Source organism: Malania oleifera, chromosome 2, assembly GCF_029873635.1.
Source record: "Malania oleifera isolate guangnan ecotype guangnan chromosome 2, ASM2987363v1, whole genome shotgun sequence".
NCBI classification, from domain to species: Eukaryota; Viridiplantae; Streptophyta; class Magnoliopsida; order Santalales; family Ximeniaceae; genus Malania; species Malania oleifera.
This window is the reverse complement of record NC_080418.1, coordinates 138,834,207-138,906,295: the sequence shown is the minus strand read 5'-3', so window position 1 is coordinate 138,906,295 and position 72,089 is coordinate 138,834,207. Positions and strand designations below refer to the sequence as shown.

Sequence of the window (72,089 nt, the reverse complement as noted above, 5' to 3'; positions counted from 1 at the left end):
AGTGACCAGACGAGGAGATATCGTTTGGAGAAGGCAGGCTCTAGCCTTAACCAAGGAGTATTGTAAAGGTATTGTTCCACCCGTTAAAGGAACAAGTTTAGTAATCCTTTGGTGGTTTACCAAAGGCAAGGACGTAGACTGGGTATAAGCCGAACCTCATAAAAATCTCCGTCTCACTCTCTCTTTCCCTATTCTTTATTTTCAGCACATATTTAAATTGTGTGGATGGTTTAAATTTGAAAATCATATAAACTACGTATATTTGGAAATCAAGTAAACCTTAAAGTTTGATTTTGATTTGGGTTGCGAAAACCAAAAGGGAGTACGTTGGTTGAACCATTCTTTGCGAAAACCATACGGGAGTACATTACTTGGCTAAACATCCCAAAAATAAATTAACTTAAGAGTTTATTTGAATTCTAAAGTTTGGAAAAAGTATTTGGATTTTATATTGAACATCATATTGAAGAAGAAATTTCATATATATAAGGCTTTGTTCAAAACTCATATTCACCACAGGGCTGAAAACATCAAAAGCTGAAAGTTACATATATTATATTGATTGTGATTGAATGGTATAAATATTTGTTTTATATTCTAAGAGTATTAAATTTTGAATGATTTCATCAATTTAAAAGTGTTGGCAATCAAATTGGACATCGGTTTGAGCATTGTGGTTGATTGGCTTGACTAGTTTAATTATTTGTGTGGTTGAAGATTGAATGTTTAATTGTGTTTAATTGTATTGTTGATTGATTGTTCAAAAGAAATCAAGTTCTTGTTTGATTGAAAAAATAAATAAACAAGTCAAAGAATTGGTTAAATATTAAAAGAAGTTAAGGACTTTAAAATAATTAAAGAGAAAGTTTTCAAAAGCCAATTCACCCCCACCCCCCCCCCCCCCTCTTGGGAAGCTATTCCTAATTTCACCTTCATTACTAGAAGACTTGGAAAATTTTTCATAAAGAATAGGAAGTTCCCTCGAAAGTTTAAAGGATCAAAAATTGACAAAGGAGAAACAAACAAAAATGAAACTAAAAATGAACCTCTTATGTGTTATAACTGCAAAAAGGTTGGATATATTAAACCTGATTGTCAACAGCTGAAGAAAGACAAGAAAAAGAAAAAAGAAGGTAATGAAGGCTACATGGGATGATACAAGCTCAAGCGAATCGAAGAACGAATCAAGTGAACAAGAAGTTGCCAACATATGCTTCATGACTCACAATGCTGAGGTAAACTCCTACTATAGTTCATTAGAAGAGTCTAATGAAGAGTTGTGTAATGATTCATGTGATAGTATGCCACAAAGAAATCCAGGCTGAATTATTTGCCTTACACAATAGGTTCATAAAAGTAACTGAAAGGAATATAGCTTTGAAAGAACAAAATGAAAATCTGAAAAATCAGGTAGAAACTTTCAAATCAACTGAAATAGAAAAGGACTCTCATATTGATAATCTCCTGAAGAAAATAATCAACATGTCTCAAGATTTGGTAAAACTCTAAGTAAATGGTGAAAGCAAGAAAGACTTAGAAATAAGTAACCTTAAAAGTAAAATTGAAGATAAAGACAAGATTGTTTACAATTTTACTAGAGGAAAAGAAAATTTTGAAAAGATAGATGGACAACAAAGGATGATTAGTGATAAAGAATAAATTGGATACAATGGAATTGAAAGCAAAAAGAAGAAGAACCTATTTATGGGATATTTCGTAAAAGAAGCAAAATACTATGCTAGTACATCTTCTACAAATATTTATGAACACACTGCTTGCTTCTTGTGCAAGAATAATTGACACATAAAGTTTAATTGTTCACTCAAAAAGAAATATGTCAAAATAAAAAATGAATGGAAAGTAAACACTAAAAATAGATATGGCTTAAAAAGAATTAAGAAGGTTTGGGTTCCAAAAGTAACACCTTGAATCCTTCCTTGTAGGTATGCTTTAGGACCACTCCATCAAAGGAAAAATGGTACTTGGACAGCGGGTGTTCAAGACACATGACCGGAGATAAAACCAAGTTCACCACCCTAGTTCAAAAAATGGAGGGTAAGTCACCTTTGGCAACAACGCTAAAGGTAAAATCATCGGAATTGGAAAAATAGGTAAAGAACCTTCCTTAACCATAGATGATGTTTTACTAGTGGATGGATTAAAACATAATCTTTTAAGTATAAGTCAACTTAATGATAAGCGGTTTGACATAGTCTTTAAGCAAGATAAGTGCATAGTTCAAAATCTAATAAAACATGAAGTTCTATTTATAGCTTATAGAGTCAATAATGTATATTATATAAACCTTGAAAATCTAATCTCTCAAGAAGTAACATGTTTGGCTGCCATGAATGAAGCCAGTTGGCTTTGGCATAGAAGACTAGGACATGCAAGCATGGATTTGATATCAAAATTATCTAGAAAGAAGTTAGTTAAAGGTTTACCAAGCACAAAATTCATAAAAGACAAAATTTGTGATGCTTGCCAACTTGGGAAGCAAATTAAGACAAACTTTAAAAAGAAGAAACATATTTCTACTAGTAAACCTTTAGAACTTATTCATTTTGATTTGTTTGGTCCTATTAGAACACAAAGTATAGGAGAAAAGCAATATGCTTTTGTCATAGTTGATGACTACTCCAGGTTTACCTAGGTACTCTTTTTAGCATCCAAGGATGAAGCTTGTAATATGTTAATAAATTTGTGCAAGAGACTTCAAAATGAAAAAGGATATGGTGTCTCAAATATTAGGAGTGATCAAGGAAGAGAATTTAACAACAAAAAATTTGAAAAATTTTGTAATGAACATGAAATAAGTCATAATTTTTCAGCACCTTGAACTCCCTAAGAAAATTGTGTTGTTAAAAGAAAGAATAGAATTCTTCAAGAAATGGCAAGAACAATACTTAATGAGCATAAGCTACCTAAGTACTTTCAGGCTGAGGCGGTAAATACCATGTGCTATACAATGAGTAGAGTATCCATAAGATCAAGCTTAAACAAGACTCCCTATGAATTATGGAAAGGTAAAAGGCCTAACATATCTTACTTTTATGTATTTGGATGCAAATGTTTTGTACTGAATGATAAAGATGGTTTAGACAAATTTGATGTAAAAGCTGATGAAAGAATATTATTAGGATATGCATTAAAGAGTAAAACATTTAGAATCTATAATAAAAGAACTCTTATAATTATGGAATCAATTCATGTAACATTTAATGAAGAAAATCCATTTAATAAAACAATAAATGTTGAAGAAGTTCAAACCACTCAAAAAATCAGAAGACTTAGAAATTATAAAAGTGAAAGAAGAGAAAAATGAATTAACTTCAAATGATGATACTAAAGAGAATTCTGAGCTACCCAAAGAATGGAGATTTGTAAGAAATCATCTTATAAATCAAATCATAGGAGAACCATCACGAGGTGTATCTACTAGATCTTCGTTGAAAAATCTATGTAATCATTATGGATTCTTATCTCAAGATGAACCTAAGAACGTTGAAGAAGTACTAAGTGATGATTCATGGATAGTGGCTATGCAAGAAGAATTAAATCAATTTGAAAGAAATAAAGTATGGAAATTAGTTCCTACACCAGATGACCATTCAATTATTGGAACAAAGTGGGTATTTAGGAATAAAAAGGATGAAAATGGAATTGTGGTAAGAAATAAAGCTAGACTTGTGGCTCAAGGATATAACCAAGAAGAAGGAATAGACTATGATGAGACTTTTGCTCCCGTAGCTAGAATGAAAGCCATAAGAATGCTATTAGCCTACACAAAGTATTAAAACTTTATTAAATGGATGTGAAGAGTGCATTTCTAAATGGTTTTACAAATGAAGAAGTATATGTAGCACAACCTCAAGGCTTTGAGGATATTCAAAATCCTAATTATGTGTTTAAGTTAACAAAAGCCTTGTATGGATTAAAACAAGCCCTTGGGGCTTGGTATGAAAGGTGAAGTAGATTCTCACTAGAAAAGGGATTTTCTAGAGGAAAGGTAGATAGCACATTATTTATCAAAACAAAGAAGGAAGACATGCCCATTATCCAAATCTATGTGGATGATATCATATTTGGTGCAACAAATAATTATTTATGTAAGGAATTTGTTAAGTGTATGCAAGAGGAATTTGAAATTAACATTATGGGAGAATTGAACTACTTCCTAGGACTACAAATTAAGCAAGCCAAGAATGGAACTTTTATAAATCAATCCAAATATATAAAAGACATGCTTAAGAAATTTGACATGAAAAGTAGCAAGCCTATAGGAACTCCAATTAGTACTTCCATAAGTCTTGATAAGGATGAAAAAGGAAAATTAGTAGATATAAAAAACTAACGAGGTATGATAGGAAGTTTGTTATAAGCTAGTAAACCAGATATAATGTTTAGCGTATGCATATGTGCATGATTTTAATCAGCTCCTAAAGAATCTCATCAAATAGCTGTAAAAAGGATTTTAAGATACTTAATAGGTACTATTGACTTAGGACTTTGGTATCCTAAGGACACTGGATTCGAAATGATTAGTTATTTAGATGCCAATTACGCTAGATGTAAAATTGATAGAAAAAGTACAAGTGATATGTGTCATTTTCTAGGACTAACTAGTATCTTGGTTTTCTAAGAAACAAAACTTCGTAGCCTTATCTACTGCTAAAGTTGGGTAATTGGCAGCTGGGAGTTGTTGTGCACAAACAACTCTACATGAAGCAATAATTAAAGGACTATAATCTAGAATATTCTACCATACCAATAAAGTGTGATAATACAAGTGCTATAAACATTTCTAAAAATCCAATATCACACTCAAGAACCTAACATATATACATTAGACATTATTTTCTAAGAGATCATGTGCAAAAAGAAAATATCATACTAGAATTCGTAAATACATGTGATCAATGGGCGGATATTTTTACCAAACCTTTTTAAGAAGAAAGGTTTATATCAATAAGAAGAGAACTTGGCCTATTATACAATAGGGAAGTGGTTTAGAAAGAATACAAGAAGAGAAAAGAAGAAAATTTGAAATTTTTGGGAAGTTAGGCGACTGAGTTCAGTGATCCCAATCGACTGACAAGCCATTGACTTGCAGGAATTTACTTCCCTTTCAGTCAGGTGTCGACTTCTGAGACCCAGTTGACTGGATCATTGGGGCTTTATATATTTTGAGTGTGAAACCCTAATGTCTTTAATTCCAGTTAACTGGACTTGGTTCCTTAACTCACCTAAATTCATTTTCCTCCATTCCCCTTGCTTCTAAACCTAAAATCTTTCATTGAAAGAGTGGAAATCATCTTCCACATACGAATTTCTAGGGCTTTCAATTAGTTCATCAAAATGCCACGAGCCAAACATGCAGCGAATCAAGGTTCTACCTCCAAACAAGAAGAAACCCGTTTCAGATTGGGTTATGCTGATACAGTATCAGAACTTATGACGTGGCCGATGTTTAAGTATTATTTATTGATATTTATTATATATTATTGAAAAAAAATTGGTATGAAAATCGGGGCGTCACAAAGGAAGTTAGATAAAATCAATGAAGTGAATATCTTTGAAGTCATTGGCTATCTCTTTAGTACCTTGATCTAAAAACATCAAGGCAAACAACTCATTGTCCAAGTTGGCCACCTACCACCTACCAATGTAAAATGCTTAGTAAAGATGGAAACAATGGAAGAAATAAGTATTGAGACAGCAACCTGAGATGATGCAAGTGGAGTTAAAGTAATCTAGATCGACACATCATAGTTTGAGTTATAATTTTGGTCGTAGAAAGCTTTTGTAACATATCAAAGTACCAGTTAGCAACTTAAACTTTTTAAGTGAGTCGTAGGGATAGTTTTTAATATCTCTTCAATGATTTTGTAAGATTTAAACTTGAAATTTTATATATGTTTTGAAGTTACTTTCTACGCTAATTAAGAATGACTATATTTTATTTTACTTTACTTTATCTTTATGCAAAGCTTTAAATAAGTTTTTATAAGTTTTTATAGTTAAAATTTTAATATTTTTTATCAACCTATTTTTGAATTTTACTTACAAATCCCATTGTGCATTGCCAAAAATATGAACTTAATAGTCAAAGAATATTGAATAAAATACCAAAAAAAAAAAAACATAAAAAACTCAAATAACTAACTTTTGAAGAAACATACATATACACAAGCGAATTTTATACTAATTGAACAATCAAATAATTTGGTTTACTTACCACTTTATTATATAAAAATTTACTTACCGCTTTATTATATAAATTAATTATCAATTTACCATTATAAAGTCAAGCATACTCATAAGTGATGGTAATGTATTGCAAGTAAAACTTAAAAGGGGTGAAAATGGATTATGAAAAGTAAGGTAAACTCCCAAGAGGGGGGTGAATTGGGTTTCTCAAAATTTCTTTGCTTACTTTATATTTGAAGATTCCTTAGTTGAATTTTAATCTCAACAATATATACTTTCAACAATTTACCAATAACCTCAATACTTTTGATGATTAATTAAGTTTAACCAATATTAAATCTCAAGTTTAAACCTTTGATGTTGTTACTCAGCTGATTAATTCCAAAAATCAGATTAGAAAAGTTTAAAAAATAAAACTCAAATTTTAAATTCAAAACTCAGAATTTATTCCTTTACTTCAATCAATAAAATATAATTTTCATATATTCGATTTTTGAAAAACTTTTAGTTTAAAATACTTTGTAGTTGTTTTGATATTCAAAAATCAAAACTTTGATGATCTTATCAAACCAAACAATTAGCTAATGTATGTTGAATTTAATACGCTTAAGAATCAGAATCACAGCACTCCCCAAAAGTTTAGCAAGATATAAAGATCATACACACATTTAATATCCTTGCAAAATTTAAAGAGAGTAGGGAACAAGAGCTTGAAACCAGACTTTTACAAGGTTCGCACTGCAGCCCATGTCCTTGCCCCAAGCAATTGATGTGAGGATTCCAACTTTTTATTAGGCTAAATTACAACCTCTCTCCTTCTTAGGTTTAGATCCCTCTCTAACAAGAATACCCCTTCTCGTTAGCTAACGATTCAACAACCCTAAATCGTCACAAACAACAAGAGAAAAACAAGAAACAATCTTGTGTACAATAAGAACTCTCAACAAGAGCAGATTAGTATAATTGAAAACAAATATACTTCTATCGAAATCAATATAGAAAGATGAAGCTCGAAGTAAATATCACCTGGGTTCTTTCTTAGATTGTAGAACTCAATTAGAAAAGCTAAGAACCGTGAACTTTTATCAACTAAATCACAGTAGGTACTTCAGTACAAGTATTAGCAAGAGAACTTTGGAGAGTAGAAAGAGTTTAATTTGATTTTTGCTTGTAGGTGTAATTAATCTTACGTTTTCTCATGTATTTATAGATAGAAAAACTTAATTTTCATATTCCCCAAGTTACTTGGAGTGTTTCCTAAGTTTTCACAATATTTGGGGACCAAGCAATCAATTTTGGAAACTTTCCCTCGCTGTTTTAAATTTAAAAAATTGAAGGTCATTCGACTGTACTTTGCAGGGTCAGTAGTCTGATCCTTTATATTTCAACGAAATGTCAAACTCAGAATGGGGTCAGTCGCTTGAGCCTTTGAGGTCAGTCGCCCGATTCTATTATGTTTGCTCAATTAACTCAACATAAAAATTGTCAGTCAATTGAGCGAACATGGTCAGTCGCCTAAAGTTACAACTTTCTAAAAACTTTGAATTTCAATACATTAAAGATGTCAGTCAACTAATCTTACAAGGTCAGTCACCTGAACTTGCAATTTTGTTGAAAACTTTGCTTTTCAACACTTTAAACCTTAGATCTTTGGAAGCTTAAATGAGACTTAAAAAAACATTTTCAGGGGTTTTCAAAACTTGTCCTCTAAGTCAATAATTGTTTCGCAGATCTTCATCTAACCATATTGAAATATTTTGAAGTACTTACATGAGACTTGTATAATATAAGACTATCTTAAACACTAAGTCTTCATGCTTCCACTTTCATTCATCATAATCAGCTTGACTTCAAGTTTTCAACAGTTTTTAGCTTCATAAAATCTTTATTGTATTAAGTTCGAGCTTTCATCAGACTTGTCAAGCACTTTGACATTGATTACTTGAGTCACTTGATTTTTTATCTAAAAACATTTTAGTCCTGAAATGTGATGACCCAAAAATATATATATATATATGATTAAAGTACAATAATAATAAAATAATAAAAACAGTCATTAAGTTAATATCAATACAGAAGTGTTTTTCTGTAGGATCCTTGATTTCATGTTTGATGCCTAAGAAAGACCTTGTCTTAGCGAGTGCTCAGAGACCATTGCGGCTCAGTCGCTCCCTAGAGGTCGGCCTGGTCAAAATGGAATTTCATAAGATGAACAGGATGGACACTGTTTGTACACGTAAATAAGTATATATACATAAAATAGTGTTTTGACAGACATAATTTGTAGAAATACATAATAAGATGATAATAATATAGGTATCATATGTGGGGCCCACAAGATTATGTGGGGTCCACATGAGTCCCAGAGCCACAAGACATTGTTTATATACGTAAATGAGTACATAAAACAATGTTTTAACTGATATAATTTGAAGAAATATATGATAAAATAATAATAATATAGGTATCCTATGCGGGGCCCACAAGACTGTGTGGGGCCCACATGAGTCCCGAAGCCGTATGAAGGTTTTCACAAGTCTCAAAACTATGCAGGATGCATAAAATCGTATAAGAGTTATTGGAGTTACGTACGATCCATTTGGGTCTCGAAATTGTGTGGGGCCCACAAGACTACATGGGGCCCACAAGACCATGTGGGGCCCACATGAGTTTTTAAAATTTAAATTTAATTCTTGTTCAAAAATAAAATAAAATAAAATAAATACTAAAAATAGTTTAAAATTAATAACAATGATAATAATAATGATTAAGAAAAATAATAAAATAATAAAATAATTAGTTAGGTAATGGATTAATTAATTAGGTAAGTAATTAATTAAAAATTTATTTAGTGGGAATGGTGGCAAGCACTCCCAAATGGCCTCCACTCAAGTTTAAAATTAATAACAATGATAATAATAATGATAATAATGATTAAGAAAAATAATAAAATAATAAAATAATTAGTTAGGTAATGGATTAATTAATTAGGTAAGTAATTAATTAAAATTTTATTTAGTGGGAATGGTGGCAAGCACTCCCAAATAGCCTCCACTCAACCCATACCTTGCCCATCCCTTGCCCATTCTTAAATTTTTAAAATTATAATTTCACCCATCTCCCCACACTTTTATAAATTCTATTTCTTCCCCAAAATTTTCCTATAAATAGGGAGCTCTCAACCTTCATTTTTCACAACAATTTTCCAAGGAAGAGAAGGATTAGTGAGTGAAAGAATTTGTGGTGGAGAGAGAATTTTTGAATAAATTCTTAATCACCCACTCTTTCCGATCTCATTTCTTAAAGATAGTTATTGTGTTCGTAGCACGCGGTAAAAGAAGAAGGTAAGTAAATTTTGATTATGTTAGTTTCTTTTTATTTTAAATTCATACCCGAGTTTATTTTGTACGTAAATTTTAATTATGTTACTTAGTTCCACAAAATTTCTATGAGTTTATTTTTACGCATATTTAATTATACCAGTTCTATCTTTAATATACTTGCATCTATTTTTGGGTTAAGAAATGTTCCAATCCCATCGGGTAAATTTTTAGCATTTCTTTCTATTCAAAAATAAAATTATATATATATTTAACACAAAAATTGTGTGGCATGAGTTTATTTTTACGTTGCATTTTTATGAAAATATGAGTAAAGATGAGATTTTCACGATATTATTTTTAAATTGCATGAATTATAATAAGATGATTTTAAAACCCCTTATGGCAACAAAAGTTCAAAGTTACAGATGCTCGGTACCGCAGCTTAAAGTTTATACGGATCAGAGTGCACCCACACTGTTTACAGAGTGGTTATTTATGTTAGTGGATTTCTCCTGAGTGCACACCTGGTTCCGGACCAGGACTTAATAAGGAAAATCTCACTTAAAGTTTACGTACGTTGATTTAGTTTGGTCGGCCAGCCAGCTAAGTCCAGTCTTCGGACCGCACAACCCAGTCATGAGGGTAAACATGACTTACGGCAAACAGGCCTAAGGGTGGGTTTTTACAATATATGTTTATACATATTTAATTACGTGTACAAAGTTACTGATAATTTGAAGGAAAAGTGTAAGTTTACGTGAAAAGGATCATTTTGGTGCTTATATGACGATCTAAGGAAAACGTATAAGGAAAAGTATATGTATGTTTATCATTAAATATTTTTACAGTTTTAAAGTTAAAAGTTTAATTTAGCAGTTATAGTATATGATTTAAAAATTTACTGTTGAAATTGATGACAAAAGTTTTATGCAGAAATTGTTAAATTTATGTTTATTCTAAAAGCAATCTTGAAGTTATAGTATTCATTATTGTTTTACGAAATTCTTTAAAAACTCATTTTGGCCACACACTAATAATAATCTTATTTACTTACTGAGCGTCGTCTCATCCCAATCATATTTTATTTCAGATAACTCTGAAGGACATGTCGGGAATCAGGCTTAGCAAGCATGCGGGTGGGGATTAGAAAAATAAAGGTTGATCAGAAATATTAGTATGGTTTCAGATATTTATGTTTGTGTAATTTTCCTTCTTTTGAAATAAATGATTGTAATATGAATAATTAGCGCTCTGGTTTAATAAGAATCGAGTTTATTTGCTTCCGCTGTAAATCAGTAGTAAAGAGTTAATATCCCAGGCCCCTCGGGGTCGGGGTGTTACATGAAACATCATCACTTAGCCAAATATGTTAAGTTCCTTTGATTTGTTTTCATCAAAATAAGATTCTTAAGCCTTGTTAGGCCAACAATCTCCCCCTTTTTGATGATGACAAATTAGGAGCAAAAATGAGTGTTGACCCTATGGGTCATACCCAGTTTTGATTATGACAAATACTCTAGTATTTAATGGTTTGATGAGTTTGTATGCAGGACTAATCGAACGTATCATATGGTACACGCACATGAATTTTTAGAAGACGAAGACTCAACATGTGTATTCATTGTATTTTATATTTATCATATTGATTCTATAATAGTAAATAGGAAATAGTATGTAATAATTAATGTCTTACCTACATGGTAGGATCAATAAGCTCATGACCATAGATGGACCTTAGGGAACACCCTTCGGTCGACCAACACCAGATTTTTTCGGTGCCCTCAAACTAAAAAGGACCTAGAAATGACCCTAGGACACTCACTCATGCATATATATATATGAATGGTCATTTGAATATGGTGTTTGCATGCTTAAATAGGACTAAAATGCTCTAAATAAGTGCATTCGGTCGACCGTACCTCCATGTACAAATACACCTGGTCGACTGAACCCGTACCAAGTCAACAATTTGACCACAGTCTGGTCTACCGAATTGATATAGTTCATTTATGCCCGGTCGACCGAATTCCCTTTGAGTCAACTTGTTGACCACCTAGTCGATCGAGCCCAAAATGAACTCCAACTCTCTGGTCGACTGAGAGTCCTTGGGAGATGTCCCAACGATTTCGTCAACCGAACCATCTAGTTCAAATCTTCTTGGTCGACCGAACCGCGCTGTTTGGAAAAATCACCCTTTATGGTCGACCGAGACCATAGTTCATTTTTCTCCTGGTCGACCGAACCTCGGAAAATTGCCCTTGACACATATATCCAGTCAACCATGTCCCAAGTACATTTTCGGCCTGGTTGACCGAACCATATGAACTTCGGTCGACCGAACTTGTTCTAGTCGACCGGACCTCTTGGGTTGCCTCAATATTTTTACCGTGGTTAACTTTTTTAAATGGGGTTAAAATAATTAAATTGTATTAAAACTTTCCTAATAATTTTATATGTGTCCTTAATGGTTATATTTTAGGAGTTGTTTATATATACCCCCTCATTTGGAATAATTAGTAAGAGATTAGCAAAACAATTAGCAAATATCCTCTAATTCTCAAAAGATCTATTTCTCACATCCAAGCTATATTTCTTCATTCTTACATATCCTCATTGCAAATCTTGTTAAGTAAGAGTGCTATTGTGAGTATCTAGTTAAGCTTACACTCTCATTTATTCTAGTTGATTGATATATATTTTTATCCGAGAGTAAGCTTGAAGTTTTTCTTTGAGACTTCATTAATAAGTCTTCCATAGGAAAACTTTGTAGAGCTTGTGAGTTTTGCATCATCATTGCAATACTCAAGAGTTCGAATTGTTTTTTGTTTAATAAATTGTTGCAAATCGATTTCAAATATCTCGTGTGATTTATTTTGAGAAATATTTTTTTGAGATATTTTGCATACGCAAAAAGATCTTTGTTGAAATATCCTTTGATTGATTTTATCTTCTTGAACACAAAGATCAAATTATTTTATAAACTAAATCTGAATATCTCTTGTGCTTTATATTGAGAAATATTATCTGTTGAGATATTTGAAGTGTGCTTATGATCTTCGTCTGTGCATTGTGATTGAAATATTGTTTTGACACAAAGATCCTATCATTTACACTCTCACGCACTGATTTCTATATTTGCATAAATATTTGAGAGTAGACACTCAGACTACACCGAGCTTATCAAATCCTATCTCTTGGTAGTGTATTAATTATATTGTGCTTAGTGGTACATAATCAGCTTAGGGTAAGAAGCATTTTCTTGCACACAAAATTATATACACATTTGTTGTATTTCCAAGCACAGGCCTGAAGAGGGAGACTAACTCTGGAATAGTCCTGAATTGGCTTAGACCCGGTTAGGAAAGCTAGGTGTGCCATCATGGTAAGGCGTGTTGGTTGAGGTTAGCCCCTTAATTGACCTGGTTGTAAAGGTTGAGGTCAGCCCTGTGCTAATTAACCCGGTTGATTAGGTGCCGCTCCACCCGTTAAGTGAGCCTATAGTGGTAATCCTTGTGCTTGTTGGCCAAGGCGGGGACGTAGGCAATTTGGCCGAACCTCGATAACATTTCTAGGTGTCGTCTCCTTTACTGCTTTATTGTGCATGCTTGGTTAAACGTTTATTGCTGTTTAAATTCCATTGTATATTTACATTGATTTATTTTACATGCACTAGATTGACCTTAGGCTTGTGTAATACTGTTGTTAATGGATTAACCTAAGGCAATAAATTTTAAGTACCAATTCACCCCCCTCTTGGGATTGCACCAAAGCTAACAATTGGTATCAGAGTCTCGTAACTTAGACTTAACCGTTATTTAGTAAAAGATCACGATGGCTCATGTTAGTGCATCTCATTCATGTGAGGGTAGGTTAGTCACACACCCACCAGTATTCTGTGGTGATAATTATGTTGTATGGAAATTTAGAATGACTGTGTATGTGAAAGCTTTAAATTGGAAATTTTGGAATGTCATTGATCAGGGTGATAGTGTGCCTGTTAAATTCAATGGTTGCACTAGTGTTCCTAAATCTGAGTGTGAACTGAATGATCATGATAGGAACTTAGTACAAATAAATTTTGATGCCATGAATACTTTACTGCATGCTTTAGATTCTAAAGTTTTATGTGAGGTTATGGCATGTAGTGATGCTAAGCAGATCTGGGATGAACTTGAGAGGAGATATGGAGCACCCATGCAAAATAATGTGATCTCTCCTTATGACTTAAGCCCTACTAATCTTGAAGGAGGTAACCAATGCTTTGTTGCTTTAACACATAATAAGGTCATCTCTGTTCCTTCTGCTTTAGTAGATAAATTTGGTAATGATTCATGTGATGAATTGAATGATGCATCTAATACTGAATCATGTGATACTAATGATAGTGAAAGCATGCCTACTTATGAGGAATTGCAAGTTGAATATGTTAAAACTCATAAGTTACTTGTTAAAGCTAATAAAAGATATATTGCTTTGAAAAACAAGTATGAGGCATGTGAGAAAGAATGTGAATCAAAAGTTCTTGTTGAAAGGGAAAATGATTTTAAAATTAAATAGTTAGTAAACAAGAATGAAAAATTAGAAAAAGAATTGAGTGCAGTAAGATCCCAACTTACAATTGAAAATGAAAAGGATCTTTATATCCATGATCTTGAAAATAAAGCAAACAATATGTCTAAAGAACTCATGAAACTTCAGAATGTTTGCAAAGAATTTAAAAACTCAAAAATTCAATATCTAGAGAAGAAAATAGAAAACCAATCTAAGATCATCTACACGTTTACTAAAGGAAAGGAAAACTTTGATAAATTGCTAGGCTCACAAAAGATGACCTTAGATAAAGAAGGTATAGGTTATAATGGGATTGAAAATAAGAAAAGAAAAAACCTATACATGGGGTACTTTATAAAAGAAACGAAACACTTTGCTAGTACCTCCTTCAGTCCACACACTCACACCATATGCATCTTATGTAAAAAGAAGGGGCACACAAAATTTGATTGCCCATTTAAAAGAAAAGGTGTGAAACCTAAACAAGTTTGGAGAGTCAAAGTACCACCAAGTCCTAACCCATCAAAAATCAAAGATAGAAAAATGGTATGGGTTGTCGAGAAAGCAAACCCCTTGAAACTCAAGGAAGAATTTACTCAAACAGGAATTAAATGATCACATAATTCTTCCTTAGCATCCAGGATTAGCCATAGGGGGTACTGTTGACCAAAGGTTTAGGAAGTGGTTCGAGCTGAAATTGTAAAATCTTAGTACATGTCCACTATTTAAAATCTTACATACTAAGTATTTTGAAAAATCAAGCCAATTCGAAAATTCAAGCAAATAAACCAATATGAAATTAATGCATATATTCATTGGTTGAAATTTGAAATTATTGGCTGCTTGAATAAAAATCCACTTCCAAATGGACATGACATGTTTGCCTTGTATTAAATTTCAAATTACTTAGTTCATGCTTAAATATGAATATGTAAGTTAAGCATACATTGTCCATTGCACAAGCTTGTGGTTTAGGGAATCCATCTCACACTATATATCATTCAATCCTAAACCCATCACTGAACTTAAAAGACTAAATTTTAATTTAGTCATCACTCTAGGCTTGAAGCACTATTTATCATAAATTTCAAATATTTCTGGTGCTTATTAAAAGACACTTTTTTTTATCAAAACTAGAGGCTTCCACTAGGGGATTCAAGTTTCACTATCAAATCAAAAAATTCCCTTTAAGCTTAAACTATAAATCCTCTAATTTTGGCTTATATCCTCCATAGGAAATCTTTACCATTCCTTGATCACATCATGTAAAGATCCATCTTCTCATTGGTTCGTATCCTTGCTCTAAAATTATGATCATATCTAAAGGATACATTCCAATAACCAAAGAGCGTCAGTTCCTACCTCCACAATGCTTTTTGCTAGAATTAGTTAGGACATATTCTTTAAAATGCTTATCTTGTATAATGTCCTACTTTTGAATACTCTATTAAACTTAAATAAAATGTTTAATCTTTAAGAGTATTTAATTTTTTTCCAAGCTCTCAAACTTTACATAAAATCATTTAAGAACTTCATCCTCATGAATTAAGTTAAAATGGCTAATTTAATTGATATAGGTTTCAATCTATATGATGGAACAAAATTTCAAAGAAACCTATACATGAACCTTAAAATGAAAATTCATTTGAACTTAGACTTCTCACATATTGTAAATCATAAGAAAATAGGCAAATATTGGCTTAGCTCATTTGAAGAAATAATCATTGTGACTTTTTGGTTAGTTAAGCCTAAGAACTCAAGACCAAGGTAGAATCATTGAAAATATTATAACTCTTGGTTATTGAACTTGAAGATGAAAGAAAAGACATAAAAAGAGTTGAGTGCATAACTCAAGAGGAGCATATATTCTTTCATGATTATATACATTAAAGTGCTCTCAATTTTTATTTATGCTTCTATGTCTGTATGCCTTTGTGAGAACAACTCTGCACTAATCTCATGACTATCCATTGTTAGCTATTACTCAAATCATCTATTGGATAGTTCATTTCTTTTATGAGTTGTTGATTGAACTACTGAAATGCATGCTTAGTTTAAAATGTCTCCTGCATAGCGGCTGCAGTTGATGTGAATTGCATGCTAGTTGTGGATATTAGGTTGTTGCTTGTTTTATATAATTTATCCGTTGAAGGCAACCTACTATCAGGTGCAAGTTTTTATAGGAAAATGTCATATATACAAACGGCATGCTGCCGAATTTTTGTCAAGATTTTCCCATATAAAATCTTGTATTAAAGATGATTATGATAAAATTAACGTTAAAATATTTTCAAAAGGATGAGTGAAAAATATTTGAAAATTAAGTTTCATCCTTGCATAATCTTCAAGCACTTAGAGAGCTGAGCACCTATCCTATAGAAAGAACTTATAGGTCTCACATGCATCACTATTGTTTATTGAAATATTAAGGCTCTTCTGATATCCCTGAACATTATATCCTGCACGTAAAGTCTCATGTTTTGATATGAAATGTTTTTGGATCATGAGTTGCATTGAATGCCTTAATATCTATTTTCGGTGCACTTGTTGTCTATAGGTATGACTATACTGATTTGAGATAAATGTTGTTAATAGACATCCAATATAGTTGTTGAAGAATGGTTTGTGTGTTCACTTATACTTTGGCATATTCAATGAAATCAATCCCTTGCAAAGTATAAGTAATTTATAGTATCGAAGCAATAATTCAAATTGATAGGGGAAGCATCTAAAATTGAAATGCCTATCATATTATGCTCACCAACTTTTTTGCTTAGATATATTTTGAAATCATCTGCGGCATGTGCTTGAATGCATTGTTCTTCTTGAAAATCATATTCTGAAATGTGTTGCTTTGCCACATGCTGTTTGTGTTTGCCATGCGATCCTTATTTTAAATTGTTTGACATATTTAGGATCATCATGGTTGTGGCTTTTCTGGTTATTTTTTAGTATGTGCTTTATTGACAAACCAGAAAATTTGTTGCTTCCTTGCATGATATTTAAATAATTTTTTGGCAAGCAACCCCCCAGTATTTTAAGCAAACATTATAAGGGGGATATATGTGTATATTTATATACATATGTATTTATTTTTAGTACTTTATGGCAAGAACTAATTTTAAAACTATTTTTTTTGCCTTATTATAATTATTATTATATACATATATGGTTACAAAATTGGATAACTGGTTCAGTAATTTCATATGAAAATGCATGCGAACTTGTTAGACTATTTTTATGCTCAAACATCCCTTTGGTATCATATGTTGTGTGCCTTTAACTTAAATCTTCCACGGGTCTTATGATATGTTTAGATTGCAAATGGTTTGTGCATATTCATGGTCTAATTTTGTTTTTCATGTCATTTAAATCATTTTTATAGCCAATTATATAGTTTGTGTGCATAACTGCTAAACCAGTCATTGCTTTATACTCTATGAATTTGTCTGTGCTATGAAATGCATACTATTCTATCTCTTGAATGACTGGAAGTTATACTTCTATTTAATATTTTGATAATACTAGACTATTTGAATAAGTAGTTGTAGATATCTTGAATATATATTACTTAATCAGGTCACTTGTTTATAGAAATGTTTGGAAAATATTCTGTTTTCAAACGGCATGCTGCCAAACTTCTAAAAACCTTTTCCCAAAAATTTCCTGTATTCAGATGATTATTTGCCTATTTGCTTCAACGTTTATTTAGACCCTTTTTACTGTTGCCAAAAGGGGGAGAAGTAGGCAAATATTTGTCATCATTAAAAATGGGGAGATTGTTGACCATAGGGGTCATACCCTGTTTTGATTATGACAAATACTCTAGTATTTAGTGGTTTGATGAGTTTGTGTGTAGGACCAATTGAAAGTATCATATGGTGCACGCACATGAACTTGTAGAAGACGAAGACTCAACATGTGTATTCATTGTATTTTATATTTATCATATTGAGTCTGTAATAGTAAATAGGAAATGGTCTGTAATAATTAATGTCTTACCTGCATGGCAGGATCGATAAGCTTATGACCATAGATAGACCTTAGGGAACACCCTTCGGTCGACCGACACCGGATTTTTTCGATGCATTCAAACTAAAAAGGACCTAGAAATGACCCTAGGATACTCACTTATGCATATATATATATATAGATATATATGAATGGTCATTTGAATAGGGTGTTTGCATGCTTAAACAGGACTAAAATGCTCTAAATAGGTGCATTTGGTCGACTGTACCTCCATGTACAAATACACTTGGTCAACCGAACCCGTACCAGGTCAACAATTTGACCACAGTCTGGTCGACCGAATTGATATAGTTCATTTATACCCGGTCGGCCGAATTCCCTTTGAGTCAACTTATTGACCACCTAGTCGATCGAGCCCAAAATGAACTCCAACTCTCTGGTCGACTGAGGGTCCTCGGGAGATGTCCCAACGATTTCATCAACCAAACCATCTAGTTCAAATCTTCTTGGTCGACCGAACCGCACTGTTTGGAAAAACGCCCTTTATGGTCGACCGAGACCATAGTTCATTTTTCTCCTGGTCAACCGAACCTCGAAAAATTGCCCTTGACACATATATCCCGTTGACCATGTCCCAAGTACATTTTCGGCCTAGTCGACCGAACCATATGAACTTCGGTAGACCAAACTTGTTCTCGTCGACCGGACCTCTCGGGTTGCCCCAATATTTTTACTGTGGTTAACTTTTTTAAATGGGGTTAAAATAATTAAATTGTATTAAAACTTTCCTAATAATTTCATATGTGTCCTTAACGGTTATATTTTAGGAGTTGTCTATATATACCCCCTCATTTGGAATAATTAGTAAGAGATTAGCAAAACAATTAGCAAATATCCTCTAATTCTCAAAAGCTCTATTTCTCACATCCAAGCTATATTTCTTCATTCTTACTTATCCTCATTGCAAATCGTGTTAAGTAAGAGTGCTATTGTGAGTATCTAGTTAAGCTTACACTCTCATTTGTTCTAGTTGATTGATATATATTTTTATCCGATAGTAAGCTTGAAGTTTTTCTATGAGACTTCATTAATAAGTCTTCCATAGGAAAACTTCATAGAGCTTGTGAGTTTTGCATCATCATTGTAATACTCAAGAGTTCGTATTGTTTTTTGTTTAATAAATTGTTGCAAATCGATTTCAAATATCTCGTGTGATTTATTTTGAGAAATATTTTTTTGAGATATCTATGCATACGCAAAAAGATCTTTGTTGAAATATCCTTTGATTGATTTTATTTTCTTGAACACAAAGATCAAATTATTTTATAAATTAAATTTGAATATCTCTTGTGCTTTATATTGAGAAATATTATCTGTTGAGATATTTGAAGTGTGTTTGTGATCTTCGTCTGTACATTGTGATTGAAATATTGTTTTGACACAAAGATCCTATCATTTATAGTCTCACACACTGATTTCTATATTTGCATAAATATTTGAGAGTATACACTCAGACTACACCGAGCTTATCAAATCCTATCTCTTGGTAGTGTATTAATTACATTGTGCTTAGTGGTACATAATCAGCTTAGTGTAAGAAGCATTTCCTTGTACGCAAAATTATATATACATTTTTTGTATTTCTAGGCACGGGCCTGAAGAGGGAGACTAGTCCTGGAATAGTCCCGGATTGGCTTAGACTCAGTTAGGAAAGTTAGGTGCGTCATCCTAGTAAGGCGTGTTGGTTGAGGTCAGCCCCTTAATTGACCTGGTTGTAAAGGTTAAGGTCAGCCTTGTGCTAATTGACCTTGTTGTTTAGGTGTCGCTCCACCCGTTAAGTGAGCCTATAGTGGTAATCCTTGTACTTGTTGGCCAAAGCGGGGATGTAAGCAATTTGGCCAAACCTCGATAACATTTCTGGGTGTCGTCTCCTTTACTGCTTTATTGTGCATGCTTAGTTAAACGTTTATTGCAGTTTAAATTCTATTGTATATTTACATTGATTTATTTTACATGCACTAGATTGACCTTAGGCTTGTGTAATACTGTTGTTAGTGAATTGACCTAAGGCAATAAATTTTAAATACCAATTCACCCCCCCCACCCCTTTTGGGATTGCACCAAAGCTAACAATGCGTAAGCCTTAAGAAGGCTCCCCCTTACAATAAGCATCAACTTAACAATATTTGTAATATATATATATATATATATATATATTATGAATGCACTAACGCTGTGTATGTTTCAAAAATCAATGTCAATGTCATCATGAATGTGCTAATGCAGTGTATGTTTCAAAAATCAATGTCAATGTCATTTTCATGTATCAATATCATACGTAATATTATATTATACTAGAATTCAGGATCATGCTCAATAACATCATGCCCAAATTTTCAATTTGTAGTGAGTCATTCATAAAAAACTAAAAATTTTGCTCAGAAATTCTCCCCGTTTTGACATCAATCAAAAAGAGTAAGATATCAAGAAACACAGACAAAAATTAAAGCAATGAACAACCACAAGCATACGATAAATACGATATAACATGCTTAGCCCGATAAGCAATAAATCTAAAAAGCAAAAACACACATAAAGATGTTTGTTAATACAACTATAAAGTGTTCAAATAAAAATAAAGTTATGCAGTTCTAGAATTTGCATTATCATCATCTTTATCTTCATCTTCATCACCAACATCAACAGAGCTTATATCCATTGGAGCTTTGTCATGTGAAGAGGATGAGCCGACTATGTGTTGTTCAATCCGACCAAGCCATTGATCCAATGAAGAATAGTTAACTTGAAGAGATGCGAAATTATCCTAAAGTGAGCTAAGTCCAGACCTCATTTCTCCACTAAAATCAGTAAACTGTTGGTGATAAGCAAGGAACCATGATAGTGCAACATTAGCTTAAGAAGTAGGTTGCTGAACGTGAGGTTGTGGCTTAGGAGCTTGTCTTTGGCGCCTTTCGCCTTTAGGAAACCAGCCGTGCTCATGTTTCTCATACACCATTTGTTTGAGTGTGGTAGAGGAGAAAAGATCATAGTGGGTACATTTGATAAATAAGTCAGTTGGAGAGGCAACATGGAGATGAGCAAAGAGGAGGTTCAGAATTCCTCCATTAGGTAGAATTACTTGTCAGGCTTCAGTTCAAGAGATCATCCATTTAAGAATTAAGCTCGATAAGTCAAGCTTCTTCTCTTTCAGCAAACATCATATAACGAAATAGTCCAAATATGATACGTAGTCATGAGAACCAACCTGAGGCAGAATGTTGTATGTGATGATTTTATTTTTTGGAGGATTTGTGCCTGAAGGTTCAATTGTTTATAAAGTGGAGGATTTCCAAAGTAAGCAAGCTCTTCAACCATAATCAGAGTAAAAAATTCTTCAGGAGTGAACCCTTGTTCCATGATCCATGATTGCCCAAAGGAAGGACATTCAAATTCTCCTTGGCAGATATTGAAAATAGTCGCCAAGGTCTGTGGATTAAAGGTGATGGATTTTCCCATAACTTCGATAGTGGTTACCGTCTCTCCTTTAACTATATTCTCATAGAAAATTTTGACCAAATTTGGATAGAGTCCTTTGGCTTGGTAAGTAATGAAAATTTTCCATCTTAGGTTCCTAAACATGGGTAGGATGTTGGGAAATTCTTCTTCAAAGAACGTTGTGTCTAGAACCTTAGCGAGAATAGGATCAGTTGTACGGAGATGATCTCTGTATAACTGCTTTGCATGAGAAGTGACAGGCCATTTTTTGATTGAAGAGTTATCATCTTGCCTTAAGGATGATGCCTTATGTCCAGTCATTTTTGTTCTTGGCATTGTGAGTTCAAGAGAGAAAACCAAAGGGTAAAACCCTAGAAATTTGTGAGGGAAAGGTTTGGAATGATGTTCTTCAAGTTTTAATCGGAGGGTTTTGAGTGTAGAAGCACTAGGGTTCGAAGGAGAATGAGTGAAGAAAAGAGAGGAACTATGGTCAGGTGCCTAGGATTTTAAAACATTAGGGTTTCACGCACTGTAAGTATTTAAAATGTCGTTAGTCAGTTAACTGAAATCGAGGGAGTCAGTCGCCTGACAATTTTATGCATTTAAATTTACCCAGACAGTAGCGAGTCAGTTGACTGAGGCTCAGAGGGTCAGTCGTTTGACCTTACTGATTCTTAAAAACCTGAGAAAGTCAAAAAGGGTTCAGTCGACAGTGACTATTTTTCTAGTTGCCTTACCTCACTTGCCTTTCAAACTCTACTTTAATACTCATTCAATATCCTCTTTAAACAACTTCCCTGCTATGTAACAATCCTAGTTCTCTTTTTATAGATATAAATCTATCTTCTGGAAGAGGTTTGATAAAAATATCTGCCCATTGGTCACTTGTTGTAGCGACCTCAATTTCCTAAATAAGAAATATAACATAATAAATGGAAAAGTCAACCCGAACCCGTGGGTAATGGGGACACCTGTCAAACACAGCGGAAATCTACGCAACAGTAAACATAAAATCTAAACATTCATCCATAAAGCATAATACCAGAGCTTTCTATAACATTATAAAACTATACTTCTATACACCCTCTTATGCATCAAAATATCTCTAGGGTCAAACAAAAAATAACATTGACCCTATTACAAAATCTTACCCTCCTCACAGGGTAATCTCACAAGCTCAATGGCGGCCTTGACCCGTCGATCTCTCAGGGGCTCCTAAAAAATTAATTAAGTTTGGGGGTGAAACACTTCTCAGTAAGGGAAAATAAACTAAATACAGTAGTGTGGCAACATGAAGATTTAAGGCATTTATACATATACAGTGCATTTCATATTTTCATAAAAATTCACCTTATCATACTGAATATTCACATGCTTTCATATCTTCTAATAAGTCATATCATACATAAAACATCTGTTATAGCTGAATAGTACTGAAAATATACCCAGGATGAATAGCTAACTGGTGTCATGTATTACCCCCCATGACGGGTTGTGCAGCCGGAAGGCGGGACCCGATAATGGCCGACCGACCACTGTCGAGTCAAATATGTCTGTAAGTACGATGGGCCCGCCACACCCTGATCCGGACTGCCAGGTGGACGTCCACACTCTATTGAAAGCCACATCGACTATCCATCTCCCATCCCCTTGTGGGATGGTTAGCACTAATCTGACGTAGATATATGATCTATACATATAGCTACGGTACCGAACTCCTGAACTGAACTAAACTAACATCCGAGTTCTGATAACTCATAGTACATAATTTCATAAATACGGTCTCGTGCCGAACATTTTATAATTATGGTCTCGCGCCGAAATCATGCATACGACCTCGTGCCGAAATCATAGTAAATATGGCCTCGTGCCGAAATCATAGTAAATACAGCCTCGTGCTGAAATCATAGTAAATACAGCCTTATGCCGAAATCATAGTAAATACGGCCTCGCACCGATAACGTAAATATGGCCTCGCGCCAGAATCATTTCAGGTATTTACATTTTGAAAATAACTCATTTATCATATATTCATCAAACTCAAAATAACATTACACGTCTTTTCAAAATACCTGAAAATATGCTTTACTTTTAAAATCATTCATATCATGATTCACTTCACAAAAAAAAAAAAATAATAATAATGTTCATGCCACACATGTGCCGTTAAAGTCATACTTAATGTTCTAAAATCATCATTTATGGCATCTCATACATACATATACATTTTAATCATAATGGCAGTATTTTCCGAACATACATTTCATATGGGATATACAAATGTAGCATATACTTTTCTGAAAATAAATTTACTCATAATTAATAATAATTTGCATGAAAAATAACTGTTTTAGTTTATTCCCTTACCTGACTACTAAAAAAGCTCCTAAAATATCCTAACCTAACACCTGTAGGATTTCTTGATAAATACCCTGAAACTGAAAATTTCCAGTATTAAACATCAATACTTTCACGCGTACATCATTTCCTATAACTACCATAAAGTCTAATTTGGCTTAAAAAGCCTTACCTCAACTTAGGGATGATTTTCAACTAACTTTCACCAGTGATCCACCCCAGCAGATTTGGAGAGAACTTCCCCAGGAGCATCGTGGTGACTTCGGATCGTCGATCCGGAGTAAAAATGGCCCAAAAAAGAAGAGAGAGAGAGAGAGAGTGAGAGAGCCAAAGGGGAGAGAGAGAGAGTGGAGAAGAAGCTTAAAAATGAAGTTTAAAAATTGGATTTTTCATATATATAGAGCAGAGGATTCATCGATGAGCCACGTCATTCCTCGACGAGTCTTTCACAAATTTCGTCAACAATATTCAGCCTTCGTCGACAAAATTTAGTCGGCTCAAAACCCCCCTCTCGGTATTTTCTTGTCGACGAATCCCTGTATTCGTCGACGAATTTTCTACTAAACTCGTCGACGAACCCCTATATTCGTCGACGAATCTAGGCAATCTCTTTAAAATTATCTTATCCTCCAAATACAATGTCGTCAACAAAGTCTACGGCATCCTTCTGTTTCTGTTTCTATTTCTCTCCCTCTTAATTATTCAAATTTCATTTTAATCAGGTTCTCACACTTGTATTCACAAACTCTAATAAGATATCTTCTTTTTGTACATGATCTCTTAAAAAGTGATGTCTTATGTCTATATGTTTGGTTCTTGAGTGCGATATAGGATTTTTGGAGATATTTATAGCGCGGGTATTATCACACTTTATAGGTATTGCTAAATACTCTAAATTAACATCTTTTAATTGTTGCTTTATATAGAGTGTTTGTGCACAACTGCTACCAGCTGTCACATAGACTTCTTTATTTATAAATCCATTTGAGAATGCACTCTTCACATCAATTTTATAGAGTTTAAATTCTTTGTGAGATGCATAGGCTAATAACATTCTTATGGCTTCCGATCTAGTTACGGGAGCAAGGGTCTCATCGTAGTCTATTCCTTCTTCTTGATTATATCCTTGAGCTACAAGTCTGACTTTGTTTTGTACTACTATACCATTCTCATCCTTTTTATTTCTAAATACCCATTTGGTTCCAATTATTGAATGATCATCGAGTCTAGGATGTAATTTCCATACTTTATTTCTTTCAAATTGATTTAATTCTTCTTGCGTAGCTACTATCCAAGAGTCATCACTTAAGGCTTCTTCTATATTCTTGGGTTCTTCTTGAGATAGAAATACGTAATGATTGCATTAATTTTTCAATGAGGATCTAGTGGATACACCACGTGAAGGTTCACCAATGATTTGGTCTTTTGGATGATTTCTTACAAACTTCCATTCTTTAGGTAGTTCAGAATTTTCTATAGGTTCATCATTTGATATTGATTCATTGCTCTCATCTTTGACTTCTTTAATCTCAAAGTCTTCTCGTTTTTGTAGTGTTTCCGCTTCCTCACTATCAATTGATTTAGTAAAAGGATTTGCTTCATCAAAGGATACATGTATTGATTTTATAATTGTGAGTGTTCTTTTGTTGTAGATTCTAATTCTTTACTATTTAATGCATACCCTAGGAAGATTCCTTCGTCTGATTTTGCATCAAATTTTCCTAAGTCTTCTTTATCATTCAGTACAAAACACTTACGTCCAAATACATGAAAATAAGATATGCTAGGCTATCTTCCTTTCCATAGTTCATAGGGGGTCTTATCTAGGATTGATCTTATGGAAACTCTATTTATCACATAACATGCAGTATTTACCGCTTCAGCCCAAAAATACTTAGGTAATCTATGCTCATTAAGCATGGTCCTAGCCATTTCTTGAAGAGATCTATTTTTCCTTTCAACGACTCCATTTTGCTGTGGAGTTCAAGGTGCTAAAAAATTGTGATTTATTTCATGATCATTACAAAATTTATCAACTTCTTTATTTTTAAATTCTCTTCCTTGATCACTTCTGATATTTAGAACTTCATACCCTTTTTCATTTTGAAGTCTCTTGCACAAGTTAATTAACATCTAGCAAGCTTCATCTTTGGAAGCTAAGAAGATTACCCACGTAAACCTGGAGAAATCATCAACATTGACAAAAGCATATTGCTTTCCTCATAAACTTTGTGTTCTAGTAGGGACTAATAAATCTAAGTGGATAAGATCTAAGGGCCTACTAGTAGAGATGTGTTTCTTCTTTTTAAAACTAGTCTTAGTTTGCTTTCCAACTTAGTAAGCATCACAAATTTTGTCTTTTATGAACTTTGTGCTAGGTAGACCTATGACTAATTTATTTTTAGCTAATTTCGATAACAAGTCCATACTAACGTGTCCTAGTCTTCTATGTCATAGCCAACTAGCTTCATTCATGGCTGTTAAGCATGTGATTTCTTGAGATTTTAGATTTTCAATGTTTATATAATACACATTATCAACCCTTTTGTAGTGAATAAAATATCACGCTTTTCTTGATTTTCAAGTACGCATTTGTATTGCTTGAAGATTATGTCAAAGCCTTTATCACTTAATTGACTTATACTAAGTTGATTATGTTTTAGCTCATCTACTAGTAAAACATCATCAATGGTTAAGGAAGGTTCTTTACCTACTTTCCCGATACCGATAATTTTACCTTTGGCATTGTCGCTGAAGGTGACATATCCACCATCTTTTTGCATCAGTGTAGTAAATTTTGATTTGTCTCCAATCATGTGCCTTGAACATCCGCTGTCTAAGTAACATTTATCTTTTGATGGAGTGGTCATAAAGCATACGTACAACAAGGGTTCAAGGTGTTACTTTTTTGTACCCAAACCTTCTTAGGTCTTTTTATTTTAGGTTTATTTTCAGATTTGACTATCCATACTTTATTGATTTTAACATTTTTCCTTTTAAATGGACATTCAAACTTTATATGTCCTTTTTTCTTACACAAGAAGCAAGTAGTATGTTCATAAGCATTTGTGGAAGATGTGTTGGCATAATATTTTGATTCTTTTACAAAGTATCACATATTTTACAAAGTATCACATATAGAAATACTTTTTCTTCTTGTTTTCAATTCCATTGTATCCAATTCCTTCTTTGTCTAATGACATTTTTTGTGTTCCAACCAGCTTTTCAAAGTTTTCCTTTCCTTTTGTAAAATTGTAGATGATTTTATCTTTATCCTCAATTTTACTTTTAAGGTTACTTATTTCTCACTCATTCTTGCTTTCACCATTTATTTGTAACTTTACCAAATCTTAAGACATCTTGTTTATTTTCTTCATGAGATCATCAATGTGTGAGTCCTTTTCATTTTCAGCTGATTTTGAAGTCTCTAGTTGATTTTTAAGTATTTCATTTTGTTCTTTCAAGGCTAAGTTTCTTTTGGTTACTCTTATGAACCTTTTATGCAAAGAAAATAGTTCAACCTAAATATTTCTATATGAGGGCATGCTATCACATGAGTCACTACAAGATTCATCACTAGATTCTTCAGATGAATTAGAGTAGAAATTTACCTCAGCATCTTTAGCCATGAAGTAGATGTTTGTTACTTATCACGTGATTCGTTCTTTGATTCACTTGAACTTGTGTCATCTCACATAGTGACTTTCATTGCCTTCTTTTTCTTCTTCTTGTCTTTCTTGAGTTGTGGACAATCAGGTTTAATATGCCCAACCTTTTTGCAATTATAACATGTAGGAGGTTCATTCTTAATTTCCTTTTTGCTTGTTTCTCCTTTATCAAATTTTGAGCGTCTAAATTTCTGGGTAAATTTCTTATTTTTCTTGAAGAATTTTTCAAGTCTCGTAATCAAGGCTATATCATCATTGTCTAGTTCATTGTCTTCTTCTTTTTCACTAGAACTTTCTTTAACAACCTTAAGGGCTATTGATTTCTTAGGTTTGTTACTTTCCGAATTTCTTTCCTTTATTGTCATCTCATATGTGAGAAGAGATCCTATTATTTCATCTAGGGAGTTACTTTTCAAATTTCTTCCTTCAGTTATTGCAGTGGCCTTAGGTTCCCAAATAGGTGGGAGGGCTCTAAGTATTTTTTGAATCATCTCATAAGTAGTGTAGTTTTTCCCTAATGCATTTAGACAGTTTATAATATGGGTGAACCTAGTGTACATACTAGTGATGGTCTTATCAGGGTTCATCTTAAATGTTTCATATTCGCTAGTAAGCATATCAATTCTACTATCTTTTACATCAATAGTTCCTTCATAGGTTACTTTAAGTTTATCCTGAATTTCTTTGGTTGATTTGCATACCATGACCCTATTGAATTCATTTACATCAAGGGCACAATATAGTGCATTCATTGCACTTAAGTTGATTTGCAACATCTTTAAATCATTATCAGTCATTTTTTTTCTTCTTTTGGTATTTCTTTATTGTATACGGTTTTGGTAGAGACAAGGTCACCATGTGTGACAACTTTCCAAGCTTTCTAATCCATGGTTTGCAGGTATATTCTAATTCGTTGTTTCCAAAATGTGTAGTTAACACCGTAGAAGATGGGTGGTTGAGAGGAGGATTGACCCTCAAAAAAAGGAGATACACCTAGATATGCCATAGAGATCTTTGTGTAGCTTCTAGTTTAAGATTTACTACAACCCCACTTAGATACCAATTGAAAAGTATGGCGAGCTCCCAAGAAGGGGGGGGGGGGATGAATTGGGTTTCTTAGAATTTCTTTACGTACTTTATGTTTAAAGATTCCTTAGTTGAATTTTAATCTCAGCAATATATACTTTTAGCAATTTACCAATAACCTCAATACAATTGATGATTAATTACATTTAACCAATATTCAATCTCAAGTTTAAACCTTTGATGTTGATACTTAGTTGATTGAATTCCAAAAATCAGATTAGAATAGTTTAGAAATAAAACTCAAATTTTAAATTCAAAACTCAAAATTTATTCCTTTACTTCAATCAATAAAATATAATTTTCATATATTCAAATTTTGAAAACTTTTAGTTTAAAATACTTTGCAGCTATTTTGATATTCAAAAATCAGAACTTTGATGATTTTATCAAATCAAACAATTAGCTAATGTATGCTAAATTTAATATGCTTAAGAATTAGAATTCCAGCACTCCCCAAAAGTTTAGCAAGATATAAAGATCATACACACATTTAATATCCTTGCAAAATTTAAAGAGAGTAGGGAAGAAAAACTCGAAACCAAATTTTTACAAGGTTCGCCCTGCAGCCCACATCCTTACCCCAAGCAATTGCTATGAGGATTCCAACTTTTTATTAGGCTAAATTACAACCTCTCTCCTTCTTAGGTGGAGATCCCTCTCTAACAAGAATACCCCTTCTCGTTAGCTAACGATTCAACAACCCTGAATCGTCACAAACAACAAGAGAAAAACAAGAAACAATCTTGTGTACAATAAGAACTCTCAACAAGAGCAGATTAGTATAATTGAAAACAAATATACTTCTATCAAAATCAATATAGAAAGATGAAGCTCGAAGTAAATATCACCCGGGTTCTTTCTTAGATTGTAGAACTCAATTAGAAAAGCTAAGAACCGTGAACTTTTATCAACAAAATCACAGTAGGTACTTCAGCAAAAGTATTAGCAAGAGAACTTTGGAGAGTAGAAAGAGTTTAATTTGATTGTTGCTTGTAGGTGTAATTAATCTTACGTTTTCACATGTATTTATAGATAGAAAAACTTAATTTTCATATTCCCTAAGTTACTTGGAGTGTTTCCCAAATTTTCACAATATTTGGGGACCAAGCAATCAATTTTGGAAACTTTCTCTCGCTGTTTTAAATTTAAAAAATTGAAGGTCTTTCGACTGTACTTTGCAGGGTCAGTCATCTAATCCTTTATATTTCAACGAAATGTCAAACTCAGAATGGGGTCAGTCGACTGATTCTATTTTGTTTGCTCAATTTACTGAGCATTAAAATTATTAATCGACTGAGCAAACATGGTCAGCCGCCTGAAGTTATAACTTTCTAAAAACTTTGAATTTTAATACATTAAAGGTGTCGGTCAACTGATCTTACAAGGTTAGTCGCTTAAATTTGTAATTTTTTGAAAACTTTGTTTTTCAACACTTTAAACCTTAGATCTTTGAAAACTTAAATGAGATTTAAAAAAACATTTTCAGTGGTTTTCAAAACATGGTCTCTAAGTTAATAATTGTTCATAAGACCTTCATACAACCATATTGAAATCTTTTGAGGTACTTACATGAGACTTGTATAATATAAGACTATCTTAAACACTAAGTTTTCATGCTTCAGCTTTCATTCATCATAATCAGTTTGACTTTAAGTTTTCAACAGTCTTTAGCTTCATAAAATCTTTGTAGTATTAAGTTCGAGGTTTCATCAGACTTGTCAAACACTTTGACATTGACTACTTGAGTTACTTGATTTTTGATCTAAAAATACTTTAATCTTGAAATATCATCACTTAACTAAATATGTTAAGCTCTTTTGATTTGTTATCATTAAATTAAGATTTTTAAACCTTGTTAGGCCAACAAATTATATATATTGACAAAATAACAATAATATAAAATAAAGAAGAAAAAATTAAGGAAAATTGTCAGATTAAGAACTCCTTGACTAATATTCAAATAATCAACTAAATTCATTAGAGCTTTTGTATTGGAGGTTTCAACTTAAAATCTTGAGAGAGGCAAGAAGGTCCATGGAAAAATAAATTGATTATCTCCTGTGTATGGTTCAAGCTTAGTGCAGACTTCTACTGGATAAAAGAAAAGTCCGAAGGCTACAATTTTACCTTTTCAATATACTTCTTATTTAGCAAAAACAGAAAAACAAATTTAGTGAGCATATAAATTTAGTAATTTTTTATTAAAAAAGGATGCAAATTTATTTTCCTTCAAACATACCAATATTGCATCATAATTAACGAGAAAACAAATTTAGTCACTTTATTATTATTATTTTTTTTACAACAAATCAATGCTTTCAGGTTGAGATTTTTTTTAAATATAAATGTTCAAATAAATAATTATTATTATCTAAAAAATTAAAATCATGCCAAAATAAAATAATTATGCACAATTGGATTATTTTTATTATACATAAATTAGTAAAGAAAAATTTATTTTATAATAAAAGTATGAATATAAAATAAAAAAGTATGTCCTTTCAATTATATAGTTATTTGAATCTCAATACAATTAAATCTATGCTGTTCCAAGATAGAATTAAAAATTTTTAGGAATTGTGTACAATAACCCCAATGTCTATTTAAATTTTAATAAAATTAATATTTAATTAAATAAGTACTTCTTTTTCAATATATAATTATTTGAATCTCAATACAACTAAATCTATGTTGTTATAAGATTTAAAAAAAATAAAATTAGGATTGTGTACAAATACTCCAATGTCTATTTAAAATGTAATAAAATTAATATCTAAAAAAATTGTTAATTATATTACAATATTTAGATAATTCAATTGATGACTGTAATTCTTAAAAGATTGAATTGGCAAACACCCAATTGAAAGACTCAATTGATCCTTTTTATTAAAAAAAAAATTACATAAAAAATGATGAAGAAACAAAATCTCAAATTTCCTAATAAAATATTTGCATTTCTATTTTCCTAAAGAAAACAAAAACAAAAACAAAAACAAAATAAACATAAAAAGCGGACTCTTTGTCAACGACCTCCTGACTACTCGACAAAGCGTTTCTCGCCACATTAGATACCAAGGAGGGAACCGAGCACTGTGGATTCCTCTCTCTCTCTCTCTACACTGAGATTCTGAGAAGCGCCATGGCTCCTCGAACTCGATCTCGCCAAGGCTCCGCAGTGAAACGGAAGTCTCGCCGTATCTCTGCGCTGAAAAGCAGGTTTGTCCCTCTCTCTCTCTCTCTCTCTCTCTCTCTCTCTCTCTCTCTCTCTCTGGCATGCTCTGGCTCTCTTGCCAAATTTTTTCTGTGTATAAATTTATACTCATTCATGTATTTTAGGGCAAAAAACCCTAAGGCAGCTGCTCGTGCACGACCAAAATTAGGTGTGTTTTCATAACCTTTTTTAGTTTCCTGCATTTTATGCTCTTTAAATTTCTGTTAGTAAGATGATCCTATTGATTCTACTGGGAGTGTTGACTGGAGAAGTATCTGATATTGTTTTATTTGTTTATTTCTGTCCGGTGACAAAGACATTTTGTGTGGGAATTTTATGCGACAAATTTTTTTTTTTTTTTGGATTGCATCTTAATTTTTGCATTTTCCTAGGCATTGTTATCTGAAAATACTGTTGTTTATGTGGTTTTCTTAGTTTATGTGTTAGGGGTTAGACATTTATTTCGAAGCCCAAAGGACACTGAACTCCCGCTAGTTGGTTGGCAAAAAGAAGTGCACCTCCCTAAGGTTTCAAAATGTTCTACCCTTTCCTTAATTTACCAGTGAGTGGAAAGAGGGGTATAAATGTCTCAAAAACTAATTGTACAGAGAGTTTCTGGGATTTTTGACAACTCAAGGACAGCTGAGAGTGCATCTTTTTGCCAAAGCTATGGAAGGTTTGTGGATTTTAAAAACCTCAAGGAAAGTCACTTTTTTTTTTGCCAAACTTCAAGAAAAGTCAGTGTCTTTTTCCTTTTTTTCCCCCTTTACAGTGGTGATTTTTGTGCCTAATCGCATCTATGTTCTATAGTGAACACAAGTAGGATATTGCAAGTGTTAACATTTGGAATATTAATATAGCCATAAGTATTTGCGAGAAAGCTGCTCAAGTTATTGAATAATCTGAAGAATGCAATTGCAATTTTCTTTTTTTGAAAAGTTCTCCATGAAACTGAATTTATTAGACTCTGGGTATTTAACTATATGTGAAAAAATTTTAAGAAATTTAAAATTTAAAATTTGTAATTCTATCATATTAAATTAACATTCCCGACCACATGGAAAATGGTTCTTGTTTAATTCTAGTTTCTTATTATAATCCTTTTTATTGGTTTTTACTTTTTACAATGTACAATTAGTATTGGCTTAGCAACACATGCGTCATCAATAGAATCGTAGCAACCATTACAGACTGCTACCATTACACAATGGTTGACACAGTCAACATAGGATCGGATAAAAAACTTTTTTTTTATTATACTTTTTTTTTCTCATTTTCTTCATTTTTCTTTTCATGAACCAATCGTGATTTGTTGTGTGAAGAGCATGATTTTTAATAGCACGTGTGTAATGGATGCTTTGCGTCCCGATTCCGTTATGAAGTGCTATGTTACATGACAGACAGTATGTGACTACTACAACTGCTATAGAACTATGATAGCAATTCTTTAGGGTAATAATGGAGGGACTAAGCCCAAAAAACACAAACACTGAGAGGACACTATAAAAAGGCAAACCACGCCTACATTTTCAAGTAAAAAGCTGAACGAACCACATGTTTTGAAAAATACATCTTCCTACTCAAATTAAGTGATGGAGTAGAGAAGAAGAAAAAATAACAAGAAAAGAAGAAGAAAGCAAGAGAAGAAAAAAGAGGTGGTAGTTTATGGAGCCTTACGTACACCTCCAAGTCTGCCCTCATATGTTTTAATAAGAATAATTCCATTTTACACAACCTGCTTACTAAAATATCGCATTCTCTTCTAACACTCCCCCTCAAGCTGTAGGTATATAAACGTACCTAACCCTAGTTTGTTACAACCATTAGACAAGGCAAACTTAAATAAAGGTTTTGTGAAAATATCACCAAACTGATCGACAAATTTCACAAACGGAGTTCTTATGATATTCTTCAACACAAAATCCTTCACAAAATGACAATCAACTTTAATGTTCTTTGTCCTCTCATGAAATACTAGATTGCTAGCAATATAAATGGCAACTTGACATCACAAACATATCCATTGGCTTTGTTACCGAGAATCACATCTATGACATAAGAGACTTCAGCCACATAAGCTCACTAACAATATGAGTTATAGCTCAGTATTCTATTTTAGCACTGGATTTTGATATAGTAATTTGTTTCTTACTATACCAGGTAACAAGATTACCTCCCACAAGTTTACATTATCCAGTAATAGACCTTTGATCATGAACATAGCCAGCCTAATCTGCATCAGAGTATCCCATGATCTCATAGTTTTTATTATATTTATAGTCAAACCTCTACTAGGAGATACCACAAAATTCTACAAACATCATCTTAATGTGGTTGTACCATATACTAACTCACCACCCCATTGCAAAAGTATATCTAGTGACATTAAGTAGATCACCTTGCCAACCAACTGCCTATAGACGTTTTTCTTCAAATTGAGGTCCAACATCCCTAGAGTTTTTAAGGTCGTCTTAGGTTTGAAAGTTAACCTCAAAAAAAGTGAAATCATTCCAATCAGTGACGGTTTAGGAGGACCTGTCCTTGTAGGTCTCTTGGGGTGCAAATTAGGATCCTTCCTTTTCAGCTGTCTCAGTCTACCTCTTGGAGCCAAATCTAAAGACAAGAGTTTAAGACCCCATCATCGAGAAGTTCGAAAAAAGGCTAGAAAGATGGAAAAGGAACTTCTTGACAAAAGGAGGTAGACTCACTCTTATTAAAAGTACTTTGACAAACCTTCCGGTTTTCTTCATGTCTCTCCTCCCTCTCTCGATTTCCATTGCCAAAAGGCTAGAAGGGATCCAAAGGAGGTTTTTTAAGGGGAGCTCGGGAATAGAATTCAAATTCCACCTAGTGAAATGGGGCCTAGTGAAACAACCAATCAGTTCAAAAGGCTTGGGTTTAAAGTCCCTTTGCATCTTCGATAAATCCCTTTTTGGAAATTGGTTATGGAGATTCATGACGAAGAAGGATCACCTATGGCGAAAAATTGTGCCTATCAAATATGGGCTTGCAAACAATGGGTGGACCTGCCAGGCTAGCAGAGGAACTTATACCGCAGGGGTGTGGAATTAGATTAGGAAAGGTTGGAATGACTTCTTCTCCATTATCAGATTTCAAGTGGGGTCAAGCATGATGTGTGGATCTATCTGGTGGCTCTCAGTGTCTCTTTTCCAGCCATTTACAAACATTGCTTGTGACACAGATGCTCGCACTAGCTAGCACCTTCAAGCATCACTACAAGGGTTTTTCTAGAATACCTCTTTTCATAGAAATGTGGAAGATTTGGAACTTCACCAACTCACTAATTTCTATGGTCATCTTTACCAAATCCAACCTTAAAACATGCTTGACCTTCCTATTTAGTCCTTGGACAAGAAGGGGGTCTTCCCTGTTAGATCCTTTTACGAGAAACTTTTTATCCAATAGCCAATCAACATTCAATCCCCTCAGACTCAATTATGGAAGATAGTTGCCCCAAATTTTTCTTTTTATTTTTTTATTTTTTGCCTAGGAAGTAGCTCATGGTAAGATCTTGACCTTGGATAGGGGGTTCTCCATTGCCAATAGATGTGCCCTTTGCACAGTTGAGGCTAAATCAGTTGACCATACTCTTCTCCGCTGCCTTTGGACTAGAAATCCTTGGAATGTTGCTTTGTCTTTTATCAAACAAAGGTGGGTTAGCGCTAGATCTGAGGGAGGGGAACTCTGGGCCTAGAAAGGGATTTGGGCAACAAAGGAAAAGAGGAAGGCTTTGTATCTCATTCCTTTCGCAAATTTTTGGTCTGCTTGGAAAAGGGAGGAATAGAAAGGTTTTTAAAAATTCAATCTCGGAGCTTCGATTAAGCAAAGAGCAGTAATTTAGTGCAGTTAATAGTTGGCATAGTGGACTTGTGGCAAATGAACTTAATGTAATTTTTTATTTCTGCGACACCCTACAAGGTGATTGACTTCTTGTACTTTAGGTTGGCATCCCCTTGATGTCCTTTAATGCATACCTTTTTTACCAAGAAAAAAAAAAACATCCCTAGACAACTTTATGTTAGGACCAATAGGAATATTTGGTTTAGCAACCCAGAAACAATCTCACTTAGCAAGTCCAAAGAATATTTTCGCTAATATAGATTCAACCCTTTCTTACACCATACAATCTCAATACCAAGAAATTAACACAGCAATCTATAATCGGAAGCCTTGAATTACATTGAATTAATTTTTTCATATGTACATCCCAATCTTATATAAAACAATCACCTATTCTAAACAAGGAAACAATTCCCTTATCGAATAATATCAAATCCCCCACATTTACCCACTTTCCTAATTTGTTTATTATTTACAATGGTACTTGGGATTTTAACACTCCCCCTCAAGTTGGATCATAAATATTAATCATGTCCAACTTGCTAATGAGATCATCAAAGTTCTGTCGTCCCAACCCTTTAGTGAAGATATCTACAGTTTGTTCCTTGGTAAGTACATAATTCATACAGATAATTCCTTCTTCAATTTTCTCTTTGATAAAGTGTCTGCCCACTTCCACATGCTTAGTCCTATCATGTTGAACTGGATTGAGAGAGATGTTGATAGCTGCCTTATTGTCACAATAGAGTTTGATAGGAAAATTTACTGGGACCTATAATTCTTCCAAGAGTTTTCGTAACCACAGTCTTTTATATATCCCTTAAGCAACTGCCCTGAATTCAGCTGCAGCACTACTATGAGCCACTACATTCTGTTTTTTGCTTCTCCAAGTTACCAGATTTCCCTAGACGAATGTGCAATAACTTGTGGTGGACCTTCTATCTTCCACTGATCTTGCCCAATCTACATCTGTAAAGATCTCTACTTCCTTGCTTTTTTGAAGAAGAGTCTTCTTCCTGGGGATCCCTTGAGATATCGAAAGATCTTGTACACGGCATCTAAGTGGGCTTCTTTTGGTTAATGCATGTGTTGCCTTACTACATTGACTGCAAATGCAATATCTGGTCTAGTATGTGATAGGTAGATTAGCTTGCCAACCAATCTATGATACCTTTCCTTTTCAACTGGTATTCCATAGTCTTCAACCCTCTTTACTGCTTCAATCGGGGTGGGTTTGCATCCAAGCATTTCAATTTCAATTAGGAGATCAGTAACATACTTTCGCTGAGAAACACTAATTCCCTTTCTCATTTTCGCAACTTCCATGCCCAAAAAATTCCGCAGTTGTCCTAAGTTTTTAACTTCAAATTCAGCTGCCAGAATTTTCTTCAATCTCTCAATCTCTACTGTATCATCACTAGTCAGGATTATATCATCAACATATACTATTAGAATTGTTCTTTTACATCTTTCAGACTGTTGGAAGAACAGGGTGTGATCTGATTGCCTTTGTCGATAACTTTGATTCTTTATTACTTTTGCAAATCAGTCGAATCATGCTCTGGGAGATTGTTTGAGTCCATACAAGGACTTCTTGAGTTTACACACTTTGTTTTCTTCACCTTTCCCACTGAATTTTGGTGGTATAGTCATGTATACTTCTTCTAACTCGCCATTTAAAAATGCATTCTTAATATCAAGTTGTTGTAGTGGCCAATCTAGGTTGGCTTCCAAGGACGAGAGGACCCGAATTGTATTTAAGTTTGCCACTAGTGCAAATGTCTCCGTATAGTCAATGTCGTAAGTCTGTGTAAATCCTTTTGCAACAAGTCTGACTTTATATCTTTCAATTGTCCCATCAAATTTATATTTCACCATGAAGACCCATTTACAACCCACTGGCTTCTTCCCTCTCGGCAAATTTATCAACTCCCAAATTCCATTTTTTTCTAGGGCCCGCATTTCCTCCATGACAGCCTCTCTCCATTTAGGTATTTATAGAGCTTCCTGAATGTTCTTTGGAATTCTCATCCTATCAAGGTTAGAGACAAAAACACGATATCCTGTAGACAAGCTTTTATAAGACATGTATTTAGACCAGGGGTATTGAGTACATGACCTGGTTTGTTTTTTGATTGCAATAGGTAAATTGATATCACCAGGTACAGGATTATCAGAAGAAAGCTCAATTACCAGATCAGGATTGGGCGTGGACTCATGGTTATTCGGAGCCATCACTGGTTCCAACACTCTTGGTGCCTCAGGTATGAGATTCTCTCTGTTCTTTGTGTTCAGCTTTCTTGAGTAAACTAGTATGTTTGCGTTGTTTTGCTTTCCTGTATCCCCCCTTGAGGTTAAGTGTTCTGTTGTGTTTGATAGGTTAGGAAGTGATGCAATGGAAGGCTCGATAGATGGATCAGGGAATGAAGCAATGGGAGGCTCAATAGGTGGTACGGGTTCAGATGACGCGGATTTAGTAGTAAAGAAGTCAAAGAACTGATCTTCACTTCATTTCCCCCCTTGAAGAGAGGGCTTTGGGAAATAAGGAGTGGTTTCAAAGAAAGTAACATCAAGACTAACAAATCGCCTTTTTGAGACAGGATCATGGCATTTGTAGCCTTTCTGGGTAGGGGAATAACCAAGGAAGACACATTTAACGGCACGGGGATCCAATTTATCCCAGTGGTGTACATGAACATAAACAAAATTAGTACAACCAAATATTTTCAACGGGAGACTGGAGGGGAGTCGAGAGGTAGGAAAGTGTTCCTGGAATTTCTGAAGAGGGGTGGCAAAGGAAAGTACTCGACTCGGCGTTCGATTAATGAGATGAGTAGCTGTTAAGATGGCATCTCCCCAAAAATAGTTTTTCATGTGGGTAGTGAACATTAATGCCTAGGATACTTCAAGTATACGTCTATTTTTCCGTTCAGCAACCCCATTTTGTTGAGGGGTATCCACATAAGAACTCTGATGAACAATCCCATTTTCTTGAAGATAAGTTCCCAGAATTGTATTAAAATATTCCGTACCATTATTAGTACGTAGAATTTGAATATGAGTCTGGAACTGTGTATGAATCATGTAATGAAAACTGATGAAAATGAAGCGGACTTCAGTTTTTTCTTTTAGCAAGTAAACCCAACAAAGACGAGTATGATCATCAATAAAGGTAACGAACCATTTTTGTATTGGTGCGATTGAGGGAATGTGAGGGACCCCACAAATCACTGTGAATCATAGTAAATGGGCGAGATGGTTTGTATATGGATGATGGGAAAGAAGTACAGCGGTGTTTTGCTAGCTCACACAGTTCACAGTGAAACTCATATTTGAATAAATAGAAGGAAACAAACGTTTTAAATATTGGAAATTGGGATGACCCATCCTTGAATGTCATAACAAAAGTTCACTATCTCTAGAAATAGATACAGAATCACAAATTGCAGTATTACATAGTTCACTCAAGCTTGCCTCCTCAAAGTAGTAGAGTCCCTCATATGCCTTAGTAGTGTCAATCGTCTTCCCCGATGACAGGTCTTGAAAAAATGAGATGAAACAAATTTAGCAGAACAATTTGAGTCTTTTGTTAACTGGCTGATGGATAACGGGTTACAAGATAACTTGGGAACATGTAGGACAGATTTTAAAGTTACAGAGTTAGATATGCAAATACTTCCTTTACCGGCAACTGGTGAGAGGAAGCCATCTGCAATTTTTACTCTCAAATTCCCAACATATGGTGAGTAGGATGAAAACAATTGATAAGAATCAGTCATACGATCAGATGCACCCGAGTCAATTAGTCATGGAGATTTGTAACAGGATGTAGTATTTAAGACTGACAAATAATTACTTCGGTGAGTCAAGGAACTAGAGGAAGACTGACCCGATGTTTGAATTGATGAAATCATTTTATACACCTGATCTAACTGCTCAGGACTGAATGCACTACTTGGGGAGGTATTATTGGTTTTTTCTCCTTGTAATTTTTCAGTTGACCAGTCAGTGCTCGCCTGGTACCCACTATTTTTTTGGTATTGTCTCGGCTTCCAATCTACTAGTTTTCCATGAATCTCCCAACAGGTATCTTTTGAATGGCCTGTTTTGCGGCAATGTTCATACCATAATTTACCTTTTTGTGGTCGTTGACTGGATCTCCCTGGGCCTTTTGATACAAAGGCCGAGACATCCGGCCCATTAGCGTTCCCATTTGAATTTGAGGTTGATACGGATAGGTCCAGCCCGACCCGGTCACCTTGGGGCCTTAGCATCACACGCCTCCTACTCTCCTCCCTCCAAACTTCTGCGAAGACCTCTCGGGTTGAAGGAAGAGGTCGCCAGCCAAGGATGCGTCCCCTCACGTCGTCCAGATCTCGGTTGAGGCCGGCAAGAAACTCGAAGACCCTTTCGTTTTCGAGTCTCCTTCGGTATCGTGTCTTGTCGCCGGAGCACTCCCACTCCTCGTCGATGCTCAGATCGAGTTCCTGCCAGAGATGGATCATCTCCATGAAATACTCCGTGACTTCCCCTATCACCTTGCCTCATCTGCCATAACCGATATTTGATGTCAAAGATTTGTGAATAGCTCTCAACATCGGAGTAGGTTTCGCGAATGGCGTCCTAGACATCCTTTGCCGTGGGTAAGAACAAGTATATTTTACCAATCGTTGGCTTCATCGAGTTAACGAGCCAAGCTGTGACCATGGAGTTTTCGGATCTCCATGTTTGCAAGGCGACAACATCAGTAAGGTCAGGTTTCCTCCTTTCTCCAGTAAGGTAACCTAGTTTCCCTTTTCCTTCAATCACCAACTTTATGGATTGAGCCCATTCTCGAAATTTACTCCCATTCAATTTCTCCACTGAGAGTGGAAAGGTTGTATTGTCCAGCCCATTCAAACCCCCAGCGGACGTAACCTCGGAATCCGTATCGAATTTTCCAGATGAGGTTGCCCCTTTGCTGGTGCTGCTGGCCATTGTTAGCTAAGGTTAAGAAAACCTGACTCTGATACCATGTAAGCAGAAGCCTTGAATTACATTGAATTAATTTTTTCATATGTACATCCCAATCTTATATAATACGATCACCTATTCTAAACAAGGAAACAATCCCCTTACCGAATAATATCAAATCCCCCACATTTACCCACTTTCCTAATTTGTTTATTATTTACAATGATATTTGGGATTTTACCCCAAGTCCTTGATTTGAAATCTAGCTTGAAACCTGCAATACTGCTCTGGTCACTACCAGTAATGATGATATCATCATCATAAACTATTAGAAGTACCAAACCTATCTCCCTTTTCTAGATAGAGTAGCACTAGATAAAATCAAATGTAGAGACCACCACATTAAACTTATCAAACTAGGCTTGAGGAGATTGCTTAAGAGAAAAAAATTAGGTCTTCCCAAAGTACCAACATAGTTCTTCGGTTAGGCCCTCTCATCCAATGAAGTCACTCCAAATGGTGGTCCCACTTGGTAGGGCCCACATGTAGAGTGATTTCACTGTACAAGAGGGCCTAACAGAGGACCATACTGGTCTTCCAAGAGGACCTAATTTTTCTTTCTACTTAAGACCATACATGGCCTTATGCAACCTGCATACTTCACCATCCTCCCCTTGAACAGCATGATAGGAGGTTGCTCTATAAATACTTCTCTTACAAATCTCCATACAAGAATGCATTCTTCATATCTAAGGGCCAATCAAAATTAAATGTTGATTAATGCACGAACATAATTTAATTGAAGAATAGGAGAGAAGGTCTCAAAATAATTAGTACCATATGTTTGGATGTGCCACTTAGCAAATCTAGCTTTAAGTTGTTCAATAGAGTTGTCAAGAAGATATTTGATGGTGTAGAGTGTACTCAGTGTAGATCTAATGACACCTATGTAACCCCGTACAAAGAGGAAGATCCACCAAGTCACATGTCCCTCGACTCAAGACATCTATTGCATGCTTTAATCCAGGGTTAACAAGTGCTTCAACATGCGAGGAAGGGGTATAACATAGGAAATATACAAGGCAAACGAACGCATAGGACTAGGAAGGTGAAGAACTAAAACACAATGAGCAAACTAAGGACATGTGAGTACATGTTCGAGTACCTTTTTGGTGATCAATGGGCAAATCTAAGTCACACAGTGATGGATCTTGAGGAGTAGAAGTCAAAATAGTGACGGGCAAAGGAGGCTACATGGTGGTAGTGATGTCTGTGCATGCTTTTTATCATTATAAATCCTCAGTTGTTTCTCTAGGTCAATAAGTGTTATAAATGGAAGCAAAAGATTTTTAGAGAGCAATAATGGTAGGAACAGAAGGATCAACACATGAGGGGCGATCATAAGTAGTTGATGGACTCCAAATGGATTCATCCAAGGAGGACCCTGCACAGCTGCATGGGAGAAATAAGGTGTCCCCTAAAATAAGAGAGGTGGCACCTGCACTAACATTTTCCTGCATGTGGGGATCATAACATCTATAACCTCTTACAATTCTTGAGTATCTGGACAAGACACATTTAACAGCATGAGGAGAGAATTTGTCCTTACTAGTATGTGGAACATGAACAAAACATGTGCATCCTAAAGCAGGAGGCACAGTAGAGAACATGGATATTTCTGGGTACATGATGGAAAAGGGAATATGTCCAATCTTCTAATTTTTCAAGGCTGTCGCCATGAAAATTAGAAACACCTAATAGAAGATCTCGAAAATCGAGCTGATTATCCTCTCTCAAAATGATTGGGATGCAGTAGTCCTATTGCTTTCCTGATGAGATGGAGAGTCAACTGGAGCTTTGCTGGAAGTTGAGATGACAGCTTTTGCATCGTAACTTTGAGCTCATTGAATGGAGTATTCTATGTGTTGCCTTGTCAGTTAAGGACCTAACCTCCAATGGAAGTTCAGCATTAGTATTGGTCACTATTTTTTTGTGACCCCCGTTTTAGTAAGGTGGATACTCTCTTCTTCTTCTTTTCTTTTTCTCCTTTTTCTTCTTTGAATCCAGATCTTTTTTTTTTTTTTTTGTCAGAAAAGAAAATTCAAAAGAATAGGAAAGAAATAAGAAGAAAAGATATGAAAGTTATGAAATCCAGTAGAATGGGACTAGATTGGTTTGGCTGACTCAATCTGATTTGAGTGGGTCTGGTCTAGAACCTAGATTGGGTTGAAGGCCTTAGCTCTGGTTCACCTAGAGTTGGTGGGAATTGTTGGTTGGTGGCGTGTGCAGGCAACTGTGTGGGCTGTGAAGTGATGAGGGTCAGTGACAGCAGGACTGAAAACGGCTGATGGCATGGGTGGCACAGGAAACACTGGTGTCATGATGGAGTTGAGGTTTCAACTGCTTCCATCCTGCTTGACTGGTAATGATGTCAAGCAATTGCAGATATTGAGGGGAAAATGGTGACCAGGAGAACTACTAGAGGCTGAGTTAACAATGGTAGAGGCAGATAAACAGCAATCAACAATGATGGTCGTAGTAGAGCAAAGGCTCTGTTCTGATTTTGAAGTTTTATTTTTTCTTTTTATGTTTTGGACAGCCCTTGCCTATCGCTTTGGGAGGGTGGGAAACAGAATGAGAGGGGGGTGGGGGGAAGATGTGAGAAGACCTTTCAGCTCTGAGACCAAATAATGACAACCTGCTATGAAGAAAGAGGGGAAGGAGAAAAAGAAAAGACAGGGGTAGGGGAAAAACACACTCAACTCAATTTTGTTGATCCCAAGTTCCCTAAACCCAATTACATCATGATTAGCTATTGGAAAATAAGAAATGCTAAAATTATGACTGAACCCTTACATTAAATCCCTAAGACTTTACTCCCACAAATAATCCAGGAGATAAGATAACTAATTGTCTTTTTTACTAAGTGACTCAACTGCGCTTCCTGCCCTTCAGATGGGACCTCCAAGTAGATTTAACCTGTTAACCAAGTTATGTTTGCCCATCCTACATTATTATTGGTAAATGAACGTTTAAACACAAGACCTAGACCCAAGCCCAGCCTCATCCTACCACCAGGCTAACACCTTGGTGGCTTAAAATTGATGGATAATGGGGTTGACTTTGCACTTACTTGAAAATGAATATATATATATATATATATATATATGTATGTATGTATGTATGTATGTATGTATAGTCTGTACCGTCTCTAATTGGTCATTGAATATAGCTAAAGATTTGAACAAAATAGTGTTTTGCTGTGAGGTGCATATGTCAATGGTTTAAGGTTCCACACTAAATAGCATGAGGAAAAGAAAAAAACTGAAAATAGTCAGATTGTTCTTTTGAGGGAGATATGTTTTGGCCAACCTCCAATACTATGGCATTTTAGCAAACATGATCGAGTTAAATTGTGTGGGAGGATGTCTGATTGTTTTGTTCAAGTGTGACTAGTGGGATGCTTGTGAGGAAGGTAGGAGATTGACTTGAGGACAAATATGGGTTCACTTGTGCAAGTGTCACTGAGACCTTATCAATGAATCATTTGTGTCAGCACATTTGAGCTGAGCACGTCTTTTATTGGAAGGATGATACTGATCAGAATTGGCATGTTATGGTGAAGACTTTACCCAATGTACTTGTCAGGAATGAGGAAGAACCATACAAACAGAATAATTTGTGTAGCATTCCAACTCATCTTTACATGATGGACTATGACAATGGTGAGGTCACTTGGGACGTGAATGATATTGAGTGCTAATGTTGATGGAATCTTGAAGAATTTGGGGATATGAATGTTAAGAAAAGAAGAAAGACTAGGAAACAATAGAACAGCTTCAATGATGATTACAAAGGTGAGAGTGGTGCTAGTTGTGATAGTTATAATAGTGATGATTCTTTTGATGATATAATATTTGATTGTTGAGAAAATTATCATTTTAAGAAGTCAAGGGCCCTATGATGTAATGGGGCATTATGCATTTTTTTCATGTATAACTTCATTGTGATATTTTGATTTCTGTATTCATGTATTAATTTTTTCTTGGTTAAAAATTTGTTAATTATTTGTTCAATTATTGAGATCGTTCAGATGTGAATACTTCCATTTGTTTTTCTACCTCTTTTTATCATGATGGTGTTGGTTATAGTGGTGCTGTGGTGATGGTGGTGGTGGTGGTTGTTATTGTTGTTTACCTGCATGACTTATGCTAATTATATTCGTCTTCATTTGTTGGATGCCATGGTCATTTTTTAGAAATGGCTGCCCAAAGTGCGCATAGTAGCACACAGGATTTGGTTTCTACATGTGTGGAGTCAAAATTGGAGCACTGCATGGCATCTTCATGTGCCACACCTGCACAACAATCATGTTCAAAAACTCGGTTACAAGCTCAAGGAAATGCTGGTAGTGCAGGTATGTAAAGTTTGATCCTTGTGTGTCCTCCAACTGAAATTATATAAAATATACTGTTCTCATGTGAGTTTATGCATTGTTTTGAATAGGTTCTGGATCGACCAAGAAGGTGCGTGGGCTTACTCGTGGTGTAAAATATGCTAAGAAGTTGCAGTCTGGGGAGAATTCTCATGCTGAGATACAACTAGAGGCTGGACGCATAGTCGGTGAAAATTCACAAGAGTTTGTGACTAAGCTTGGAATAGTGGTTAGGAACAATGCACCATTGCAGGTGAAAAAGTGGGGCCAAATTCCAAAAGAAAGTAAGGCCAAATTGTGGGACGTTGCACAGGTAAAGATGGAGGGAATATGAATTTTCTTTTTGATTGTAAAGAGCATAGCTATGTTGTGGAGTTATGTGCAAGTTCAAGAGCTCAGCCAGGTTTATCTCATTCTCAAAAATTTAACCATATTGTATATGATTCTAAATTTGTAGGTGGAGCTCAAGTTAATAGATAATGAAGTTAATCGAATATATGTCATGGAGCAAATGCAACGGCAATATAGGAATTGGCGGAGTGAATTGTACAGAAAACACTATTTGAAGTACAACACTGATGAGGAGAGGTTGCAGAACATCCCACCATATAGATCAGAGGCTGATTGGCAATATCTTGTCACCTATTTTGGCTCAGATGAGTATAAGGTATGGATATAATTTTTATTTTTCATCTGTTTTCTCATCATTATAGGTTTCCTTCTAGGTAAAAACAAAGGATTGGAAATGAACTTAGAATCTCATGGTGATTATTCTATGTAGGCAATTAGTGAGAGAAACAAGAAGAATCGTGCAAAGCAGGACATTGTGCACATAGCTGGTTCAAAGAGTTTTGCACGAATGCGCTATGAGAATGTATAATCAGTGCATTTACTCTGGTTCTTGTTGATGATAAGTTGTTTATATCCAACTGATGTTATTGTATGTGGAATGGTAGCAAAACAAAGAGACGGGTGCTAAGCCCAGCCAAATGGAGATGTGGCAAAAAACACACCAAAGGAAGGACGGATCTTGGGCCAATCAACAATCATCAGATGTTTGGGTATGCCAAAATTTAGTTCATTACAGTTGGACACCCAATCTTGTTCAGCACCATATCCCTGTTTTGTTTGCATATTCTTTGGTAATATAACCTGCAGCTAACAAGAAGCCATGGAATAATCTGTCATGTTGCTTATAGCATATTTCTTTTGGTGCAGTTACAAATGAAGCAATATTCTACTCAAACATGTGAGCAAAAGACACCTTTGACTGAGGATGAGATCCTTGTACGTGTACTTGGTGTGGAAAAATCACGATATCTACGTCGACGTGGGGTAAGTGCAGAGCCAAGTAATACTGTAGTTGCTAGGGAGACGGAGGAAGCAATTCAAAGTTACCGCAGGGTGGCAGATGAGGCACGCAAGGAAACTGAAGATGTGAAGAGGAAACTTGAGGACATGGAGGGCACGATAAACTCTAGGATCCAAGCTGAGGTGCAGAAGCAAATGTCTGCATTTTTTAAAAGATTGGAAATGCAGGGGACTGGTGTTCAGTTTCCTTTGTCTCAGCCTTTGCAATTGGAGCCTTCTTCCCCGTCTCAGTAGCTACCTTCCTGATAACTGCGTAGTGAGGTAATTTTCAAGAAATCAATTTGTGCAAGCATGCTTTGAGTGAGAGAGAGGTGGGATCTGCAATGGGTTTATGCCATTGGTTTTGTACTTTTGGTTGGCTAGTTTCTTCAGGGTTGTTTTTTCCTTCCAGCTTGTACTGCTTCTGTGCTAACAAAAAAAAAAAGGTATATACGAGTATCCCTTGTTAATAAATTTAGTTACATGCATTTGCACTGCTTCTGTGCGCTGCACATGTTACCTGCCCCTTTCTTAGGTCCAAAAATCCCCACATTATGTTGCCTGTAATTGTTTTTCCCCCAAGTGGGTTTTTCCAAATTTCTTTGGGGGCAGGGGTCCACAGTTCTTATAGGATTGATTTGCTACCTAAAATCTTAGTTACTGTTATTTTTTATTTGTTTAGCTGTCAATTAATGAGTTTTTCTTTTAAAAAGTGTAAATACATTGAAATTTTTTTATTTGGAGGATAATTCTAAGTCTACAATTTTAGTTACAAAATTTCTTTTTAAAAATTATATTATCATTTATCTAAATAATGTTCTCACTTTTTTTAGCTAAATGGAATTTCTTTTTCGAGTTTAAATTTTAACATATCTAAAATAGATTTTAGGAAAAATTACATAAACCTCCCTTGATTTAATCAAAAATTTACATGCTACCCTATGGTTTTTATATGATCACTAATCTCACCCATGTGTTATCAAAATTATGAAATGTTATAGTACTTTAAACAATGTTAAATTAAATTAATAACAAACATTGAAAGTAATGGCAATGGTTTAATTGTTAATGACTAGTTATGATAGTTATAATTTGCACTCACTATGAATAAATATGTTAGATATATATATACACATATATAAATTGTATGTACATAAGTATATACATAACTATATATTTAATTAATAACATAATTATATGTGTGTATATACATGTATTTATTCTTATTCTTGAGTATTTATTGTAATTATGGGTTTTTAGATAATATGAATGGGAGACGGTGTTTCATACAAGTAATGTGATGTGATAGAGGTGTCGAGGAGAAGAATTGGGCAATCTTTAGGAGCTCAAGTGTCAAGTGGTAGATGATGTCATAAAGATCCTGATGATTTTAGACAGAGAAGGTCTAGTTTAGAGAGTGAGAGTCTCAATTGAGAAATGAGGGGCCAAAAGATGCACAAATGAGGCGAGAAGGGGATTTATAGTGCTAATTAAAGGTGTGGCTATTATGCAGCAAAGGAGGATTATGGTTGTGTATGAGGCTTTGGCCAATTGGAAATAGACAATCTAAATTGTTCAAGGATAGAACAACACGCAGGTAGAAAAAAAAAGAAGGAAATGTCACGTAGCATAAATAACACATGAGCTAGCTAAGGAAAGTGGAGTACCCTTAATAAACTTGATTCGAGCCCACCAAGCCAAATTTCTCTATAACATCCTAGAATTTGAGATTTATATGGAGACTCATCACGAGTCTCGTAAAGTTGTGATCAATCTTGATCGTACTCTGAGCATTTGAGTTCAATAAAAATTATAAGATTTGAAAATAAAGTAATGAATCAATATGTGATTGCTGATTATAATTAATATTATAATTAGATTAAGGTAAAAAAAAAAGGTATTTACATTTATGCAAATATGTAGATAATATACTAACTAATTACGTGGTTCGTATATACCTACTTTATGGGCGAATGAGATCAAAATCTTCACTATCTCAGGCGAAATTATAAGATGATTTGAGACCAGCCTTATATAAAATATCAGAACCAGTCTTGTACAAGATATCTTTCTTCTTTTATCTCTCCTCTTCTTTCTATATGCCTACTTACTTCAAACATTTAAATATGTATACAAACATGCAAATATGGGTGTGTTCCAAATGAGAAGGGGAGGGTACCCTTATATAGGGCAATAAGGATAGTTAAGCATTTATTGGACTGAAAAACGAAGGGGTGGAAGATGGGGTGACATTCATATTTTTCATAACACTCCCCCTAAAAATGTCATTCATATATTAACTCCTCTTGTTAAGATCTTTAAGATGTCTCATTCCAATGAGATGAACCAATTTCTTAAATGTTGTAGTAGACCAAGATTTGGTGAACAAATCTAGTAGATTATCACTTGATCGGATCTTTTGAACATCCATATCACTACTCTTCTGGAGTTCATGTGTATAGAAGAATTTTGGAGAGATATGTTTTGTTCTGTCATCCTTTATGTATCCTTCCTTTAGTTGAGCTATATATGCAGCGTTGTCTTTATATAAAATTGTTGGAATATCATTGATTGATTGAAGACCACAAATTTCTTTGATATGAGAAATCATTAATCTGAGCCACACCTATCTAATAGTTTCATGGATAGCTAGTATTTTAGAATGATTGAAGGATGTTGCTGTAGTCGTCTGATTTACTGATTTCCAAGACATAACAGTTTTTCTATAAAGGAATATGTATCTAGTTTCAGATTTGACATTGTGAGGATCATATAGATATCTAGGATCTGCATATCCTACTAGTTGAGATTTAGCGTAATGACTTGCAATTTAACTGGGTTTTTTTTTTTTTTTTAATATATACTATAACATTTAAAATGCTCTGATACCACACTGGATTAAACCTAATCATCAAGCTAAGCAGCGAGAAGCAGAAATCAAATAAATATAACCATATGTAATTATATAAAATACCAGAGTGTTAAATTGTTTCCCAAAATATACATATATAACTGTTCCCCAGAAATATCCTCAACTGGCTATACAAACATACTCCCAAACATACTCACTTTAATATCAGGGCAATACTGAGGCCCCTCTATCTGCGAGTTTGATCTACTCGCCTACCTGGATCATCTAAAAAATGTTAAAGTAATTGGGATGAGTCAACGCTTAATAAGAAGAAATATGTTATTACTAGTATGTGGCAAATGAGTTACAATACTATGAAAATCTGTTTTTATATAATCATGTATAACCAGATCTATGAATAATATACAAATAACAGAAACTACCACCAATTTCATATTGCTTAACATATCAGTAATTTTAGGTTACTCAAAATACTTCTAATGTACATAAGTATATTCTCTGTCTCTGCAAATCCGTATATACATAATAATAACTGAAAACTTCCCTATGAATAACTGTGTGTTAAGATTTAACCCCTCATGACAGGGTTGTGCAACCCGTAGGTGAGATCTACCCTAACTGACCGACCAGGGTAAACCACTATACTTCCTCGGTCTGATCTGCCCTCCTCAACCCATATATGATGGGGAGCCTGTCCACGTTAGGGCACTATACGATCGACCTACTACCACGTATTATCTGAATAGGTAGTTACACTCTGAACTGAATATCTGTAGTTACGGTACCGTACTCTGCTGTATGGTTCAACAGGGTCTGATACTATATAATATATTTCTATATACAACTAGTTGTTTTACCATGATTCTATAATAACTGTATTAACCATGACACTGTAATAAACTGTAATTGTATCATCTGTATTTCTGAACTGAACTGTAATCTGTAAGTCATGGTACTAAAAACTGTATAATCATGGTACTGAAAACTGTATAATTATGGTACTGTAAACTGTATAATTATGGTACTGAAAACTGTATAATCATAGTATTCTGTAATTACTATAAAACATAACCATTGGATGTATATTCTGCAAAACATATCCTGAAAATACTGTAAAACATGTTTCTTTACTATACTCATATTCTCAAGCCACACAGAGATTTTAAACATATTATACATAAATGATAAACTGTATAAATTTCTATCGTGAATAATCATCTGATAAAAACGTATAGTTTATATTGAAACATAGGAAAATTGCCTAGCATAGGATATTTCTCTTAGCTGATTCCTACTAAAATCTCTCTATTGAGACGGGTCCTACACCCGCAGGGTTTTCTATTCGACACCCTGAAAATAATTTTCACCAAAACAAAATGTCATTATTTCTACGTCTATAGCATTTTCTACAACTGCTAGAAAGCCAAATTCCGAATGAAAGACCTTACCCTGGATTTGGGATAAATTCCAACTTTGCCCCACCGACGATTCACTCTGGCAGACTTGAAGAGAACTCTACCAGGAGCATCGTGGTGGCCTCAAATCATTGATCCAGTGATTAATAGGGCCAGAATCGAAGAGAAAAGAAGGAGAGGCCGTATGAGAGAGAGAGAGAGAGAGAGAGAGAGCAGCGCTGATTTTCTATGATTAAAATGAGTTTAGGGCTATATATATTGTAGGCTTCGTCAACGAGCCACGTCATCTCGTCGACGAGTCCTTAAGTAATTTCGTTGACGAATCTCACCCTTCGTCAACGAAATTCAGAGTAGTCCAAATTCTTCTCTCAGTATTTTCTCGTCGACGAGACGGAACCTCGTCAATGAGGTCCTGAAGAACCCTTGTCGACGAAACCCCTGTATTTGTTGACGAGGCCTGGAAATTTCTTGAAATTATTATTATCTCCAAAGTGCGATGTCGTCGACGAACGCGGTCTATTGCCTCCTTCTATTCTTATTTCCATTTTCCTCCCTCTTTATTATTAAAATATTATTATTCTTCGGGTCACTACATTTAGAATCAAATTCCGCGTTCATCGACGAAGTCTACTGCCTCCTTCTGTTCCTATTTCCATTTTCCTCCCTCTTTATTATTAAAATACTATTATTCTTTGGGTCACTACATTTAGAATCAAATGAGTTGAATAGACCTAAATCATATGTACCTCTCAAATAGCGTATAATGTGCTTAATTCCATTCTGGTGTCGCCAGGTAGGAGTAGAGCTATATCTTGTTAGTAAATTTACAGCAAATACAATGTCAGGTCTTGTACAATTGACCAGATACATTAGAGAGTCGATAGCACTTAAATATGGTACTTCGCAACCAAGTAATTCCTCCCCCACATCTTGAGGTCGAAATGGATCCTTAACATCAAGTGATTGCACTATCATTAAAGATCCCAAAGGATGAACTTTTTTCATATAGAATTGCTTTAATATCTTTTCGATATATTTATATTAATGAACAAGAATTTCGCCATTTACATGTTCAATCTATAGGCCAAGACAATATTTTGTCTTTCCTAAATCTTTCATCTCAAATTTTGCCATTAAATAATTAGCAGCTTTAGTGAGCTCCTTAGGAGTCCCAACTAAATTCAAATCATCAACATAAACAACAATTATAGCAAATTCGGATTCTGATCTTTTAATAAAAACGCATGGAAAAATTGGATCATTTATGAATCCTTCTTTTACAAGGTACTCACTTAATCGATTGTACCACATGCGTCTAGTTTGTTTTAATCCATATAAAAAACGTTGGAGTTTAATTGAATATAAATTTCTGGGTTTTACTTCAGGCAATTTAAATCCTTCAAGGATTTTATATAAATTTCACTATCCAACAATTCAGATAGGTATACAGTTACTACATCCATAAGAAGCATGCTCGGTCGTTTAGTGATTGTTAGCCCAATTAAGAATCTGAAAGTGATTTCATCCATTACAGGAGATTATGTCTCCTCATAATCAATTCCAGATTTCTGCGAGAAACCTTGTGGCATAAATCTTGTTTTATATCGAGTAATTTCATTATTTCATTTCACTTGCGTACAAATACCCATTTGTATCCAATTGGTTGGACATCTTCTAGTGTCTAGACTATAGGTCCAAAAACTTCTTTTTTGATAGAGAGTTTAATTATGATATGATAACCTCTTTCCATTTTGGCCAATCACTTCTATATCGACACTCATTAACATGTTTAGGTTTAGGATCCTCATTACTTTTGGTAATGTTAGTAGCTACTACATATGCAAATGTGTTGTTGATAACAAATTTATTTCTATTCCACATTTCTCCTATGTAATGAATTGAGATCTCATTATTATTTTCAGGTACCCGTCCCTTTTCAAGGGATGTCTCTTCAGGAGCTTTCTCTTTAGGAGATTCCTCTTCAGGAGGTTCCATAATATAGATTTCATTTTCAGGAGAAATGAGTTTGTGAATGTCAAATGGAATATCTACCTCTGTAATCTCTTCGGGAGTGTTTACAGATTTCAATTTTCTCCTTCTAGGATTTTTATCTTTTTCACCAATAGGATTTCCATGCTTAACTTGTGGTTTAGGTTCATTAGCTAGCTGTTTTCCTTCAGGGACATCAATACGTGCTGGAAGCTTTGCAGTAGGTATATGATATTTTAATATGGCCTTGGTATGTGCAAAAGAAAATGGTAACTGATTTGCAATTCCTTGCAAATGTATAATCTTTTGAACTTCAAGGTTACTTTGATTTGTGCGAGAATCTAAATGAGATAAACTCATGGCATTCCGTGTGATTTCATGTTATGCTTCAGGTACTAATTTTGCTCCCCCTAATGTAAGGAATACTACTTCATCAAAATGATAATCTTGAAACCGTGCTTTAAACAAATCACTTGTCAAAGGTTCAAGATATCTAATTACATAAGGGAAATCAAAACCAATATAGATACCAAACTTATGTTGAGGATCCATTTTAATTCTTTGAGGAGGGGCAATAGGAACATATACTGCACAATCAAAATTTCTTGAATAAAAAAAAATATCAGGTTGTTGCCTAGAAACCAATTGCATGGGTGAAAGATTGTTGCAAACAATTGGCCTTATACAAACTAAACATGCAGCATGAATAATAACATGTCCCCAAAAAGATAAAGGCAATTTGATTCTCATAATCATAGGTCTAGTAATGAATTGAAGTCTCTTAATAAAAGATTCGGCTAAACCATTTTGTGTATGGGTATGAGCAACAGGATGTTCAACATCTATTCCAAGTGACATGCAATAGTTATCGAAAGTTTGGAATGTAAATTCACCAGCATTATCCAAGTGAATTGATTTAATTGGGTAATCGGGAAAATGAACTCTTAATCTAATCAGTTGAGAAAGAAATCTAGCAAATTCAATATTACGAGTAGAAAGTAGAGAAACATGTGACCATATAGTAGATGCATCAATTAAGACCATAAAATATCTAAAAGGTCATGATGGTGGATGTATTGGTTTGCATATATCACCATGAATTCTCTGTAAGAAATTGGGAGATTCAAGACTTACTTTTGAAACAAATGGTTTGACAATTAATTTCCCTTGAGAGCAAGCAGTACATATGAAATCATTTGTAAAAGAATCTTGTGGTTCTTTAGTGGATGACCATGTGAATTATCAATGATTTTTCACTTCATTACATCTCCAGGATGTCCAAGACAATCATGCCAAAATGTAAATAACTTTGGGTCATTGCACTTCTAGTGCAAGACATTATATGATTTAACTATTTTAATCTTTATATAATACAATTCAGAACATAAAGTTGGCAGTTAAAAAAAAAAAAAAATTGTTTCTGCCCAAGATCAATAGATGTAATATAAATGAATTTTTTACTGGTTTCATTTGTAGTTTCAATGTGATATCCATTGAGTCTTAAATCTTTAAAGCTTAAAAGATTTCTTCTGGATCTACTGAAATATAAAGTTTCATCAATTTGTAATAAAGTACCATTAGATAACTTTATATTTGCTCTTTTAGAGCCTTCAATCAAATTTGTAGAACTTGATATTGTATTAACATTTGTTGAAGATATATTCAAGTAATGTAAATATTTCATATCTCGAAGAATTATGAGTATTGTAGCACTGTCAGCTAAACAAACTTCTTCCAAAGACATCTTAGAATCGATCAAAACTTTAAGACAATTCATACTAAAATACCTATTTTAAAAACCCATTATTATAATTAATCATAGCAACAATAAATACGATAATTTATTAAAATCAAAATATAATATTGCTTACTTTATATCTTAAAATATTATATTATTATTTTCATCTTGATTTATAAGGAAATCAGCAACATCAAGATAAATAGAGTTAGATAGTCTAACATCAAGATCTATTGGAGCAACAATATTATTAGAAAAATTTGTTTCAACTTCTATACTCTTTTCCTTTCTCTTTTATAGAGGTTTGGTATAGATCTACCAAGTGCATGGGTTTACAACAGGTACGCGACCAATGACTTTTTCCTCTATATTTGTAACATTCAGTTTCATGTTGCTTGAGTCGTTGATTTTGATCATTAACTGGCTTCTGGGGGTCATCCCTCTTCTGGGGGTTGTCCTTATTTTGGAGGATTGCAGCCTCACGTTGATGCCAGTGATTATTTCGGCCACGGCCACGACCATGCCCACAACCATGCCTGCATCCTCGTCCTTGACCACAAGATGTATTCATATTCATTTCAAGGAATAGGATCAAACCAGTTGGACAAGTTTGGTGATTTTTCATTAAAAGCTCGTTATTTTGCTTAGCAATTAGAAGACTCGATATAAGTTCATAAAATTTTATAAATTTCCTCTCCCTATATTGCTGCTACAGGAGCACATTAGTGGGATGAAAAGTGGTAAAAGTTTTTTGAGCATGTCTTCATCAGTAATATTTTCACCACATAATTTTAACTTTGAACTAATCTTATGTAGAGTTGAGTTATATTCGCTGGGTGTAACCATTCATATCGAACTTTTTATAAAATCATAGTTTTTTGGTGGTCAAATCTATCCCTTAAATTTTTCCATAGGATAAGTGGGATAGTGAGGTATTCAATATTTAATTCTTCATCTAAATGATGATGAAGGAAGATCATAGCTTTTACGCGATCCTGCAGGGATACAATATTTCCATCTAAAATAATGTTTCCCAAGTTCATTGCATTTAGATGGATATCAACATTTACCTTTGATATCAAGGGGAACAAATTCAACTTTGCTTAGGTTCAACATCTGAATAAATTAACAATAATAAGACAATTTTAAAAATAAAATATAAAAATTGAAGTAAAAATGAGATAATAATATAATATTATTTCCACCCTTTCGGGGTACTTAAATATGTTTCTTTAGGAACATTATATTATTTTTCTCAATTTGTACTTTTCAAGAGTATGATTCCAATTTATAATATTAAATTGGGTAATAATTTACCACATCTTCTAGATGTTAAATATACTATCTCATTTGGAGGATAAATGTTTTCCCTCTTTAGGAGGTTGAATTTAACATCTCTTCAAGAGGTTAAAAATATACTCTCTTCAGGAAGTACCATCTCTTATGGAGATTAGATACATAGCCTCTTCAGGAGGTCTATGTCTTCGAGAGTGATTACGCATTTAAACTGCATAATTAGGTACTTTAATTCATGCATTGGGGCTTATATTTTTAATTAAATACCTAATTACTCTCAATATTTTAACACCGTGTTCTAATTGTAATATTTGGATTTTTTTGAGCAATCTTTGAATTTTTGGCAATTTTTTATCGCTAGAAAATTATCAGAAGCTAAAACCAGCACTAGTTCATAATTCGTGCATAATGTTTTTGTCCGAATTCCTATTGAGATGATTTGAAATTCAAGAGAAAGATGAGAAGATTATATACAACTTCCGTGTTTTGAGTTTCGAGAGAAATGAGCTCCAGGAGGGTCAAGATTGGCCTCGTTTGCAGAGAAAAAATTGAGAAAAAGGGAAAAAAAGAAAAGAAAAAAAAAAAATTTTAAATCTGCCCTGATGTGACCCGGCCATGTAGCCGGGTGTGGGTGCTATCCAGATCCTCCTTATGGGCGTACGTGGGTAGGGCTTCTCCCCACTCCCTATAAATTTCTTTTTTTTCTTTTCTTCAGGAAGCCCCAAACCTCTTCTCTCTTCCTTCCCTTCCCCTTCCTTTCTCTTCTTGCTCCTTGTCTCTTCCATTCTCTTGGCCACTTGCAGCTTGCACCCTTTCCCTCCTGCTCTCTTCCCTGTCTATGCAACTCCCTCTTCTCCTTCCCTATTTCCTTCTCTCTTCCTTTCCATTCTCCTTTCCTCTGTCGTGAGCACCCAGCTACCAGCTCTGCTCCGGCCACTCCATGCTGCTGTCTTCTTCTTCTTCTTCCTGCTGGATCTCCCTCACTCGAGAAACCCAGCTACCAACTCTGCTCCGGCCACCCACTGTTCGTGCAAGCCACCACTTCTGCTCCATACCACCACCCCACGTGTAGCCACACCCGAGATGCTGTTCCATGGCCAGATGCTGCTCTTGTTGTGCTGCTATACCTACTGTTAATTGAAGACCTTAGAAGCCCATTGCCCCTGCTGCCTTTCCTCTGCTCTGCCGGCTTGCTCTCTCTCTCTCTCTCTCTCTCTCTCTCTCTCTCTCTCCTCATTTATATTTAAATGAATCTTGTTAGTTTTTTTATTGAGGATTCATTAAAGTTGTAAACTTTGAATCTTGTTTGGGGTATTATTATTGTTCAAGTTTATTCATTTATTTTTCTCTCAAGTAAATTTAGCATTAGATTTAATTATTGTTTGAGTTATTTAGTTAATTAATTAAAATTTGGTTTGATTCTAAAAAAAAAAGGATAAAATATAAAAAAAAATAATTTTTTTAGAAGTTAAATTAATAGTTCTCCTTAGATTTTAAATCTTGATTCTTGAAGTTCGATTTAGTTTAGGGTTATCGTCATTAGTTTTTATTCCAGAGTTTAAATGCATGTTTCAATTCTGGCCTGATTAAGCATAAGATTTCTATTTCTCGTTATTAAATTCAGTGCATGTTAGGGTTTAGAGTTTAAATTGCATATTTGTTTAATTTGTCAAAATAAATTTCAACCAATCTTGAAAACCCCGAATCTGAACTGAGTTCAATAACTGTTTTTTTTTTTTTTCGATTGGAAATACATAAAATTTGAGGTTAAATTGCATTCCCTAAGGAGACGATCTGGCATTTGGGCTGAATATTACACGACAGAACTCCTATAATTGGGATAGCTTCCGAGTTTCTTATTTTTAGAGTGAGTCGGGGAGATTAAATATATAGAAGAGAGATTTAAATATAAAAGTTAAGGAGTTGTCCCAAGAGGGGGGTGAATTGGATTATTAAAATTTTCTTTTAATTCTTTCAATGAATTCTTAACTTCTTGTTGATTTAGCAATCACACAAAAACTTAGTTCTTTATCCAATCCACAACCGTATAATTAAACAAAACTTAATCAACCAATCAATTTACCAAGCATGAAGTTAACATATGAATAACGGCACTCTAAAGATTAATTCAATGGTAGATTTTGAATATGAATGTTTTGCAAGATTCAGCACTCAAGGTAAAGATTAAGAATGTATGCTTGCTGATAAAAAGTTTTGTATTAATGGATTTAATTCAAGCCCTATAGATAATGAAATTGGTTTCTCAATTTGCCGCATAATCAACACTCTTTCCAAAAAATTAAACCTTAAATAAACTTTTAGTTAAAGAGTCTTTGGGTGTTAATCAATCAACGTACTTCCTTACAGTTTCCACAAATTATTGATCAACCAACAAATTAAACTTCAGTTTATTTAATGTCCAAACTATGTAGGATTTATGATCATGAAATTTAAAACATCCACGCAGTTTATAAGTGTAGAGACCCAAAGAATTATGGTATTTAAATAATAAAAGAGAGAGAAAAGGAAATTGTAAAGGGGGTCACAGTAGGTCCTCGTCGACAAACGCGAGCGTTTGTCGATGAAGTGGCTAATTGGGATTGTCGACGGGAAACCGTGTCTCGTCGACGAGAAGTTACCAAGAGGCTATTTTCAGCTCTAAATCTTGTCGATGAGGAATAAACATTCGTCGACGAACTTCCTTCGTGGTCTCGTCGACAAAGTGACGTGGCTCGTTGACGAGTGTAGGTGTATAAATAGCTCAAACTCGGTTTTCAGCACAAAATTTTCACGCGAAATCTCCCTCTCTCTCTATCTCTCTCTCTCTCTTTCTCTCTCTCTCTCTCTCTCTCTCTCTCTCTCTCTCTTGTTCATCCCCTCTCCTTTCTCTCTAAGATTTTGGGTCCATTCTTCGTCAGATCGACGATCCGAAGCCGCCATGACACTCCTAGGGAAGTTCTCTTCAAGTCTACTGGAGTGGATCGTTGGTAGGACTAACTTGGACTTCATCCCAAGTTCAAGGTAAGGCTTTTTATTTAGTTTTTGGCTTCCCTACAATTATAGAATAGGTGGTACTCGAAAAAATACTGAAGTTTTGTTCGAGGCAATGTTGTTTATAGGGTGTTGAACGGGGAACTCTACGGGTGCAAGACTGGTTATTTTAGGGGCTTTCTAAAAGTCAAGTAAGGGGATAAACTAAGTCAGGATTTCATGAAAATGTATTTATTATTTTACAGCATTTAATTTCAGATAAATATATATGTTGTAGAATTATGTTGGAAATAATGGTTTTGATTAGAAATATGATTAACACCTCTTTTGTGTGACATGAGTAAAATTTACCATGGAATATTATGTTTACAAAATGAGCATGTTTTTACTATTTCCGAGAAAATGTTAAATGATACAGGGATTTTTCAAACTTAGGTTTTTCTATGATATGTCGGCATACGGGTCGAGGTTTTCGTATGATATGTCGGTGTATGGGCCAAGGTTTTTATATGATATGTTGGCGTACGAGCCAAGGATTTTATATGAAATACTAGCGTAAGGGCCAAAGATTTTTATGATATTTTATGCAAAATTATATGAAGATATTAACTTGACTGTTATTATTATGAAATAGTCATGTATCATTATTTGAAAATATATTATATGTTATCAAAACTTGGTTGGCTTGGTATAGGCTTTCATGAAGCACGGTACTGTAGATATATGATCATGATCATGATTATGTTAGTGCTACCGCTTGCTATACAGGGCAGTGGGAGATCGGCAGTCGATGTGGTTTATTGTAGCGCAGGCGTCCCTCTAGTGTCCAGACCAGGAGGGGCAAATTTATCGTACTTACAGACTTTTGTTTGATCTAGTGTGGTCAGCGAGCCATTGCTAGGTCCCACCTTCGGACCGCACAACCCAGTCATCTGGCGATAAGACATGACACCAGCTAGCTATCCATTCAGGGTGTTTTCTATGTACAGTTATATGATATAATTTATATGTATAGAAATTCAGTATGTTATACCATGATATGATAAAATATGTTATCCACAGATATGATACGAGTAGATTTACTAAGTATGATTTTTATACTATTTTATGTATATCACGGAATTACTCATGTTGCCACACACTGATATTAGTTTATTTTACTTACTGAGAGGTGTCTCACTCCAATTATTTAAACATTTCAAGAGCCCCAAATAGAAGAGCGGATAAAGCTCCACAACATTAGAGTTCAATTGTTTTGCATTGTCTGAAGGGTAAGTCTTATTGTTAGAGTCTGATAGATTTTTGGGTGGTGACCCTATGCCACTTTTGGATGTTTAGGGATATGTGTATGTGTATGACAGCTGTAGTAAGACTCTGGTATTGTGTTGGTTGGACAATTTGATATGTATATGATTTTACGTTTCTTGGAGCTTAGGAATTTGTGTTGTATTTCAGGTATTTCCCTAGTACTCATGGGTTCAGGTTAATTATGATTTGCCAGGGTTATTATATAGAATATTATTATGGAAAAGAAAAGAAAATGGTAAAATAAGCAGACTATTACAGTTTGGTATTAGAGCCTAGGTTGCTAGGTTCTGTAGACTTTAGAGTGCAGCGAAAACGATACCAAAGTATAGGAAAAGGATTTAAGGTTTTTTTTCTACAATCTAGAGGTAGGACTTCTGTGGTGGTTTCTGTGTTCTTCTTAGGGTGATGATTTCAGGAAAATCATAGTAAACTATTGTCGAGTTGTGTTTCTAGAATGTAGGACTGGATTTAGAAATAAGATGAGGATGCTAAGATGAGGGAACTATGTTAGGCATGTAAATTATAAGGATAGGGCATCTAAATCACATTTATTATTTTGTAAGATGGACCCGGGAGAAGGTAGGGCTCATGGGAGCGGTAGCGATGAAGCAGGGCCTCGAGTGCAAGCGGTACTGATTCTGATGCGGTATTACGTAGTGTGGCTCAGCAGGTTATGGCTAAGATTGCTATGAGCTCCAGAGAGTAGGGAGGCCCGTCTGCAGGCCATGGGTGCACGATAGAGAAGTTTACTAAGATGAAACCTCCGAAATTTTTAGGAGGAGTTGATCCTACAGCCGTTGAGAATCGGATGCAGGAGATTGAGAAAGTATTGGCAGTAGTGCAGTGTATAGAGTAGCAAAGGGTCCTCTTCGCCACCTATAAACTAATAGGAGAGGCCAAAAAGTGGTGGACTGCTATGAAACTTCTGGAGCAGTAGAGGACGATGCCGATAGTTATGACATGGGACTGATTTAAAGAATTATTCTTTGACAAATATTTCTCAGCCACTGTCAGGGAAGTTAAAGTGGAAGAGTTCCTGAAGCTGAAGCAAGGACAGCAGTCGGTCTAGCAGTATGCGGCGCGATTTATAGAGCTATCTCGCTTCGTTCCGTATATTGTTCCTGATGAAGTAAATAAGGTGAGACAGTTTGAAAGAGGATTATGGCGAGACATAAACAAGCAGGTTGTAGTGCTAAAGATACAGGACTTTGCTAAGTTAGTCAACAGAGCAGCCTTGGCCGAGGCTAGTGAGCATATATATGCAGAGGAGCAGGGAGAGAGGAAGAGATCTGCACCTTCAGGCTTCCAGTAGGGACCTAGGTAGGGTTAGTGGAGGAGAGGAAACTATGGCAGAGGACAGAGGCAAGAGACTGGAGGTCGTGAAGTTTAGGCAAAGCAGAATTTTCCTATCTGTCAGACTTGTGGGAAGAGACACTGGGAGAGTATCGAGTGGGGAGAGTTGTCTGCTATCGTTGCGGTAGACAGGGACATCTGGTGCGAGATTGCCCTACACCACCATATATCACTCCTGCTCCCAAACCGTACAAGGGAGGCTTTCAAGTGCCCCTTGGTGGCCAATAGAGGAATGTAGCTTGAGTGAGGGTCTATGCTTTGACGCTTAGGGATGTTGAGACAACCGGCAATATGGTGACAGGTATGATTAACATGTTTTCATTTAAAGTTATTGTATTGTTTGATTCAGGAGTCACACATTTGTTTGTGTCTATGGAGTGTATTAGATTATGTGGGCCAGAAACATAGTTGTTAGGCATCGAACTGTTAGTAACTACACTAACAAGGTCAGTAGTGAGGTGTAGTAAAGTGCTCCTAGACTATCTAGTTAATATTTAAGGAAAAATTTTGCCAGCTGATTTGATAGTATTAGACATGCATGGGTTCGATGTAATTTTTGGTATGAACTGGTTGGCAACCAATTACGCCAGCAAAGATTGTCATTTGAAAGAAGTAATATTTAGACCTCCGGGAAGACCAGAATTCAAGTTTATTGGGTCGCGAGTGCAATCCCTACCTTAGTTAGTTTCAGTTATTCAGGTGAGGAGACTGCTCCTAAGTGATTGTTAGGGATTTGTGGCCTTTGTGAAAGAAATGACAACAAATGAATTGAAGCTCACTAGTACGCCAGTAGTAAAGGATTTTATAGATTTTTTTCTAGATGAGTTACCGGGCTTGCCACCTGATCGTGAGGTGGATTTTCCTATTAATCTGCTTCCAGATACAACGCCGATCTCTAAAGCACCTTACTGAATGGCGTCAATAGAGTTAACAGAATTAAAAAATAAGTTGCAAGATTTGCTTGATAAAGGATTTATCTGGCCTAGTGTATCTCCATGAGGAGCTCTAGTATTATTTATGAAGAAGAAAGACGGGTCCATGAGAATGTGTATAGATTATAGGGAAATTAAAAAGGTGACAATCAAGAACAAGTACCCTCTACTCCATATAGATGATTTATTTGACCAGTTCTAGGGTACACAGGTGTATTTTAAGATTGACCTCAGATCAGGTTATCATAAAGTAAAGGTAAAGGTAGAAGATGTGTTGAAGACGACCTTCAAGACCAGGTATGGGCATTATAAGTTTCTTATTATGCCTTTTGGTTTGACGAATGCTCCTACAATATTCATGGATTTGATGAATAGAATTTTCCACCAATATTTAGACCAATTTGTTGTTGTTTTTATTGATGATGTACTGGTCTATTCGAGGAGTTATGAGGAGCATGAGATGCATTTAAGGCAGGTTTTGCAGATGCTCAGAGAAAGGAAGTTATACGCCAAGTTCAGAAAATGTGAATTTTGGCTCAAGAAGGTTGTGTTTTTGGGGCATGTTATCTCAGGGGATGAAATTTCTATGGATCCTAGTAAAATTGATGCGGTAGTGAATTGGGTTGGACCGAGGAATGTCCAGGAGATTAGGAGTTTCTTGGGGCTAGGTGGGTATTACCATCGTTTTGTTGAGGGATTCTCAACGTTATCAAGGCCTCTGACATGACTGACTAGGAAGAATACCATATTTGAATGGGACAACAGCAGTGAGTAGAGCTTCTAGGAACTGAAGCAAAGGCTTGTCACGACACCAGTGCTGATCATCCCGTTAGGGGGTGAGGGTTATGTTATCTATAGTAATGCGTCCTTGAAAGGACTTGATTGTGTATTGATGCAGCATAGTAGGGTGATAGCGTATGCTTTCAGGCAGTTGAAAGAGTATGAGAAGAACTACCCTACCCATGATCTTGAATTGGTTGCAGTAGTTGTTAGAATTGGTGTATTCCCAAGAGGGGGGTGAATTGGAATTTTAAAATTTATTTCCTAGGTAAAATGAAATACCCGTAAAATACAACCTAGGGTCTTTCTATGCATATTCAAATGTGCCAATAATATAAAGTGCGGATATTTAAATCAAGCATATCATTCACACCATAACATACATGTGCGGTAAATGAAAAGTGCATAAATATGAACAAGACACACGATATGTTATCGGAGTTTGGCTAACTGTGCCTACGTCCCCGCCTCTAGCTTGCAAGCCCGAGGATTCCACTAATAGCTCACTTAACGGGTGGAGCGGCACCGATTACAACTAGGTTAATTAACACAGGGCTGACCTTAACCTTTACAACCAGGTCATTTAGCGGGACTGATCTCAACCTATACCTTAACAGGATGGTGCACCTAACTTTTCTAATCGGGTTCAAACCAATTTGGGACTATTTCAAAGGGCTAGTCTCCCTTTTCAGGCTCGTGTCTAGAAATATAACAATATTTTCATAATCAATCAAATGGTACAGTGATAATGCTTTCAAGTAAAGCAGATATGTACCCAGTTACGCGCAATCGCATACACCACAAAATGATTTAATATGTAAGCTCAGTGTGGTCTTAATATTTCAACTCTCAAATATATTTGCTATTAATGTAATCAGTACGTGAGAGTGCAAACCTTTATGATCTTTGTATCACAAGATGTTCAATCTAAATGCTCAAACAAAGATATCAATCAATCCTCATATATATTTCAACTAGTAGATCTTCTCAATAATATAAAGCTTGAGCAACATATAAATTGGGTTTGCAAAAGGAATTTGAATCTTTGTAATTAGCAAAAGATATTACTCAATGAATATTGTCACAAAAATTTTTAACTTGTAAACAAATATCTCTTCAAATATTTTTCAAGATAAAACACAATAGATATTTGTAAATGATTTTGAAAATATTTTGCAACCAAAATAAATTACGAGCTTCTCAAGATGTTGCAATGAATATACAATCTCAAAAGATCGAATGAGTTCTTCTTAGGCAAGACTTATTAATAAAGTCTCCTAAGAATACTCAAGGTTTTGCTCTCAAGAAAATGAAATCAATTAATCAAGACAAGGAGAGCAAACCTTTCCAAAATAATCACTCAATTAACTTACAGAGAGTTTAGACAATAGTAGAAGATAAGTATGAGTGAATGAAGTATAATAATGAGTAGTAGGATTTTTGAGAGTAAGAGAGAATTTCTTAATTGGGTTTGCTAATCAGGTTACTAATCATCCCAAATGAAGGGGTATAAATAGACTCCCCGAGAATTATAATCGTTAAGGATATGGTCGGGATTATTAAAAAATATTTAATCATTATTTAATTATTTTAAGCTTGTTTTACCCAGTTAACCGCGGTAAAAAATAGGTCCAACCCGAGAGCACCGGTCGACCAGGACAGGTTCGGTCGACCGAAGTTCTTGAGGCTCAGTCGACCGAGCCAAAAATGAACTGCAGGTTCGGTCGATCGGACAAGTATGTCTGAGGTGATTTTTCCAATTTTGCAAGGTTCGGTCGACCAAGACTAGAATGAACTAAATTGGTCGGTCCACTAGACCATTGGATTCCCACACGTGGGAACTCAGCCGACCAGGTTGGTGCAATACAAAATTCTCTCAGTCGACTAGGAAGTCAAACTGTTGACTTCAGGGAGGTTTGATCGACCGGGGTCAAATGAGCTTCAGAAGCTCGGTCGATCGGACTGTGGTCAACCAATTGACCCACACCGTGTTCAGTCGACCGGGGGCAGAATTATTACACAAGTCGGTCAACCAAAGGTGCACATTTTGTGCATTTTGGTCCTATTTCATTACACAATCACCCTATTCAAGTGCTTAACATATATAAGTGCAATGGTGAGTGTCCTAGGGTATTTTCTAGGTACTGTTTCAATTTATATTTCAGTCTGAGCTTACCTATTAGACCATGCATGTGATGTGTGTGATTATTATAAGTAAAAATCTTAATTACTATTATAGACCAATTACACAAATGAAATATATTACAACGTAAAGTAATTAGGTCTTTAATCTTCACTTTCTCTATGTGCATTCTGATCTGTCAATTTAAGTTCCTACACATAATCTTAAACACCCATTAGATATAATGAGTATTTGTCATTATCAAAATCGGGCGTGACTTATAAATCAACATTCTCCCCCTTTTTGATGATGACAAATACAATTAGCAAAAATATGGGTATAAGCATAAGAACCCCCCCCCCCCCCCCAAATCAATATGCATCCAATTTATTTTAACCAAATTACTTTTACCCAATTATTTTTGCCCCTCTCCATCTCCCTCTTTTGGCAACAGCAAAAGGTGCTATAAGAGTTAAATACTCTAGGCAATGGGTAAGTATAATATTGATACATTATAAGTTTTGGAAAGATTTTGAAAAGTTTCGACAAAGTGTTGTTTGTAAATTGGACTTTCCAAAAGCATATCCTGTATAAATACTATCCTGTTTGAGTTTATATATCCTAACAGTTTATCCACAACTACTCAAACAGTTCAGTATGATCCAACAATCAAATATAAATTCCAATATCATCATGAAGTGGAAAAAAGAGTTGTGCAACACAAGCAACAATCAATATGCATAAAGTCCAATATGATCATGCTGTAGATATAAGAGTTATGCACACAAGCAACAATCACTATTCACAAAGTCTAAGGCAATAAAACATATCAACCGTAAGATTAGTTTCTTAGACTTGTAAATTTTACTTGAAAGCTTCTTAAATATCTGATGATTATGTGGAGATGAGGTTTAATTTTCATTTGGTATTCACTTATCCTTTCAAAAAGATTTTAAAGCTAACTTTACCATAATCATTTTTTGTGGCCAAAATAAACATGTATTTTTCACAAGGTAGTATAATGAAAGCATGTTGGCCTAATACCAAGTGTTACAACAATGTGGTAGAGGAGATACTAACTGTTACGATACCACTTGTTAGAGTACCACATAGTTAATGTATTTTTCAAATGATATATATAGAATGAAGGCACAACACATATTTATTTCTCAAGGGCTAATGATTTTAAAGTTAAGTGACTCCCCCTAAGAATAGGCATTTTCTTTATAAATTAACTTGCATATAATTCAAATACTATTTTAGAAACACAACTTAAGTTTTAAAAAAATACTCATTTAGAGAAGATATAGAGTTATGTGTAATAATTTCAAAAAAAAAAAAAAAAAATTTGGTAGCATTTTGTTTGAAAATGTGATCAATCCATAAGTACCTGTCAATGTCTAAGCACTTTAAGTATATACGCACAATCATCTCCAAGGGATTTAAAGATTTGAAGCAAATAAGCCAATCATGAATATTTAAGATATGAGATCGAAATTCATTTGCACTCGAGATATTCAATCATTTCAGCTTTTTGGCAAAATGTCTACAGAAAATTCGGCAGCATACTGGCTGTAAATATGACATTTCCCAAAATTAACATGCAGAAAATTGATTCTCAAATAGCAGTATCTCAAGAGTTTAAGGCATGCGAGAACCTAAATCTACCAGCAGACAATTCTCATCAACTGCATCCGCCATGCAGGAGGCATTCTATACTAAGCATGCATTTTAGTAATATAGTTATCCATGCACAAAAACTCATGTAATCCTGAATTCTATTAAATATATATGATCATAAATAAATGCACAAACATCACAGGATAGTATCTGCATAAGCGTGTGGTGAGTGTGATCGTCATGATAAAAAAAAAAAAACAAAGGTAAAAGTTGTTTTATATAGGTACAGACCAGATGATATAAAATAAAATGAATCATAGCCACAAATTCTGATCTGCAGACTGCTCGCCTGGGCCTAGATGTCCCCCCTATCAACACCATCATCAGCACCATCACCTATGTCAAAATCAAAGTCCATGGTCATATGATCTCTCTCGTTCTGCATCTCCTAAATCTAGTCATTTAACTCACTGAAGTTAACGGCCATGGTCCTCTCCAAATCTATGAACCGACTAGCAGTAGAGATCAAGAACTATCGGAACTCATCATGAAGGGCAGCAGATGACGATGCAAGATGTCGCATATCTGACTCGACTGATACTCTAAACTGCCCAAAGGAATCAGAGAGGCTAGTGATGGCAGCCATTAGATCCATGTTCGATGGCTGCTTGGGCTGCGGTGGTAACTCCTGTGGGGCCTTCTCCTGTGCTGCGGCACCCCTAAATGGCAACTAGGCATTGTCGACCAGCTCATACCCCATTAGTCTCAAGGTAACAGTAGAAAATATATCAACCGATCTCCTTCTCTTTAATATAGCCACATTGGTGTAGGTAACTCCCATAGATCGAAATAGCTTGTTCAAGATCCCTCCGTATGGCATAATAATCATGTGGCCAATTGTCTTGGTCATCATCCATCGGATCATCAAACTGGATAGATCTAACTTTTTTCAAGCAAACAAGTACCACATAACAAAGCAGCCTAAGAACGTTACATGCACCCTAGAACCTGCCTTAGGCAGGATAATATACGTAATCAAATAGTGCACAACTTTAGCTTCTAGAGTGAATTGCCTATATTGTAGGGGATGGTTTTGACTGGCTGCACATGGATTAGACAAGGTTAGGTTAGCAAACGTGGCAACCATAAAATCTTCTTCATGTATCCAGGAAGTTATTGAGTCTTGGCATTCAAAGTCGCCATGATCTATATCTAGGACGTTGGATAAATATTTAGCATCAAAACGAACATCAATCCTCAATACTCTAGAAAAATATCCATTTTCATCATTCCCCAGATTGGTGAAAAACAACTTAACGTATGTGGGGTAGTGGCCACTAGGATGATAGGAAATAAAGGATTTCCACCCCTGATATTCAAACATATTCATGACATTTTCAAAGTGTTGGCCCATAAATTCCAAATCTAGAATCTTACCCAGTATGGCTTCTTTCGGGCAAAATTCCCGCACGTATTTGACCTTGGAGCGCTCTGACAAAAAGTAGTCGTCCTCAGCGTGCCAAATCGTGGGCTTCAACACGATCATTTTGACGCTCCATGAATGCTAAATGAGGGAGATTAGGCACTGGTCTAAGGTTACTTGTTGATATTTGAAGGAATGGTGAAGAAAGCCCTCAATATTTCTCATGAAAATGAGCTTTGAATGAGCAGAGGTTATTTAAATACCAAGGTTTGGTCAACCAAGAGCAGATACGGTCAACCAACAGTTTAGATTCTTCACGAACTGACACTGTTCGGTCGACCGGAAAGAATTTGTACTAAGATGGGCGGTCGACTGAAGTGGCGTACTATTCCTATGCTCAATTGACCAAGGGAAAACCGATAAGTTCGGTCGACCGGAGTGGAGAAGCTCATGGAGGGTTGGTTGACCGTGCAGTCAAAGTCAAGGGCGTCGGTCAATCGGGAGCTTTTATTATGTCAATGCTCAGTCGACCAAGCATAGTAAATTTCTTCGATTTGACTTCATTTTGATCGAAAGCTCTCCCTTAGGTTCAGATTTGATATGTTACACATATTTTCACATTAGCATGATTCTTAGGGATTTTTGATAAAGAAATATTACACAATTGAAGCACGTACCCAGATTTGACAGATTGAGCGTAGATTACTTCCTAGTCTTGCAGTTACTACAACCTCTAAACTTAGAGACTAACAAAGGATCAGTTAGAAGATGATTTCACTTTGAATGCTCTTTTCCTTGAGTCCTACGGGATTCTTTATCATGACTAGCCAATCCATTTCTCTTCCCAAGCCTCTGCCACTTTTGAGTAGACAATTGAGCCAAACGTGTCCCTTTCTTATACAGGATAAGCAAACTTTATATATGCGTGCAGGATTATGCTTATTTATGTTAGCTTTACTCATTGAGGCATTACTGTAGGTTTGATAAACAGAGCATGTACCCTTTTTGACAAATTTATTTCTTTTGAATCTTAAGAGTTTAGTATGATTATTCTCTCCATGTTTTATTTCGGGTGAAGCTCTAGAATAATCACTTACTTCTTTCCTTAAGTAGATAATTTTCAATATCCTTTTAATTTTTCTCTTATCAAGGAAAGCATGATAATCATTTAATTCTCTCAATTGTATAGCTATCCTTTTGTTTTGATTTTTCAGAAAAGTTTTATGATATGACATTCTAACTAGAAACTTATGAATTTTAAATAACTTCTTTTCTAGCTGCCCATTTAATGATATGCTTTCATCATAAAACTCGTAGCATGATTTAATACAAGATTTATCTCTATAATTATCATATGAATCCATACATACAATATCATTATCAGAGACAATTGGTGATTCAGCATAAGATATACCACAGTTATTACATAAACTACTGCATGTTGTGTCAATAGTAATATCACAAGGGATATCAAACAAATTAGCACAATAATTTTCACATGAAGCATTGCATGCAACAATAGCAGCATTTTCACAAGGAACCATAGATGATTTTTCGCATGATATTTTGTAGTAATTAACATAAGAATCATCAACTGCATAACAAACTGAACCAGAAGGTGAATCATGTACCTCCTTGTTGATTACTAGCTTATGATTCACCTCTTTCTGATCATTTGAGCTCGGAGCATTCGGAGGAGTTACGATCTCCTTCTCCTGGGATTCTCCATACTTCTTTTTTAGTTCATCCATATTTCTTTTGCAGTCTGACATGCCACAAACTCAACAAAAATGTCAGAATCTAATGCAAGATATAATATGTCCATGACATATGAATTCGCATGCATTATCCTAATATCATATTGATCTAAGGGCATACAAATTCCACTAACAATCACTGTCATGCCATCCAAATCATTGATTTTATAAATATGCTCATTCTAATTTTCTAGGTGGTCTAATCGACACCAAAAAATACAGGAGGCCTAGAAGGTGACTTTCCTTCTCCAAATAGGGATACACTAATGAGAGCCATTGCAATCTTTGCAAAAATGTTTAAGTCTAGTGCAATGAGGCTCTGATACCAATTGTTAGAATTGGTGTATTCCCAAGAGAGGGTGAATTGGAATTTTAAAATTTATTTCTTAGGTAAAATGAAATACCCGTAAAATACAACCTAGGGTCTTTTTATGTAATTCCAAATGCGCCAATAATGTAAAGTGCATACATTTAAATCAAGCGTATCATTCACACCATAACATACATGTGCGGTAAATGAAAAGTGCATAAATATGAACAAGACACATGATATGTTATCGCGGTTCGACAAACTGTGCCTACGTCCCCACCTCTAGCTCGCAAGCCCGAGGATTTCATTAATAGCTCACTTAATGGGTGGAGCAGCACCGATTACAACCAGGTTAATTAACACAGGGCTGACCTCAACCTTTACAACCAGGTCATTTAGCGGGATTAATCTCAACCTATACCTTAACAGGATGGTGCACCTAACTTTTCTAATCGGGTTCAAACCAATTCAGGACTATTTCAAAGGACTAGTCTCCCTCTTCAGGCCCATGTCTAGAAATACAACAATATTTTCACAATCAATCAAATGGTACAGTGATAATGCTTTCAAGTAAAGCAAATATGTACCCAATTACGCGCAATCACATACACCACAAAATGATTTAATATGTAAGCTCAGTGTAGTCTTAATATTTCAACTCTCAAATATATTTGCTATTAATGTAATCAGTACGTGAGAGTGCAAACCTTTATGATCTTTGTATCACAAGATGTTCAATCTAAATGCTCAAACAAAGATATCAATCAATCCTCATATATATTTCAACTAGCAGATCTTCTCAATAATATAAAGCTTGAGTAACGTATAAATTGGGTTTGCAAAAGGAATTTGAATCTTTGTAATCAACAAAAGATATTACTCCATGAATATTGTCACAAAAATTTTTAACTCATAAACAAAATCTCTTCAAATATTTTTCAAGATAAAACACAATAGATATTTGTAAATGATTTTGAAAATATTTTGCAACCAAAATAAATTACGAGCTTCTCAAGATATTGCAATGAATATACAATCTCGGAAGATCGAATAAGGTCTTCTTAGGCAAGACTTATTAATAAAGTCTCCTAAGAATACTCAAGGTTTTGCTCTCAAGAAGATGAAATCAATTAACCAAGACGAGGAGAGCAAACCTTTCCAAAATAATCACTCAATTAACTTACAGAGAGTTTAGACAATAGTAGAAGATAAGTATGAGTGAATGGAGTATAAAAATGAGTAGTAGGATTTTTGAGAGTGGGAGAGAATTTCTTAATTGAGTTTGCTAATCAGGTTACTAATCATCCCAAATGAAGGGGTATAAATAGACTCCCCTAGAATTATAACCGCTAGGGATATGGTTGGGATTACTAGAAAAGATTTAATCATTATTTAATTATTTTAAGTCTGTTTTATCGAGTTAACTGCAGTAAAAAATAGGTCCAACCCAAGAGCACCGGTCGACCAGGACGGGTTCGGTCGACCGAAGTTCTTGAGGCTCGGTTTATCGGGCCAAAAATGAACTATAGGTTCGGTCGACTGGACAAGTATGTCCGAGGTGATTTTTCCAATTTTGCGAGATTCGGTCGAGCAGGACTAGAATGAACTAAACTGGTTGGTCGACCAAACCGTTGGATTCCCACACGTGGAAACTCGGTCGACCAGGTTGGTGCAAGAAAAAATTCTCTCGATCGACCAGGAAGTCAAACT

The 72,089-nt window shown here is 34.9% G+C and overlaps 1 protein-coding gene across 2 annotated transcripts; it reads left to right on the top strand.

The window, feature by feature from the left end:
• Positions 1–31,702: 31,702 nt before the first annotated feature.
• LOC131149492 (uncharacterized) lies at positions 31,703–46,961 on the top strand. 2 transcript variants are annotated; one of them, XM_058099960.1, is made up of 9 exons: positions 31,703–31,879; positions 32,000–32,043; positions 37,880–37,999; positions 44,947–45,105; positions 45,195–45,436; positions 45,581–45,790; positions 45,905–45,997; positions 46,080–46,184; positions 46,342–46,961. In XM_058099960.1, the coding sequence occupies exons 1-9, from the start codon at positions 31,803–31,805 to the stop codon at positions 46,726–46,728; spliced, it is 1,437 nt and encodes a 478-aa protein (XP_057955943.1). In that variant the 5' UTR covers positions 31,703–31,802; the 3' UTR covers positions 46,729–46,961. The 2 variants fall into 2 exon arrangements, with proteins under 2 accessions (XP_057955943.1, XP_057955944.1); XM_058099961.1 differs by lacking the exon at positions 37,880–37,999.
• The last annotated feature ends 25,128 nt before the right edge of the window (positions 46,962–72,089 follow it).

What these genes read in the sequence shown, in the direction of transcription:
- LOC131149492 (XM_058099960.1), top strand. Translation starts at nt 31,803, where the DNA reads ATGGCTCCTCGAACTCGATCTCGCCAAGGCTCCGCAGTGAAACGGAAG. An exon ending in ATCTCTGCGCTGAAAAGCAG is followed by an intron (nt 31,880 to 31,999) that starts GTTTGTCCCTCT and finishes CATGTATTTTAG; the next exon opens with GGCAAAAAACCCTAAGGCAG. An exon ending in CACGAATGCGCTATGAGAAT is followed by an intron (nt 45,998 to 46,079) that starts GTATAATCAGTG and finishes GTGGAATGGTAG; the next exon opens with CAAAACAAAGAGACGGGTGC.